Raw genomic sequence first — 56,146 nt, 5'->3', positions numbered from 1 at the left:
TTGTTAATCCTAATACATGTTGCGTAACAATCTAAAACATATATTATATGCCGGTATTAACATGATCTATTTTACATGTAAAATGAATAAGAATCACTTAAACATTTAAAAAACATAATGAAAATTGTGAGATTTTAAAATTCAATTTTCAGACATTTTAAGCAAATAAAATAATTATTTTAATTACAAAGATATAATTATAAATTATAACACACACACACATATGTGTGTGTATATATATATATATATATATATCTATATAAATAAAACAATAATCAAATTTGTTTAAGGCCGTATTTTTATTATTATCCCAATTATAATGACATGAAAATACAAAGGATATAAAGATTAAATTATTTCAAAACTTAGTTGGAAAAATTCATTAAAATAATTACATAATTGTGAAAGCTTCAATAGTAAATTCAGATAATAAGAAAAAGCTTTGCAATCGACTACCGTAAAACCGTTTGAAATTGAGTTAAATCCAAGAAACATGATTATCATTCAGAAATTGATAGATCTGATATTAAAGATTTACCATCTACTTTACTATTTACCACTGCAACAAGTCTCACACTCTTATTTACCTTGAAACGAAACCTTTTAACTCGTGTTTTTTCTCAACAAGTTGCAAATTCGTTCAAAAGCGGATTACTTTATTTCAATGTGAGTACCTCGATTATTTCCTTTTCTATTTCTCTCCGTTTACTATCGAAGACATCAATATCAAATAGCCAAAATTATTCTAATAAAAAGCTTAATAGAGGATATAATATTTATTTTTTCATACTTAAAAAAATAAAATCATATAATCAATTTTATTATTCATATTATTTCTAATATATTATTATTATTTCTCGCCTAAAATTTCTTTAATAATTATAATCATAATGATCGATATCTTCTATAGAATATCTTTGCATTATGTAAAGATGTTACAAATTGCATTGCTTTATCTAAGATATAGAACATATAAAATCAGTGTACTTTATTTATTATTTGTATGAGCTCATAAATAACGTATATTATTCATTGTTAATACTATAGATTTTATCTCAATTAATTCTATTAAGTATATTTATTATTAATAAATATTTTTCCATTGAAAAAAAAAGAAGAAGAGAATAATTCGATTTTATCATCAATAGATTATTATATATATAAATTATAATTTATGATGTCAATACATTTCAATTAACCTTTAATTTATTCTATAATAACATCCAAAATCAACAATAATAGTAAATTACGAGATAAAACTAAATAATAAAATTATAAAATAATAATTATAATAAAACAAGAGTAAGTTATATTGTAGGAAATTAAATAATTGAGTAAAAAGGACATTTATTTTAAAAGCCTAAAAGTAAATTTTGGTGGGATTAATGAAGCGACAAATGCATTGATCTGACTAACAATGACGCTAGTCTAGTCTTCTACAGAATTTATATTTTTTCATATAATTGATTAACCAATTACATTATAATGATCAATAATAATTGTAATTTCAATTTCTTTTCTTTCTTCACCATTCTTAAAGCAATTTGATTTTTTATTTATCAAAAATTACAATTCAATTTTCTCCAAAATTATGCAAAATAATTATTAATAATAATAACATTTTTATTACGTCAAATAATCATGTAATTATTCTAACAATAAGCATTTTTTTTATTGCTGAACATTAATTTAATAAAATGTAACTTTATTCCTTGTTTCGAAACGTATACGTAAAATTTATTTACTCGTTTAACAAATACTGCTCGCGCAGGCAAAACGACATTCATCTGTCAATTCAAACAGAGTAGTAGTAAAATTAATTAAATTTTAAAACCGCTCCAACATTAAATGTAAATTCTTTTATGGAAAAAAATATGGAGGATTTTTTAAAACGAATGTTTTTTTTTATTAATTTTATTGATTATTTTATTAAATTCATTTTGTTTTTCCCCCCATTAATTAAATATTATTTCATTCGATTCATTGTCATTTTAATTATGTGTAAGTAGCATAACAATACTATACATAATCTCGAAAATAGTGTTAACAATAAGAACAATAAGAACAACACTAATAATATCAATAATAATAACAATAATAATAACAATAATAATAATAATAATAATAATAATAATAATAATAATATCAATAATAATAATTAATAATATAATAATAATAATATCAATAATAATAATAATAATAATAATAATAATAATAATAATATCAATAATAATAATAATAATAATAATAATAATAATAATAATAATAATAATAATAATAATAATAATAATAATAATAATAATAATAATAAAAATAATATTAAAGAAAAGAAAATTTATAGTGAACAAACATTTATTATAATATTAATATTTTCATAGATTTTACAAAAACAAAAACAAGCGCTATCTTATGAATTTTCCACGTAGCCATTTTCATGTAAAATAAACAGATTTCAAAGGGTCATTTCATTATGTACTACTTCGTATCTCTAATTTATGAATAAAACTAACAAAGGCAGTAATAAAATGGTAAAATATTATTATTGGCACACAAATAATATTGATTATACAAGTATCGATATAAATTTATTACAAGATTTATGAATGAGAAATGAAAATAAAATTGCATTCCGTGGAAATACAACAATCAAAATGTATTAGAAATTAAAAGTATCGAGATATAAATATTTATGTGTGATTATCATAAAGTAGTCAATAGTATGTAATTTTTTCTTTTTTAACATCTCCATTCAAGTCAAATATTTAGCTTAACTTATAATTTACCCTGAAAAAATAATTAAATGTTAAAAAATGTTAAAAAAATAAAAAAAATAAAAAAAAATAAAAAAAAAAAGAATCCTATATTATTTAAGTAACTTTTGCACTCGATTTTCAAATATTGACAGTTGGTATTACAATTTTTCAGACAAACTTTTCTTGAAATTATTTAATGACGTTTCTGAATAAATTTCGTTAAGAAATTAAAATTTTTATAAAATTTCATTTTGCTTTCATTCAAAATACAGAATCGCTAAAAGATTAAGCAACAAAAAATAATTTAACAGTTTAAAAATAGTAGTTTAAATTGTTCGTTTGAAAATCTAATAAATTAGCTTTATTGACTATACCATTATTGGCAAGAATTTCGCTAAAATGATGCTAAATTTTTCTTAGTTGAAATACATAAATATTAATTAACGCATTTTCAATAATATAACGTAGCATTACCGAATCAGTACCGAAGTATTTTCATTTTGAATTTTAGTGCTATAAAATGTTATTTACAATATAAAAAAAAAAAAAAAAAAAAAAACACTAGCAGTTCATATTTCTATTGATTCATTTTCATTGCAAATAAAAAACTTTACTTTATAACAAAATTTTACAATTCCAATTTTATAATTTCACTTATAATTGTATGTATATATACATATGATTAATTTTATAAATAATCAAATATTATTTTTGAATTTCAGACGGCAGTCTGACAGAAACTTTAATTTAAACTCACTTCAATGAGATTGCAGATTTAAAATTTTGTCTGTATTCGGGATACAACATTTTTAAAATCTCATAAGTCACTTTAAAAAAAGGTTTCTTTTTAAATCTCAAAGTATAAAATTTTTATTCCCATATCTTTATAAATTATTTAAAGAATTTAATGTTTTTGTAATTTCAACGATGAAAATGTCTAAATTCTAACATACACAAATAACAAATTTTTTTCTTTTTTTTTTTATCTCATTTTATCTAGTATCCGCATTGATAAATGCAAGTAAAATGAAAAATATTTAATATCTTTATAAGCGGAGCTGTCGTAAGCGGATACAAAATATAGCGAAAAGAATTATATCTCAAATATGTAAAAGTAGTAAAAATATCGCGATTATTATTAAATAGTTGATTATGTTATTGCAATTTCTTACCCTAAAAATTCCTTAGAGAAAATATGCACGTAAAGTATTTTATATTTTGGTAAGTTTGAACATGCACGTTTTTTCTTGTAAAAAGCATAAGCAAGCGCATCAATCATATAAACCTGTAAAAATCGTAAAAATCATTTCAACGTATCAAAATACCAACTAATTCGTAAAATATGCTCAAGCTGTAATGTTGTAATAATAAGCTGTGCAACGATTTCAGCTGCCACAAACTCGAAATTCAAATTCCTACGCGCAATCCATACACGGACGGTCGCACGAGTGTGTCAAATTCATACGCCGACCCACATACTGAAAAGCCTTTCATCACTACATATATATATATATATATATATATATACGAACGCCGGTACTTGATTATGTAAAAATAGTATACTTTAATTGCTCAAATTTTTCAGATCCTAGTCGTTATAAATTAATATTTAAAAAAAGTTCACCTACAATTGACAATCTCTTTATCTAATGCGACAGATCTGTTGCCACTTGTTCCGTAAACAATATAGACCAGGGATAAATTAACGATCAACGATGTCTAAGGACGAACGAATTTACATCATTAAAAATATAGGATATAATTGTTTAAAAAGAGCTCCTAAATAGGTAAGCATATTTTGAGCAAAAATAACGTTAGTTTAACTCGTTATTGACTTTCCAAATATATTTGCTGTTATTTTTGTATTACTGGCGAACGGCCAGCCACTTCGCATTCATACGATTATTCGGATTAATAAAATAATATTATTCCACTAATAATTTGGACCGCGGTGACTTTAAGCGAAGTTGAATAACGTAGCGTAACAAGCTCCTCCTTGTCCAATTGTTTGACAAAATATATGCGAAATGCCATTCACAGCAATTCTGCCCTTTCATTTACAAAAATTTATTAACAAAAGTTTATTTCGTCATTGAATCGCGATTTCGCTGCTCTTACGTAAAGTTTGTCAAGTCGCAGTGGTAAATTTCATCGAGCGTCATCGGGCAAAATTGTCGCTCGTTTCACCTTGAAATTTCCATCGTTAGGCAACAGAGGTCCAATAGCCATACTTCCCTCTCGATTCGCTGGACAGCAGTCCAGGGTGGCAATTATCGCGTTACAGGGGATACGAGAGCCACGTTCAAACTACTTTTGCAGCCCAAAGCACGATGTCACCCGAGACGTGGAGAGGCTCGCGACCGAGAGCGTACGGGAATAGGAAGGAGCAGCCGTGGAGATCCATCTACGTCTGGGATTCGAGGATGCCGCCACTCTACGAGGTCATGCGCCCGGCGTTTCGCGTCTTGCGGGTCTTTGGCCTCGCGCCCTACGTTCTATCCAAGGACGGCAGCTCGGCCCGGATGCGTGTCTGTAACGTCTATTGCCTCCACTCCCTCGTCAGCGCGTGCGTCTACTTCGACTGCACCTACCGGTTGCTCAAGATTTATGAAAATATGCACTTGGAGCTCTCGACTGGTGCGTCCATCATCATCTACGAGGTATTGCAAAATATCCGGTTTCCTGCTTTCCCTCCTTAATGCATTATTATATGTTTGAGATTACTATATGTATAGGATTGCTACGAATCTACGTTTCTTTTTTTATTTCGGCCAACTGGTCGATGACGAAACTTAATCATTCCTAATGATTAATAGAAGTGTTAACGAACAAACAGGCTTAACATCATCCTAATAATTTTGTCTTTCCGATATATTTAAAGGAAGACTGAGGATTAGGCGTTTCATAAAAGCTCCGCGCATTTATTTATTAATCCGAATAGCAATAAAAAATAAATCTTTCGTCATGTAATTGTGTACTCTTGGCCCGTACATTAGTAACGATCGAGTCGTAAGTTGCGAGACAAGCCAATTTTCCACTTAAACAATGTAAATGTAACAATGCTTTTGTGTGTGTGTGTATATATATATATATATATATATATATATATGTGTGTGTGTGTGTGTGTGTGTGTGTGTGTGTGTGTGTGTGTGTGTGTATGAGACAAGACATGACGAATATTTCAGCCATTAAACTTAACTTCATTATTTCAACTGTGCGATTGTGGGTCAAGAGAAGGGCGCGACGACGGAAGCCAACGATTATGATAATGATGATGACGATGACGATGATGACGATGATGATAATGATTACGGGAGGAAATAAATTCTTTACGCCATTGTATATATTTTTTAATGTTATTGTATGTACGTAAGTTATTGGTTCGTACTACTAAATCAGTTGTTCGCGTTTTATCGATAAGCTTATTCTGATATATCGTTTCTCGTTTGATACATGAAACAATTCATTTTTATTTGAAAATACAGTCTGAGTTATTTAAATATTTAATAAAGGCAAACAAAAAAGAAAAAAGAAATTAATTGAAAATGCGCAAATATAAATTAATATCATTTTTAATTTAGTTAACATGTACATTTGGGTCAAATAACAATATATTGACATTATAATGTATGTATGGATATTTTTGCGATTATGGAAATATTTACATTAGATCATAAAATTGAAAAATAAATTTTTATTCAATTCATAGATTTGAAATAACATTTTTCTTGTAATGTTTCAACCAATGAAATGATACGATTAAATTAAATTTTCATGTCTAAGCTCAAGCTCACAACGTATTACATTGTATTATATGTAAAATTTCGTTTTCGCATAAAAATTTGATTTACATTCGTATGTCGACCGTACGTACTTTCTTGTTATTAGCTAAATTAAAAAAAAAAATTATTAAGAACATTGCTAAAGAGAATTTATACTTTATTTTAACGAAAATATTTTATTCAAGTAAAATCATTCATGTAAAATATTAAAATATTTTGAAAAAATTTCTAAAAGCATTGTTAAAAATTCCGTAATAATTAAGCGAAATCAATATAAAGTTTACGAATTGTTATTTCATATAAATGCACATTCTTTTATGCAATAAAAATATTTTATATTTTAATCGCTAAATATCGCTGTAAAATCGTTAAATATTTCTCGGCCAATATGCACATATTGGAAAATATTCTCACATTTTTTTAACTAACAAATACGTTTTGATTATTTTTACATCCTCGAATTTTAGTGTTTTTGGTTATTGCATCACGTAATTTAACTTTTTTTTTTTGTTTTTTTTTTTTTTTGTTAATTCTATTAAACTTTTATGGCTACCAATGGATCTCTTCAATTTCAAAAGTCCTTTTAGTAACTAAATTGATGTCTATTAATTTCGCTATGTGTACTCTTTTTCTTTTTTTAAATTATTGTAGATTGATTATCCGATATTGATAGATAATTAATTATTAGATGATTGAGTAATAATTGCATATGAATTAATTTAAGTATATCAAATAACAGCAATGTACATTAACTGCATGTTATCACACATATATATATATATATATATATATATGCTTCTGAAAATAGAAATAATCTCGCAACAAACTGTATAATTTAATCATCCGAGCATAAATAAGAAGCTGTAAAGGTTATAATAGTTTTTTGTCTTTTAATGAATTAATTTGACATTCATTTGAATTAAAAAATTTATCAATATACGCTTTTTAATCTTAATGTCGAATGTGAATTGTTTAGATTTTTTTGTTCTCTATCAATTCATGTTCATTCCAAATATTATGCTTTTGTCTACTATGCTTTTTCTAAATGGTAAATAGAATTGCATGTAGATGAGATACATTATTAATCTGTAATTATAAAATAAGGAATATATTATTTTTTTTTTTGCAAATACATTTAGGATTTTTAACGTTTAATATTGTCTTTCAACGTTACGTTAAGAAAACTTTATCCGAAGCGATTATTATCGCAAAGAACCGAAAAATTCCCTCGAATGCTTCATTAAAGAGAATATTATCAACCGTTATTCTAATGAAGTAATGAAGTAAATTCTAAAATCCTAATAAAAATAACATTCAGAATTTCTACATAATTGAAGAATAATTAAAAATTGTTATCTGTTTAGTAAATAGTAAATTGCTATTGTAAATACCAACGAGAAACGAGTCGCGCAAATTAATTAATTTACAAACTACAACCATAGGGACGCCCCCGCGAGATTCAGAATAGTCTCCACCTACGATCCACGTGTAATTCAATTAGTTGACAACAATCTCAGTGTGGATCCTAATCGTTGGCCATATTTTTTTCGTCTCCCACTAAACCTTCCCGATGAACTCCCATTAACTGCGTCATAAAAGATACGATTCAGTTGGTTTGCCATGCATGAATAAAGAAGCAAAAAAGAAAAAAAAAGAAAAAAAAAGTAGAAAAGTTTACTAACGATTCACTTATTCGACGTACAGATATTCCTGAACGTCTTCGTGGTAACGTCGGACCTGGTCCTCGACATCGCTCGTCGCGGTCGCATCGTCAACTTATGCAATCGACTCGCGAACTTTGACACGGCTCTCGGTATTATCTGGAAGCCGCCTCCTCGCATACTCAGGAAACGGCTTATCGGCTTCATCATCGCAAACATCTTGATCTGGTCGGTGATTGTCGACCTTAGTGCCCGCAGCTTCAAGGACACCTACCTTAACATGATCCGCCACACCATTATTTACCTCGCTACTGCCGTTGGCATCTTCAAGTTCTGCGGCGCGATATTACTCCTGGAGCAACGGTTTGGGCAGCTTAACAACCTCGCACTGCGAGATGGTCCTAACATCTTCGCCGAGGTGAAGTCGACGCAGGCAAAATCCAAGTCTAAATTCCCGCGATTCAATAAATTATTGTGAAAATTTAATCGACCTCTAAGAATTATGATTTAAACGGAGCTGCTTAAGTATTAATAAGATTTCAGTGAAATTCATAAACGAAGTTTTCCTATCCGACAATTCATAATTTCGTCCGACTCGAAATAAAGTGATTTTATTCTGGTGTGGTCGTGGTGGTGGAGGGGGGAGGGGGGGGGCAGTGATTGAGGGCTGAGCGTCCGAAAGCTGCGTATATATTGAATTGAAACAATAATTTTATTTATGTCCTCGTAAAGGATTTTCTTACATATGCTTTTATTTATTTCAATGGTAAAAAAAAAATAAAATTAAGAAACTTACACTTATCTTAACAATAAAGCTTAACGAAATCTATACATTTTTAAAAATATATATATATATTTCTTATGTATATATTATTTTTTATTTATATATAAATGTATATATTTTAACAAAATATTTTACAAAGTTTTTGCAAAGAAACTTTAATACAAGCATTTGATGCAATTTCAATAAATTTTTGTTTAATATACTATAGGTTTAAGCTCTTACGGACAGGGTGACTTTTTAAATAAATTCATGGTATTTCAATAGTCGGTATGATATTTATTATGCCACAATTCAAACATTATAATTTTATGTTAATTTATCACTGAACAATTATTAGTCAATAATGTTATGAATAATAAATCATATGGTTGAATAAAAGCTCTTATGCTATTGATAGTATCGTTGAATAGAATTTTCACAAAACTGTGTAATTTTTTAAACTAAAAGTAATGAATAAATCATACATTTTCAATATGGGATTGTCGTTGGTGTCAATTCTACCAATACTAATAGAGACTTTCAGTGATTCCCTCGGTAATTACTTAATAATGAACTAATGGACTTCACTAACATAACAATCTATCCAGGAGTGTATTATCAATAATAATGTACATTAAAAAACAATGCGTACAATTGAAAAAATTTGAAATGAAACAATGAAAAAATACAGTTATTCTAGTAAGAAATAAAAGATATTTAACGAAGTAAATAAATATTTTACTATTATTTATTAGTTTTACAGATACAAATAGTTATTATAGGGTAAAGAAAAAAATCTTTTCATATCTAACTCCTTGTAATAGTAAAAAATTAATATTTCTATTATTTTAGGTCAGAAAGTCATATTAAAAGTAATAGGACTATTAATTATTATTCCTTGAATTATAATTTTATAACATAAAAAAAAACATAAAAAATTTCAATATTTAAATATAATATAAAAAAGTTCAATATTTTCCTTTTTATTGTTAATCATATGCTAATATTATTAATTTAATTGTGATATTATTATTAACAAAAAAAAAAACAAAAAACAAAAAAAAAACAAAGAAGAAAAGAAAAAACTTTGAACAGTGTAAACTCATATTGCACAATAAATTTTTCTATTCCTGTTGATAGGTTAACAAATTAAATAACAAAAGGTATTTGATAATATGAAATTGAATTCCAGTAAAAGAATTATAGAAAACAAATGTCGTATATGTAGAATAATAAAATGCTTCAATTATGTTATTATCGATAAGATCTGATATGCACAACTACAGATATCAATTATCGGAAATTATTTTATTTTAATTATATAGAAGCGGTGATGACAATAATTCACTGTACGGTTTTTCCAACACAAAATCATACAACAAATACTTTGGATATAAAATTATTAAAATTAAATGGATGAAATTACTAATTTCAATATACAATTATGAATTGATAATCATGAATTGTTTGGAAATAAAACAAATTAATCAACACGAAAGGATAACATAACAAATATTAAAACAGTAATTGCAAAAATATTACAGCGAAACACCCTTTTTACATGGCTAGGCAACTTATTAATTTTATTATTATAAAACTTTACTACCTGATCTATACAATCGTAATGATAAACATAAAATTACGATAGAAATTTAATACACACAAGTTCCTTAAAAATGATATTAACTATTATTGACTTATTTATCAAGGTGCTTTTATGTTTTATCTATCATTATCCATTATTACATAGAATTATATTTTTAAAAACTCTTCTCAATAGATCAATATTTATCAATATTCTTAATTAATTAATATATTCAATAACAATCTATTGTCCATTAAAATCGTCAAAACAATGCGAATGAAAATGTCGTTATATTAATGCGATTCGATATAAAATGTTTGTTTAAATAGAATCGCAAGGGTACATTAAATAATTAAATCATTACTCAACCATTATTGAGATTAACAATAGATGCTTATTTTTCTAGAAAATAGAAATCTTGTACGGTCAATTAATGGACATTAGCGAGGAGCTAAATGACATGTACTCGTGGTCGCTATTTCTGTTTATCTTCGATCTCTTTAGTCACATCGTGACTAATACATATTTTATTTTGGTTTTCCTCAATTTCCGTTACGTTGATATACTGATTACCTTGGGGCTACTTATGTGGATAGTCATTTATCTCGTGCTACTTCTGATACTCCTTGTGACCTGTCATGCTGTCACGTTGAAGGTGAATCTCGTGTGAATCGTTGCCGTTCGGTATGCCTTTGACTGCATAGGGAAACGGCGCCGATCAATACAAAATATCCTTTTATTTTTCAGGCGAATCGTTTTCCTCAGATTTTAATGGATTGGCGCAGACGCAATAATCGCCAGAATAAATATTTGGTACATTAATTTTACTGACTTAAATAACTACCCTAGAATTTAATATAGATCTACTCGGCTTTTTTCTTTCTTTTTCTTTTTCTTTTTCTTTTTCTTTTTGTTTTGTTTTTGTTTTTTTGCAATTTCAACGGGTCGTTGTGTCTTTAGAATCACGGTAAAATTAGCGTGGTATAATTGAAATTTAATAATACGCAAAACATTAGCAATACATATAAACAGCAATATCTTATAAATCAATACTTATAAATATTTTTCCTTATATTGCAGAATACACGGACAACCTTGCATTATTTAAATCGTAAGCTAATGCTTACAGCCGGTGGATGTTTTCACGTACATTTACCTTTGATAACTGCGGTAAACAACATTTTTTAATATGATAATTATATAGAATATCTAATGAATATTAATTGATTGATCTTTTTTTTTTTTGTTTTTAGAGTTTGTCTCATATTTCGACATATATTGTCATACTTCTACAAATACCAAATAATCAAATATCTTAAATTGATGAAATGAGAAGATTTTCTTTATACACCTGTTATATACATCTATATAAATCATATTGTAGTAATAATTAAAATTTCGATAATAAATTAATTATCCATCGTTAATAAATATTATCAATTTTTTTTAAATACAATTTAACGAATTTACGCACATATAGTGTATAACGCAACGTATTCGTTATCGCTTAGTTCGTAAAATTAATTTGCGATTTGACTTCAAATAAATTGACACGTGAAGTCGTGAGTTGATGTATTTTCTTAATGATAAAAAAAAAAAATTACTACTTCTTATCTAGTAAATAAATTTCATCGCAACTGAAATTCAGGAATTTCGAAACTTATATGAGAGGCATCTACAATCATGATGATTTTTTAAAAATATTTTCAACATAAAAACCCAGACGCGCATGCTCCAAAGATTATTTGTTGAAATTCCGTGTGAAAGAACTACATGTCGTGAGGGTGGGGGTGGGGGGCATAAAAGACGTCGAGTGCTGCTGGTCAGTTTACCTTTGGGTTCAACGTAACGCAAGCACGTGCACGTCTTTTTTCCCTTAACTTTTTTTTATTTCTATCACATTTCGTTAGAATAATAGAATAGATCCAGCTCGGCATGCTCTGGCATAATCTTAAGCGCACGAGGCAATGACACGGACGACTGTGTTGTTGTTCTTTTATTAATGCAACTTTAATTCAAAATAATCGGACCGAGTAATGAGAAAATAAGATTTTTTTTTTAGAGCCAATGACTAGGATTAACCTGGAGGTCTATAGGTATCCTTGTCCGGATAAATTCAGCCTTTTTCCACCTTCGTGTAGATAAAATGACTTTTAAGATTTTTCCTCTTGCTTCTTAATTAATTTAAGTGACAAGTTTTTTCCTTTCTTTCCGTCTATCGTCACTCACTATTTCACTAATTAATTTCATTATTTGCTTAATTGATACTGATCTAAATGATTTTCCGTTACAAAAAAAAAAAAAAAAATCATAAAAACTATTATAAAAAAAATTTAGTTTCATTATATATCAATATTTAATACGTATATGAATAATATAATAATGGATAAATTAATTTGACATGAAACATATATTAATGCATGCTTGACTAATTACAACAGAATAATAAACAAAAATTATCAGTAAACTAATAGCATTTATATATTTCCATAAAATATAACAATTTTCATCTTAGTGAGACGTACTTTTTGCCATAAACATGATTTTCTTTTAATTTCCAGTAATACTTAAGTAATATTTAAGGCATCGTTAAAAAAAATAATACAAAAATCTAATATATCACTGGCACGAAATGACAACCTAAGCTCATATCATAAAATATTCTCATATACACTCTATATGATACACGAGTATGTTCAATAAAATTTTTTATACCAAAATTAACATATCACACACCAAGGCCTCGAAGATTGCTTCCAACTTAGATATTGAATTTACAGAAATAATTTTTTTTTATAAATTACGCTTTTCATTAAAATTTTTCACAAAAAATTTAATAATTTAAAACGCAAAATAACTTGAATCATCATTACTCGACATTAAAGTACATAATATTGTTTAACATTTTATTTCATACTCATGTATATAAATTTTTTCGTTTATAATTTGTTTGGCAATTAGTATAAAATTTTAGAATATATTAAATAAAATGTGGTTTATGTTTTATATGAGTATAAAACTTCTTATCGGCATTTACATTAAATAATTAATATTAAATTTAAAAGCAGTTAAAATTATAATTGGATATCTAATAAAATGACATTGTAAGTCGAAAACATTATTCTATCAATATATTTAAAAATGATATTTCTATATCTCATTAATAGTAGAGTTTTGGAATTTTCATCTAAAATATCAAAACGATATATGTACGAAAATACATAAACAAAATGAATTAACAGTATTTTGATATTTTTTCCTGCATAGAATATAATTCTTTCTCTTGTGATAAAAAATATTACTAAAAGCTGCTGTGCAAATATTGAAAATTAAGCAGCAACAAAATATATTCAATTATAGCTGCATTTTATTCTGATTTTATCTCATTCTTTCTCTTGTTATTTCAATTTTAATGAAACAATCATGAAAAAGTCAATATTATAATAATAAAAAATGTATATCATACAACAAGAATTTAATATTTACATGTCAAAAAATATATTACATATAAAGTTACGTAAAGAATTTTTCATGATAATAATAGTATGTGTAAATTTGGTTCAACTCTCTTATTGATTTCTAAATAAAAAACAAATTATTGTCGATTAAAATATCACGTGCATATACAATTCAATATGTTCAGAAATGTTAAATTTTAACAAAATAGCTTGTATTTTTCAATAATTATTACAAAATAAATAAGTCATTTATCGCATCTCAATTAACAATAATTAATAATTTATATATATATATATATATATATATATATATATATATTACATTCAATGGTATTCGTTAAAATGAATTAAAATTTTTTTAAATATCCAATACAAAATTTATAACTCAGCATAATAATGGGGGATAAATAATTTTATATTTTAACGTTACACTTATTTTGAGAAAATAATATACGAAAAATAACGTATCATTATTCACATTAATTTTCAAATAAATAATCAAACAAAATTAATTTAATATTTTGAATTATTTCTTATTGAACTGATACAATCGATATATATATTCATTGGTGAAATTACATATTATTTATAGTTTATCCATGATAAATTCAATAAAAAAAGTTATTTTCAAAATCTATGGTATATTCCTAAAATCACATATTTTCAATAAATCCTATGATTAAAAAATTAAATACTTTAAAAAGTTCGGAATGTACGCTTGATGAAGGAAATGTTTCATTGTTAGCTAGAAAACTATGGTGTAAAGTAATTAATAATTTTAACATGTGGTTTAAATAACCAATAAACATAATAATTCAATTGAAAAGTTATATATAATTTAAATTTACGTGTATACATGAGTTATTATCGTATTAAATTACAAATAATGAATAATTATATGCAAAAACTTTTCTTGCTCTTACAAGTCTTAATATCTTTTTTCTTTTTAATCATTATGATTAATCAATATCATACATTTAATATACTATTCAAATTTTATTGATTTTACATATAAAATTTAATTCATATAAATCTTGTATGAATAAATTTAATCGATATTATATAATTTAATGTATTGCTAAAATCATTGAAATTTTCAAGAGTTCATAATTTTTTTAATAATCGATAACATCTTATTCGATTCTTATAAAATATTAAATAAAATTCTTATATATGTGTGCGAAAGGATAATATTTTCAAGCTTTGCATAATTCCTTATATAGTTTTTTTTTTTTTTAATTCAGCACGTAGTTTTATAATATAAACGCATATGTCACTAAAACAATAAAATGCCTTGCAAGAAAATCATTTTCTAATATTTATTTTGTTAAAGAAAAATAAATAAAGAAATAGCCTTTTAAATACTTATTTTTAATAAAACATATGCAAATATTTAATGCCTCAAACAATAAACAAACGAATAAGTATACTATCGATCAACATTATAAGTATGTAAATATTACACTCGTATTTTATTCTTATACACATGTCATAATAAAATTTAATGGAAATAAAGCAAACATATATATGTATACAAATAATATTATTTCATTCTTAATTTAAATATTTATTAAAATAGCACCCTTTACTAATAACAGGTTCAACTTGTATGAAAATAAAAATTTGAAGTTCCTATAATAGTGGTTTGGTTAATAAACTACATAGACTATTATCCTTCGACAATAACGTTACATCAACTATTTGTCTTTTCTTTCAAATAATTTAAAAAGGACACACACACACGCGCGCGCGCACACACACACACACACACGATACACAACTTTATTCAATACTGCCAAATGCAAAACAAATATTCACAAATCATTTCACTGTCTGTCAATACGACTGATAAGGGAGAATATTATTGAGTAAATCAAAATACAATTAAAATAATTTTTATTTATATTAAAAATCTAACTTTACAATGTTTGAAAATTCAAATAATAAATTTTGTAAGCATTATTATAAAATAAATGAATATTGGTAAATTAAAAATTGCTCTTTACATTATAAATATCAAAGGACACAAGCACTACAATAATTATCGATTTAATTGTTCCTCCTTAATGTGCAAAGGATTGTGTATATAAATACGAACGACGCGTATGATAGTGCGCGCGCGCGTCAGCCTATTTCGATGGCTACGGTTTAGTACATCTGGATCAATAAGAAAAATTGTAAATTAATATATTGCAAAAAGGACGTTAGACGTTGGTTAGATAAGGGAGACGGTCGCAAACAGCCGAGTCAAAGCTCGTAAAGGCACCTGATAGGCTTGCCCTTGCAGTCCTCAATGACGCTAAGAGCCCTGTCGAGGATGTCCTTGTGTAGCTGTTCCTTGGGCCGGTCGGCATCAAAAGCGACCCAGGTCTCGGTTTCGGAGAGCTCGGAGAAATAGCGCGCGACCTTGCGCTGCATGTCAGCGCGCTCGAAACGTTCATCGCCCCACTGCTCGCGGCATTCACGTCGAGGTAGACGACGAGGTCCGGTGCGGGCAGACCTCGATCCGGGCCCTTGCACCACTCCAATTGCCTGCCAGTGGTCGCCGCACTGTAGGCCGCACCCGAAGCGGCGTATCTAAGCAGAATAATCCCACGAGTCATTTATCGTTATGGGTAATTCGAATTCTGCATTTTAGGTATTTGCTGAGCTTTAGGTATACGCTGGATCGGTGATTGCGCATTGGCCGTAACCGGAACTCGGCATATTCATCAAGTTACTCAACAACACGAAGGTTATTCTCGTTACAATACAAAGGCTTCCACGAGCGGGCGTTTCATGCGTTAGAAAATTGCGTTTTAAATTACGAATGTCCCGCCCCCATTAAAAATGCCTATGTACACTGCATCTGTTAAAATTGTTGGAGTGGAAAAAGTTAAAAAGAGCGCTTATAGAGCATTTTAATGTTAATGCTATGTAAATATTATTATTGTCGAATGGAGTAGCAGATAAGCAATTTTAGAATAAAAGTTGATGAATATATATCCCGCGCTCCGATTAATTACCTACTATTCTATTTTATACCATTACTTACAGCGTGCACGATAAAAAAAAAATAAATAAATAAATAAATAAAAATAATAATAGCTTTCCCTCTGTAAGAGAAGTATCTAAAATGTTTCTCGTTATACACATTATAATATTATATAAAATTAAAAAAATTATCTAATTATCTTAAGTGATAAGCAAATTAGATGTGCACTAGAAGAAATGTGTGCAATGTAATGCATTTCCAGTGCCATTATTTTAGCTTTTTTTCTTTTTCATTCTATTTAAGTTTCACAAACTTTAATTAAAACTTCATTATGCTTAGAAAAGTAAATAACTTTTTAATATTCTAGTCAATTACTATTCACTGATCAAATATTAGAATATTCGAGTTGTGTTATGAAGTATTTTATAATTATTAGGTATGCAGCAATGCGCACAAATAGTTTAGATAAATTCGTTGTACATTGCATTTGTGTACACGTCTCGTGCTCATTTCAAGACAATTAGAAAATTCTTAAAGTTGGAAAGGAAAATTCAAAGCTCAGTTGTATCGATATCTTTATCTATTTAATTAACGTACAAATTACAATAAATCCTTAAATTAATCAAGTCGAAATAAAAATTGTTATTAAGTTACCATGTTAAAAATATTGTGATTTACATGCATAAGTAAGCGTAATGGAGATATTTGTTGACAGTAGTAAATCTTTATATCCCCGATTGGAAAGTTCTCTATCTCATCTCAATAAGTATTGATTGAGATAAAAATGCTGTTATAGAGATCGATTGAATTATATGGCGATTGATGGTTGTTGTTTTGTCTATCTCGTTAAAAAAAAAAAAAAAAAAAAAAAAAAAAAAAAAAAAAAAAAAAAAGGATTGTCGATATGCTATCATCAGTGGAGTAAACGTAATCGATAAAATACTTATACACATAGAAAATAATTAATAAAATTTTTCCAGTCACTTTTAGCCACTCGACTGACATATTTTCTTAAATGTTTTTACAACAGTACATTATGTCATTATAGAGATTGGAAGATATTTTAATTTTGCACATGTCAAAATATGTTTTTAATTAAAAAAAATCGATTGATGAATGGTTGGTCCAGCATCTCACGTGATAGATGCCCCTAGGCGTTGCACATCCCCTACGGGCCTCAAGTATGCCCGGGAATTAGAAGAAGTATCTTATACGTATAATTGAATAAGAGAGAGGAAAAAAAGTTGGTCGCCTAATGCACTCGAAGAATTATTGCACGTGCGGAAGAATGGGTAAAATGAGTTTCGCCCAGAGCTAAGAGGAAAAGCGAGGAAAATGATGCCGAAAAATTATTGAGATTCAGAATGTATAATAATCAAGAAAGTTGTTAGAAAGAATGTATTTATATGATTTTATTATTTTATTATATATGTTCATTATATCCACAAATTGATAATATACGTGACAAAATTTAAATACAAGAATTTGAAACCTTAAAGCATTTTTCTATGTATATTTGTACGTGCGAGAGTTTTTCTTTAAGTGTTATGATATATAAGCTGTTATGCTTGAAAAAGCCGCTGATAATATTTACGAAATTCCTTACATTAATTAATATATATAATTATATAACGAGGATAAATATTGCAGGAACTACAATAAATACACTACTTACAACAACAATAATCACTAAAATTCATAAGATAGTAATATGTTGAAAGTGGCTTAATTACCTTTCTTTTTTATAACATTTATACCAAAAGGTAAAAATGACATCGCATCCCTTTAATCAATGTTATAATTGGGATTTAAAAAAAAAAAAAAAAAAATAATAATAATAATAATAATAATAAAGAAAAAAATCACTAAGGCTAATCAAGTGAGAATGTTGCACTAATGATCGTAATTAAAAATTCATTGCTATAAAAAGCTTAGAAAGTTTATCAAACAAAATTATCCAAGTAATATTTTACATAATTTATCGTCTGAATTGGATATTCTATGCATTGGAAGCATTATTGTTATTTTATAAATTCCTTAGAACTACACATTAGATTATTTCCATAGCGTACAAAATCTTAAACCCCATGGGAAACTTGATAACTTTCACTATTGCTTAGAATATAAAAAAACACGAGTTTTCAAGAAAAATTGACCTTTCACCCATGGGAATGGTTCAAGAAAACTGAGTTCAATTTTTCAAAGTACAATAATACGACGACAGTACATTTTTGTATTTTATGTGAAATCCAGAAACGTATTATTTTGTTATGCTATACGAACTGTTAAGTTATTTAAGAAATAAACTTGTATAATAAAAAGTGATTTGAAATGGACTGTAAAAGGAATAATTGTTTTTATATTTTATGTACGCTGGAATATATTCTTTTAATATACAAATTTATTGTTTCCCCGTGAGATATTTTATTATTTTCATTGTTGTTGTTGTTGTTGTTGTTGTTGTTATTATTATGGAAAAGGATGTTAATTTTGTTTACGTGTAAATGAGTAGAATATTGTTTACAGTTAGCAAAATAAGATTTTTTTTTTTTTTATTCATCCTATTCACGTAACGCTTATGCGCAAAAACATACTATTACTTATCTAGTTATTAATTCGTTCATTTTATGTATTTAATTCTCTGTCACTGGAAAATATTATTCTAAACTTATTACGAAATACTGCATTTTAGAATTCATTCAAGTACTTATGAATTTTTTATGAGAATACATATTAGAATGTAAATATGAATTGTAAATCATTCGATAAAGTTATATGTTTTATTATATTATTAATGTAAATTTTTTTTTTGGCATTTATTATAATTGGAAAAAATTAAGAATTTTTTACTTACCTATCGACAATAAGAGTTGTGCCCTGTTCGAGTATTTGGTAAATATTGTCTTTGCATTCCCATCGATTTGCCGAAAATAGCAAATGTACTGCCTCGGGTGCAAGTTCAGTTTTCTTTGTTAGATAGTCATTAATTATTCCACCGATTGTAGTATCTCTGTCTAAAAAAAAAATTAGAGTTATGTGAATTACTTGACAATCTAATGTGACGTTGCGCAGGTGCATTATAATAGCTAAGTGTCATCTATCATGAATCTAGTAAACTAAAAATAGCTTTCTTTTCTTCAAATAATTGACCGATGATTACTCGTGAGAAATAAAACGCAGAAAAGATTTATATAGTTTAGAGAATAAATAGGGTTCGTATTATCAAATAACGTTTTATTATTTACATGTAAATGTTTATGAATATGGCCGTAATAAATCTGCATATGCATATTCAGCAATGAATAGACGAATTTCGGTTTTTCAAAACAGATCAACCCATAAACTTGTACTATTTATGCTGTATAAGATTAAAACTTTAAAAACGATTGCAAATAACGCATAAGGATAAATATATTTTATGTCATTTTCACGAACAGATTATTTTGAGTAATACGATTGCCTTTTGAAACAATTTAAATTTTGTGATAAAATATTTTTAAAAAGCGTTGGCGGGGGGAGATAAAAATTTTTCTATATTAATGACAATTATATATTAGTATATATAACCATTATAAAATTACATTTACTTTTATAATAAAAAATTTAATGAAATTAAATATCATTTATGGGAAAAAATATTTCAATTATTCATGTAATCAGCGAATGTAAATAATTATTAAATAAACACTCTTAAACTCAAACGTAACAAATTATATTTCTATAATTGTTATTATCACACTTTATTTATAGGGTAATAAAGAGTTACGAAGTGTGGTTAGGTTATGTCTACGAAAGTTATATCATAAATGTTTAGGCCACTATAATTTTGGAAGAATTTTGTCGAAATTTTAATGAATTTAAAAAAAAATAATTTTAACATTCGTTAAAACATAAAACAAAAAACAATGTAACGTCAAAAATCGTTTCTTTCAGCTGTAAGTGCATTTAAGTTTTCATTCTAAATTCTAAACTTACGTAAAGTGATTAATGTCCTTGTTCAAAACATCAATTAACCGACAATTATAATAAATTACCTTACCAGGAAAAATGCGCTGCTCGACAGATATAGAATGATCTTTCAGTGCTTCGATAAGCAATGACACCTGCGTCGATTTTCCCGCTCGATCCAATCCTTCCAGAACCAGAAAAGCACCTCGCATCCTGATTTTAAATCACCTCACAAGTACTCTACGTATAAAATTCCCCTTAATTTATTCGTACAAACAAATTTATAGGAAATAATATCCTACGTACTCAAAAATTTCCTTATAAAATATTATTAACTATTATACGCTCACACCGGATACGGCGTCAATAATAAAATACCTATAATCGTCCGCACGTGCTCATGTTATTATGAATATATTTACGAAGAAGTAAGATAAGTTCCATTACTTTAAATGTTTTGGTGCTGCGTATTTCATAATGGCCTTAAGGCTTAGTCGCTCGTAAGCAAATTTAATGACGGCAAATCGCTTTAACGAACCGACTCGAAGCATTCGTTTTTACGATAATAACACCGTAACTCAATTAATTAAATAAATAAAATTCTAATGCAAATCGCGATAAATTGGGCTCGATGGTGACCTCTTGTGATGAAATCATTAAGCTTTGCAAGACATTTCGTCAAAAAGGTAGAAATTAGATATTTTAACGAAATAAAAAGAATTTGAGTCTAAAGCTTCCAATAGATGGCGCTGTCTCCAATCTAATGATATTCATATATATATATATATATATATATATATATATATATATATATATATATATATATATATACACATGCATGCGAAGTAAGAATATTTATGTGTGAGAGTTTGTTAGCTCTGGCTTAGCTCCATCAATAAAGACACATCAGATATAATTATTATTCTTAACGACTACAGCATCCCATGCTATTTAACATGTGTCGTCATTTATATTTTTAATAATAAAATATCCTGACACATTAAAAGTTTTCCCAATTCGATTCAATATACTCAATAGGTAAACATAATATATAATGAAATAACATATAATAGTCTCTGGATACGTAAACAATGCAAATTTTGTGTACTATTATTATACTAATACATCAAGTTTAATATCACGAGCTTTAGGGTTTAAATATTAAGGGCCTCTACTCACTTATCAAGATTTCTTCAATTCATTGCTAATGCGAGTGATAATTGAAATTATAACAATATATATATTGTAAGCACACTCTTTACATTTTTATTCTATCTTTACGAACAAGAATTTTAACGATGTTAAATTTTAAATCGACATAATGAAAGTTTACTTAAATATTCAAAACATTTAAAATAAATAAATGCCAATTGATATGGGAATGTCTTATGTGAAATAATCAGAATTGGAAGCTTATACAAAACGTGAAAGCTTACGGTTTCTTTAACTCTTATTCAATTCTGTGAAATAACATAAGGATAAAATGAAATTAATTGGAAAATGTGAAATCAAATGATATACTCCGTAAAAGGGAAATAATGTATTTCTTTTTAAAAAATATCAATATGATTTTTTGCCCCTGCACAATGCGAAAACCGTCCTTTGTGTCCCCACTACTTCCTATCTCAACGTTCGATAATTGTTTATAAATATAACTGCCATTTATTTTTTCAAATAAAATTGCGCGCATGCGTATGTAAATATTTAAAAGTTCGATACCAATGTTAAAAAAGTTAATTTGCGAATTTTATCTGATAATTTTTGTATTTTTCAAATCGCTTTTTTAAGCGATATTTATATAGGATAATTTATATCCGCATGCCATTATAATTGCTTTTTGAAATTTTCATCTGCTTTAAAATGAAGATTACCACAAGTTACCTATTTAAATTATATTAATAAAGTACGATCAATATTCGTTAATCCTTTGGCAATAAAAATTGAATGAAATATGATATGTGCTACTTTCATTATTTATAATAAAAACATTTCGAGCCCTGACATATGTACATGTGGCTGGCTGTGGACACAAAGTTATCAAGTTCGAATGAAAAACTCGATGCATTAGAGGGAAATAAGAAGAAAAGGCTAACAGCTACGAGTGCGTGCTTCGATGCTTAATCATCTTTGTTGCATGCGATCGACGCTGAGAAAAGTTGTTGCCACTAGTTTTACCGATAGTTTTTGCAAATTTGCCGACAAGTATAAGTTTTCGCGAGTTTGCGCTACAGCCGGTAGCACCCTAACCTCCGCATTTTCACCTTTGTTTTACTCTTCGCAAAGTGTACATTGTTATTCTTGCATAAGAGTTTCCCGCGTTCATACGACATCAAGCCGTTTCACTTCCCATTGTCCAAAAATCATGAGCCCAACAACGAGCACAAAATTCAATTATCCAAAAGCTCGTCGTGACGAGACTGCTGTTGACATTTATCATGGCATGAAGGTGAGAATTATAATTGGCCATAAAATTTTAAAATCAAATACTACCTTCTTTAGTTAATACTTTTCTGCATTTCAGACCTTTATTATTTAATGTTATTTTTAGATAAACGATCCGTACAAATGGCTCGAAGATCCAGATTCCGAAGAGACAAAAGCGTATGTCGACGCTCAAAATGCTATTACTTTTCCATTTATAAATGCATGCCCCAAGCGTCAAGCTATCCATGACCGATTAAAACAGCTTTGGGATTATCCTAAGTATTTATGTCCTATAAAGAAAGGGGATAAATACTATTTTTACATGAATACCGGATTACAAAATCAAAGGTATGATGTTAATATTCATAATAACATATCGTCTTTCTTTCAATTTTATATCTTAGTGCTTTCATATCAGTTTTAATAACGATTAAGCGTTGCGATCAATTTATTTTTCTCTAGTGTATATTATGTACAAGATTCGTTAAATGGCGAGCCAAGAGTCTTTCTCGACCCTAATACATTTTCTACAGATGGAACCGTTGCTATTGCAAATGAAGAATTTAGCGAAGACGGGAGTATATATGCTTATGCCTTATCCGCTAGTGGATCTGATTGGAATACTATTCACTTTATTAATACAAAAACTGGTACGATTTGTCCTATGCCATTTTATTAACATTTATTATTAATATAAAAGTATTTCTTCATGCTGTATATATTGTATATTTAAATTTTTATGCGCAGGTGAAAAATACCCTGAAGTTCTGGATAAAGTAAAATACTCGTCGATAACTTGGTCGCATGACAATGTTGGTATTTTTTATGCTTGTTATCCCGAGCAACGTGAAAAAGCAGATGGCTCCGAGACCTTTATTAACCGAAATCAAAAACTGTGTTACCATAAAGTTGGCAGGCCTCAGTCGGAAGATGTAGTAGTAGTTGATTTTCCCGATCATCCTTTATGGAGAATGTGAGTTTATAAATGTGTTAGTTTGTAAGTATCAAAAGTAGTTACCCGTTGTTATTTTTAGAGATGCGCATGTCACAGATTGTGGACGATGGCTTATTGTTTTGCCACAACAGGAGTGCCGTGACAATCTAGTCTTCTTTGCCGAACTTGATAAAGAAAATGACATTAAAGGAAAACTGGAATTAACAAAAGTAGTTGGAACTTTAGAATCTGACTATGATTATGTAGCTAATTTTGGCTCAAAGGCTATTTTCAGGACGAATAAAAATGCTCCTAATTTCAAATTAATAGCTACTGATTTGGAAAATTTCAAAGAAAATAATTGGACCGAATTAATAGCAGAACATCCGAATAATGTCTTAGATTGGGCATCGGCAGTTGACGGAGACAAACTTGTTGTTTGTTATATCGAAGATGTTAAGGTACTGTAAATTTAATATGCGCTCGTTGAGTCGCGAGCGAAATTAAATATGAAGTGTATTTTATAAATAATTAATCCCTTTATATTTATAGAGCATTTTAGGAGTTTACAGTTTAGAAACTGGAAAGTTACTTAGACAGTTACCGTTAGACGTAGGAACCATAATTGGTTTTTCTGGAGATAAAAAGTACTCTGAAATATTTTACCAATTCACATCTTTTCTAACTCCTGGAATAATTTATAGATTAGATCTTAAGAATAATGAAGAATCTCCAAAGGTAATGAATGAAATAATGTAAATAACAAAAATCCTCTTAAATATAACAATGCTTTTATGTATTATATTTCTTATGTATTTAATAATTTTATTAAATACAGGTGTTTCGTGAAACTAAAGTTAATGACTTTGATGCAAGTTTGTACAAAACTACTCAAATATTCTATTCTAGTAAAGATGGAACAAAAATACCAATGTTTATTGTACACAAAAAAGTTTGTTTATCCAACAATTTATCTTCTTACATCTATTTTTATAATTCCTTAATGATATTATTATAATCACATTTATTATTAGGACACGGTGTTAGACGGTTCATCTCCTGCTTTCCTATACGGATATGGAGGATTTAATGTCAGCATTCAACCAACGTTTAGCGTCACACGACTAGTCTTTTTACAGCACCTCAATGGTGTTTTAGCTATTCCAAATATTCGTGGTGGAGGGTAAATATTATTGAATAAAAAAAATAATAATAATAATATCAATCCTACGAAAACCGATTAACGATTTTTTTCTTAGAGAGTACGGTGAGAAGTGGCACAATGGTGGACGTTTTTTCAACAAACAAAATGTGTTCGATGATTTTCAATATGCTGCTGAATATTTGATTGAAAACCACTATACATCGCCGGAAAAATTAATAATTCAAGGTGCCAGTAATGGAGGCCTTTTAGTGGGCGCTTGTATCAATCAAAGGCCCGATCTCTTTGGTGCTGCTATCGCTCAAGTTGGGTAGGTATCGTTCATGCCTGTTATAAGAAATTGAAACTCAAATAAAACAAATCTCTCTCTCTCTCTCTCTCTCTCTCTCTCTCTTTCTCTCTCTCTCTCTTTCTCTCTCTCTCACTCACTCACTCACTCACTCACTCACTCATTTCATTGACAAATAATATTATAAAGAAACGTATTTATTACAAAGAAATGATTTTATAACTAAATTTTGAATTAATTTTAATTGATCATTAATCTTACGAAACAGCGTTATGGATATGCTGAAATTCCATAAGTTTACCGTTGGATATGCTTGGACGTCCGATTACGGTAGCTCGAATGACCCTGAGCACTTCAAGAATCTTTTGAAATATTCACCCTTGCACAATGTAAAACCGCCTGCAAATGGGAGACAATATCCTGCGACGTTACTTTTAACCGCAGATCACGACGATCGCGTTGTGCCATTGCATAGTTTGAAATTAATAGCAACACTTCAGCACGAGATTGGAAGCTTGCCGCAACAAACGAGTCCACTGCTTATTAGAATCGATGTCAAAGCCGGACACGGCAGAGGAAAACCAACATCAAAAGTGGTAAGGAATCGAGACCTTTTTTAAATCATTGTTATATTATTATTTATTATTATTTATTATTATTTATTATTATTTATTATTTATTTATTTATTATTATTATTATTATTATTATTATTATTATAATTATTATAGCTTCGGCAAAATATTGTAGCAGCTCAAAATATTTCATTTAACGTTAATTGAGATCTATTAAACGAGTAATAAATAGTAATACAAATTAAATATATATATTTAATTTTTTTTTTAAACGTTGAATTGCTACGTTATTTTAATACCGATATGATATGAAAATATTAATTAAATAAATTATTAATTGATTTGTTTTCATTTCTTTCCAATTTCCTTCAATCCTCCCTTCCTCCCTCCCTCTCCCCCCCTTTCTTTCTTTCTTTCTTTCTTTCTTTCTTTCTTTCTTTCATTCTAACATTCTTTCATCCTTTCATTCTTAATTCCTTCGTACATTATTTTTTGCCCCCATCTCCCTTCCATTTACCCTTCCTTCTTTCCATCCCAATATTTCCACCCAAATTCTTATTTCCTTTAATTTCTGTTTTTATAGATCGAAGAGAGTACCGATATCTTATCTTTCGTGGTACAAACAGTAAATCTTGAATTTAAATAAATATAACTATAAATTTATTATGAGACTTTGGTCTGGCATTTATATTGATTAATTTTATAAAGATTAAAGGTAATTTTTAACTTTATGCAATTATAATTTTAATTTTTACTTATTCTAAAAGAAAAAATAAATAAAAAAATAAAGGAAAAATAAACTTTTGCAATTCATTTAATGGCCTTTTATTTGTACTAATGCCAATTTATAATCCTTAAGAAATTAATGCAGTGTAAGATTGAAAAACTAATGGAGAAAATCGTTCGTTCAAGTTCAAGCATTGTAATTCAAGCGATTGACAATGAAATAATCTCATTTTTAAACTGAATAACGTAATTGTTGATTGTTGATTGTTATTTTTTTTTCTAATATTATTGAAAAATGCGATTTTTGAGAGAGTGAGTTGAAATTGACAAATCCGAGATATTATTGTTTTGTATACCAAGTTGCCAACTATCCTAACTAATTAATTAATTTGAATTTGGAGTAATTATTTATAATCAGACTTTGTATTTAGCCGAGCTTGGTGTTTATATATTTTATTTATCGATCGGTTCAATCACTCAATCATATTCCTTACTGAACGATGCTTCTATACTTTGCGAATTATCGCTGACAGCAGAATAGAATGGCTTTGGAGTATCGTATTAAGAAAAAAGTGTTGGACATTCCATTGAAAGGACGATATATTTGCCATTTGAATGTAATGTTGCGCGACGTTGATAGTAGCGGCAGCTTTTCAACCCAAACTCAATATTATTGAAAAAAGAAAGAAAGAAAGAAAGAAAGAAAGAAAGAAAGAAGGAAGGAAGGAAAAAACAGTGCCTTTGAATTAAAGTCGATCGGCTGCACAGAGCTTTCGAATAATCGCGGGACTATCATCCGGCAACTTTCCCCTCAACATTTATATACAAAATCGCTCGCTCACGATAATCCGACTCCTCCCTCATTAACTCCCGAGCCAAACCACCCAAAGGCGAGGAAGCCGAGCAGGCCAAGGAGGATTAAAAACGCCGATGATGCGTGTCGAACGCGCATCACCTTCAAGAGACACTCAACATCAGCTCTACGGAGAGTTAAAGCGTAGGAAGCCGACCGAGGAAAAGGACCTTCAATCGTGTTTGACAACACGCGCAAGTTCGCGCGGATCCGCGCGATTCGTACACAAGCCGCGCGAGGGGCAGCCGACCTCGCTCATTGCACCCGAGGCTCTCGGATCTCGCACCTGGGGCCAATGACCAGCGGCCGTCCCCACCTCCAGCTTCCGCTCGGTCGAGCCCGTCGGCCAGGAGCACACGTGCCCCGGGCCTCTGTAGCGCGCTTGGGATACGCGCGAACGAAGGTCGACCCAAGGGCCACTGTTAACTTGCGCGGGGTACGGCGGTGGCAGACTCGCCGCCGATTGGCCGCAGCTCCGGCCCGGCTACCGCGAAAAGCGCTTCATCTTCGGGGAAACGCAGCGTCGGGGTGTCAGGCCAGCCGTCACTTCTCATCCCGACGGTGAGAGACGCGCACCGCCGGAGATCGAGAAAGAGAGGAAGAGATAGAGAGAGAGAGAGAGAGAGAGAGAGAGAGAGAGACAGACAGACAGACAGACAGACAGACAGACAGAGATATAAACTAGAGAAAGAGAGAGAAAGAGAACGAGAGAGAGAGAGTGCGCGCGCGCGCGCGTGTGTGTGTGTGTGTGTGTGTGACAGAGAGAGAGAGTGTGCGCGCGTGTGTGCTTGGGTACGTGAGAGCGACAGAGAGAGAGAGAGAGAGAGAGGGGGAGAGACAGACAGAGAGAGAGAGAGAGAGAGGAGGAAACGTGAACACCGACGAATCTTCAACGAGCTGATCGGCCAAGGTACTTCTATTGTTTAATTTCTTAGCTTATTAGTTTTTTTTTTTGTTTTTCTTCCCCCCCCCCTCATTTTTTCTTCTTCTTCGTCTTGCTCTTAATCGGTATTTTCAAAGCCCACCTGGTTTGCGCATTTATCCCATATGAAGCGCGCGCGTGTGTGCCACTGGTGTTGTTCGCGTAACAGCCCAAGCTTCGAAACGTACTTTTGTCAATATTTTTGTTATTTCGTGGCTAAGGGAGCTGCTTAAGCTTCCAGTTAATGAGTCGAGCACCTGTGCTCCCATTTAAGGACTGTAAAATGCTCGAGACACCGTACGCCCTCGACATCCATTACAAAATTACAATAATTAATAATAGGGCCGGGGCTAATAAATAGGCTTGCAATTCCTCCGAAAGGCCGTAAGTCCATTCGGAAATGTTTGCCGAGCGGCGAGCTATAATTACGACTGCTCGTTAGCCAACCGCGGGCGTGCGTTTAAAAATCAAAATCTAATTGATCGAAACGGTCGATTGCCGATTGGTAGTCCCAATAACGATCGGATCGGATGCTATGCGCGGTACGGTACAAGCGCGTGTCCACTGAAATAAAGCGATCGTTTTTCCGGCAGGCAGGCAGGCGACGACGAGCCCGGGGGGAGATTAACGACGCCAGTGTGTGAACAAGAATACGGAACAAAATGCGTCCCAACGACCTGATTCAGCAAGAGCGGCGTATCACGGAGACGATGTCCGAGACGTCCGAGGGGACGACGACGACGACGAGTGTCTCCGGCAAGTCGAGCATCGATAACGTCGAGGAGCTGCGCGGCCTCGCGGCCGTCCTCGGCATCGTCAACCCCGATGACCTGCAGCAGGAAAGATTTCGCGTCGATCGCAGAAAACTGGAGCAGATGCTGCTCGGTGAGGCTTTTTATATACGTACGAATAAGGCGGCGTTACTTATTTCGCGAGCACATTTTGCAACTTGCCAATGTTTGCCCAATTCTTCCGAACGATTTTCATGCTACTAATAAGCTCCTACGATGCATTGTTCTCGTGCTAAATGCTTACGCATATATATATATATATATATATATATATATATATATAATGATAATATTATTTTATATTTAATGCACAATGATCATTACATAGAGCTTCGCAAACTATATGCCTCATCTTATGAAATATTTCTCATTTGCTTGTATAATCATACAAAATCTTATAATTATTATTATTTTTTATTTTTATTTATTTATTTATTTATGTATTTATTTATTTATTCTTCGGCTTCATTTATCTTTTATCCCTTCTATATTATATATCAAATTTCAACTCGTTTAATCATTGTATCACATACACTTATTGGTTGTTACATTAGGCTCGTGGATATTTCAATTGCTTAGTCAACAATTTAATCTTTGACAATTTTGCAAGGCAATCAGTGTACAATTATTTCTAATTCTTACGCGAAATATGACGAAATGTGCAAGCTCGAATTGTACTTGTCCGTGAGAAGTGAGCGAGTGTGTAAGTGGAGTAAAATAGGCGGAGAGCAGCATGAGTGGTAACTCGTTTCGCAGATGCGCACCTGCTGTCCTTTTGTTTGTAAATAAGATTATTACCGTTAAAGCCTAAATTTTACCAACTTCTTACCTAAACTGTTGACCAAACGTCGTTGATCCAAGTTTTCCAAATTCGGGATTGAATCTTTTTTCCATAAGCTCGGTCGGTTACGTGTAATTTTGAAATGAATTTTTTTTTTCTTCATTCTTCGTTAACTTGTTTCGGCACTCTAAGCTTCAAATTTATTAAACGATTAAACAAAAGCGAATATGTAAAATGAAAAGAAAAATGTGAAAACTAATAAATAATTAAATATTTAAATAATCGATTAGTAGTAATTACGATGCAAAGATAGATAAACTGATTTTTGTCTGTTAAATATTGATATCTTGTAATGATAATAATATTATTTATTATTTATTATTATTATTATTCTTGTTGTTGTTGTTGTTGTTGTTGTTGTTGCTGCTGTCGGTGGTGGTGGTGGTGGTGGTGGTGGTGGTGGTGGTGGTGGTGGTGGTGGTGGTGGTGGTGGTGGTGGTGGTGGTGGTGGTGGTGGTGGTGGTGGTGGTGGTGGTGGTGGTGGTGGTGGTGGTGGTGGTGGTGGTGGTGGTGGTGGTGGTGGTGGTGGTGGTGGTGGTGGTGGTGGTGGTGGTGGTGGTGGTGGTGGTGGTGGTGGTGGTGGTGGTGGTGGTGGTGGTGGTGGTGGTGGTGGTGGTGGTGGTGGTGGTGGTGGTGGTGGTGGTGGTGGTGGTGGTGGTGGTGGTGGTGGTGGTGGTGGTGGTGGTGGTGGTGGTGGTGGTGGTGGTGGTGGTGGTGGTGGTGGTGGTGGTGGTGGTGGTGGTGGTGGTGGTGGTGGTGGTGGTGGTGGTGGTGGTGGTGGTGGTGGTGGTGGTGGTGGTGGTGGTGGTGGTGGTGGTGGTGGTGGTGGTGGTGGTGGTGGTGGTGGTGGTGGTGGTGGTGGTGGTGGTGGTGGTGGTGGTGGTGGTGGTGGTGGTGGTGGTGGTGGTGGTGGTGGTGATGGTGGTGATAGTATCGTTATTATTGTTGTCGTTATTATTCTATAAGCTATCGATAATTTTAAAAACTTCGATACTTATCTAATAGATTAATGTTATTGACGATTAAGTAAATTATTTAATTAAGAAAAAAATAATGCTATTCGCGGAAAGAAATGCAAAATATTATTTATCGAAATTTCTACTTACCTAAACAAATAATTAAAGTAGATTGAACTTTTGAAAGTGTATTTCAGAGTTCAAACTTCTGATGTTTTGATATAGAGTCAATGACCACGGAATGTGCAAATTTTTTCTTTAATATCATCTAGTTGTAATATTTTGTTTGTATTTAATTTAGCAAGTCGCAATTACATTCGAAGCACCGACATTAAATATTGCGAAAATATATAAATAATTGTTATATTCTAGTGATAATTGAATTAATATTGAAAGAAAATACAATGGATTAGAATAAAAGTACTTGAAAAGCCCAATCTTTCGTGAAACTCTTAATCAGTAATGGCCTCTAGAAACATGACAATCGATAAATTTTTCAAATGCAAGTGAACAGTTTGCACCATATCCAAGGTCATGCAAGATTGCGAAACGAAATAAGTAGAGGCTGGTGGTAGGTAGTAATGTATTTTTGCCTTTTGAATGCAAAGCTATTTGAAAATCTCTAAACTCGTCGTCTCTTCCTTTCTCTGTCTCATGAAAACGTATTACAGGTGACAGCAGCAGTGAGAGCGCCGACATGTTTTTTCACAAGGTAAGCGAACCGTTCATATTTTTAAAATCCAACGTATCAATAGAGTTAAATTAGAATAATACAAACGCGTGTATTGTGCTTTTCTTCATTCTAATTAGATTATAAATTACTATCGCAAGTCCAATGTTTTGCGCTTCATTGTTTTGGGCTCGCGATGCACCAGTACACGAAATCTTTGAAAATTGGCTTATTTTCTCTGTCGGCTCGGCCTATCGTTTATTACTATATAAATTCTAATATGTCACTTGATGAAGATAATTTCGATTACGATACCAGGAAATTTGATATCTCGTCGTGACAAGAATTATCATTGGCAAATTTCGTATTTAGAAATTACGATTTCTCTGCCCGGCCGAACAGATTCTCATTAAACGTCCAATGTTTTTCTTGCCTCGTTGTCGTCGACTCGTCATTATCCACTTATGGATAGATCCATGTTAATAACAAAGTTTATAAAATTTGAAAAATCGCGAGTCCGCTGAGGCTCGCCAAGCGTCGCGTGGAATTCTATGGAGTCGCGCGCACGAGAGAGCAAAACGACAAATTCGATCATTTCGCTCACTCCATCATTCCGTCATCGACGCTGCTCTCGAGGATCGTCTCTCTTGTCCGCAGTCGGAAGACGTTGGCTTATCAGACGATGCACGGCGATCATAGAGCGTTATCGTCGTCCTCGTCGTCGCTGTCGTCGTCACGTAATTCGTGGGCGCCGCGTATTTACGCAACCGGTGCGCAGTCGCGCATCCAAGAAGCAGCTGGAAATATGTGCCCCGGCACTGATTATTTATAGAACCGCCTTAAATACGATTGGGGGATAGAGGGAGGGATAAAGCCAGTCAGCGGCTCTTTCTCCCTCACACATGTACGATATCGTCGTCGTTTTCTTCGTCGTCGTCGTCGTCGTCGTCGTCGTCGTCGTCGTCGTCGTCGTGGTCGTCGTCGTCGTCTTCGTCTTCGTCGTCGCTATCGTCATCGTCGGCAGCGGTAGCGTTGGCTACGACGATGACAATGTTAGCGTTGCGCACGCGCCCATTCGCTGCCCGCCTTGGAAATACGATCGGGCTGCGGTGCAATAACGAGAATGGAAAAATTGCATTTTCTGATATACCGAGAAAAGTCTCTCGAGCTTACGCTAGTGAAATGAAGTGAAGCGAAAGCCCCGAGCCCTGGCCTTTCTTGACAGCCGACGTTCTTCTCCTTTTGCCCGTCCGGGGATACGCGGTAATTCTCGATGTTATAGACGCGCACAACATGGTTGAGAGAGAGAGAGAGGGGGGAGGGGGAGGTATAAACGCCGACGATCAGCGCGGATTCATCGAGTGCCGATCGATCGGCGCAACTACGAAAGCGATTATATTATGCAAGCGATGCAATGCGGGGACTTTGGTCGATTGATGATTGGGCAGCGAGCAGGAGCGTAATTTTCACACTCGACCCTTTTATATGGTCGCAGGAGCAACGACGTTGCATTGATTTTTTTTTTCTTTTTCTTTTTTTAAATTTTTTTATTGCACTTTGCCGAAGCTAAAGTTTATAGTTTATTGAGTCGAGAGACTTAAGGCTTGAGGCCGTCAGTTGTCAGTCGACTATAAGTCGAAGAGTAATAAGAAGCTCGAGTCTCAGCTCTAACTTTTAAAAACTTTGCGGCAGTTCCATTAATGTAAATCATCTGCAAGTTTTTTTTTTTTTTTTTTTTTTTGTTTTTTTTTTCTGATTGGGCTGAGAGCATCAATATGGAAATAATACATTGGATTGCACATCGGTTGTATTTTTGTTGTAAGCCGCGAGCTCACAGTTAGCATCATGAGCATTCGTGAAAATCATGTAAGGATAATAAGTGTGCAAGTAAATTTACTCGAGTGCACGATATAATCTTCATTTCGTAAGTATAAATACACGAAAAAAGCGATCGAATTTATATATCGTTGGCGCCATTTAGAATCAGCATTATTTTGCATCGATAATACAGAAATACATTAAATTTTTTCATTAGATTTTTTTTTTTAATATATCGAGCCGATGGTTTTTATACGAACGAGAAGAATTCTTACTTACAAATAAGTCATTCGTAACAGTAACTATAAAAGCGTAAGTAAATAGTCAGAGAGGCCGGAAATTTCAAGACACATTGCGTAAGCGCTTGATGTAAGAAATCTTTGCTTTCATTTGTACGCGTATCTTCAGTACTCCTCGGTAAAAGTTCTGTAATAATTTGCAAGAAATTGGCTTGGCTTGCCAAACTCATTCCTTCTCTTTCCCCCTTGTATATAAATATATACGTATCTCTTGGTCATATTATATTCCTCACTTCCCCTATTCTTACCGCACGTCTCTTCATGTTCTTCAATCTATCTTTCTCTTTCTCGTGTACTATATCCCCCGTTCGATCTATCGTTATAACTCTCTCTCTCTCTCTCTCTCTCTCTCTCTCTCTCTCTCTCAATCATACGTATATACGCGCTCATGCATATGTACGCAACAGAGACAAACAGCAAGCTCAAGAATAGCGAAAGAGTCGTAAGTCCGTATCTAAACGAGACGTCAACACACTTGCGTTACGCAAAACTATACGTATGCGGCATGCAATCAAAAAAATAAGTCCGTATCTAAACGAGACGTCAACACACTTGCGTTACGCAAAACTATACGTATGCGGCATGCAATCAAAAAAAGATTAAGTGGAAAGAATTAGTGATATATATATATATATATATAGAGAGAGAGAGAGAGAGAGAGAGAGAGAGAGAGAGAAGAAAATTGTCAATGCGGGTGGGTACTATTGGGTGCGTCGAATGAAATCCCTAGCGAATGACAGAGAAGCTAAGTGACACGAGTGTACCCTTAAGACGTCTCGTCTCAGAGGTGGAATGCGAGGAGAATAGAAAATGATGATAGGCGTGAGTAAATATTGATCGATAACGATACGAGTTTATTGTAAAACAGATTAGCATATATTACATTCTCTCTCTCTCTCTCTCTCTCTCTCTCTCTCTCTCTCTCCCTATCTCTTCTTCTTCTTCTTCTTTTTCGCTACCGGTCTTTTATATTATGTAAAAAAGAAAAAGAAAAAATCAATACAAAATAAGAAGGGAAGTAGAAAATAAGCCATAGAAAGAGAAAAAAATGCTTTATCAATCGAGATATCGGAGAGAAAGTAAAAGTCGAGAACTTTAATCGACAGTGTCTTAGGCGAGGGTGAATTTGGTAAACCGAGTCTAAGATACGTGCATGAAAGTGCGATAAAGACCGGATGCATCGATCGTGCACGAACTGAATGCAAGATAACTAATTCTACATTGATATATTTCGAATTGTTATTATTCCATCGAACGCGCGCACTTGCACACACATTCACATACGCGCGCGCGCGCGCGTACACGTAGGATTGTGATCGGACGAAAATACGTACGGCGGCGAGTGAGGCGAGTCAGGCGTGCCACGATCACTGCCCAAATGCCAATGAAGCGACGCGAAAGCTCTCATCATGTAGCAAACGGACGCCAAGTAAAGCCAGCGGGAGTCTCGCGGCTCTCGTCCGTGTCACGTGGCCATCGGCTCCTCGACCGTCCTCGACTGGCGAAGCATCCTCGAGACTCGTCGAACGTCCGGGTCGGGTCTAGCGATTAAAGTCGGGTAACCACAGCTGCTGTCGCCGCTACCGCCGGGAGGGCGATCGCGCGAGCGTACGAAGGTGCGTTATCGCGACCGGCGCTGTGGCTAATCACTGGGGCCCCGGGTCGGCGAAGGTGGCCAACGCTGTCGTTACCGCCGCCGTTGCCGCTACCGCTACCGCCGCCGCTGCCGCTACCGCTACCGCCACCGCCACCGCCACCGTCACCGCCACCGCCACTGCCACCGTCACCGTCACCGCCACCGCCACTGCCACCGTCACCGTCACCGCCACCGCCACTGCCACCGTCACCGTCACCGCCACCGCCACTGCCACCGTCACCGTCACCGCCACCGCCACTGCCACCGTCACCGTCACCGCCACCGCCACTGCCACCGTCACCGTCACCGCCACCGCCACTGCCACCGTCACCGTCACCGCCACCGCCACTGCCACCGTCACCGTCACCGCCACCGCCACTGCCACCGTCACCGTCACCGCCACCGCCACTGCCACCGTCACCGTCACCGCCACCGCCACTGCCACCGTCACCGTCACCGCCACCGCCACTGCCACCGTCACCGTCACCGCCACCGCCACTGCCACCGTCACCGTCACCGCCACCGCCACTGCCACCGTCACCGTCACCGCCACCGCCACTGCCACCGTCACCGTCACCGCCACCGCCACTGCCACCGTCACCGTCACCGCCACCGCCACTGCCACCGTCACCGTCACCGCCACCGCCACTGCCACCGTCACCGTCACCGCCACCGCCACTGCCACCGTCACCGTCACCGCCACCGCCACCGCCACCGTCATCGCTAACGCCGCCTCTGCCGCCGCGTACGTAGACTCGAGTGGACGACGCGGCAGTAGTGGGACGACGCGGTTACGGTGCCGCGGCCGCCGAAAATCGGCGAGCGATGCGCGCCACGGCCGTCATTCAATGCTTGACCTTTGTTCCAGGTCATGGAGGAGACTAACACATTCATAACGTGGCCATCGAGGCTCAAGATCGGCGCCAAGTCGAAAAAGGGTATATAATATTGAACGAGCTTTTACGGAACGATGCGTTCCGCTCTTGTTTTGTGCTGTTGTCGCTGCGTGTGCGTCTGTATGTGCGTTTGACGGTTGTGTGCCCTAATCGTCGCGTCGGCCGGTGTTTTAAAGTGATTGAGACGCGGCGCGACTCGTTTGCGGGGAGATTTCTTGCGCTCGGCCGATAAAATCCATGGGGATTCTCGCGATATTTGGCCTCGGTCCACGAGGCAGCGATCATTTTATATTCGTAGACTGTATTTTGACGTCGCGGCATTATGTCAGCTTGATCGCTGACGTTAAATCGCGCGGAGTTATTCGCGCGATCGGCAACTTCATGGGCAAGCGAAAATTTCGCTCCAACGGATGTCCCGAAATAATTGATCGCGATGAATTTTCAAGGGGGCTGGTTAATAATGTCCGGGAGCTTCTGCAATATCGTCATTGGGATTTATCGATGAGCGTTACGAAGGAATATCGAGGCATCCAACGGTCATCAGTGCCGTTGATATTTCTCGCTCGTTTTGTATTCGTAAGCAATAAGATAGTAATTACGTTAGCGACCAATGTCGGATGCGCGTTGTCACGACATTGCGATAATAATGCAGCGAATTTAACGAACGCGGTCTGCATTGTGCTAATCTTAATTTAATGTGATTATGCTTAATTCGATGGGGCGACATTGCGAAATGTAAATTATACTTTACTTTTTTATTTATTTATTTTTCGTTTTCCTTTTCCTCGGAAGACTTTTATTTTAACGGTCGGCTGCTTTCGTGGAAAATTGAATTGTTAAATCGCCCCTTCCTTCCTTCCCTTTCTCGCCATTCAATTCGTTTTTCCATGCACTATTTGCACAATTGATCTTCGATAAGAGTAGCAAGCCCGCTGGCATGCGATTGTGAATGAACGGAAGTAAAGAATGAGAGTGTCGTTTATAAACATTAAAAGCAGCAGCGTGTAGCAACGATATTCAGCGAAGCTAATGCCGAGCGCCTTGTTTAACGCCACAGATCCACATATCAAAGTCGCCGGGCTTCAGGAGAACATCCGCATAGCCAAGGATCAGATAACTCAGGTTCTGGACACGCGGGTAGGTAGTGGCCCTTTAGGTGCAAATATATCGCATGATTTGCCATCGTTCACTAACACTAACACGTTGTCGCGCTACTTGTCTTTCATCAGCAAAACAACAGGGTGACGATGAAGTTGGACGTCAGTTACACTGACCATTCCCACATAATCGGCAAGGGTGGTCTCACCATTAAAAAAGTCATGGAGGAGACCAGCTGCCACATCCACTTCCCCGACAGCAATCGCAGCAATCACCAGGAAAAGAGTAATCAAGTCTCAATCGCTGGCGACATGGAAGGCGTCGAGAAAGCTCGCGCTCGCGTCCGAGTAAGACCCATTTATTCATTATCTATACTTTTTTTCTTTTTTTTTCATTTCTTTTCATTTATCCACCCTATTATGCCCCCTCGTGTCAATTTCTAAACTAAATTGAAATTTTTTTTGTTTTTGTTTTTGTTTTTTTATTTTTTTATCGCGGTAGAAGATAAAAGAAAGAAAGAGAAAAGCGGTCTAGTTGTAATGCAAAGTAATGTCGAGCCTATGCGATTATGTTTATTAGCCGTGCGAAACCAAATAAGCCACTCGAAGATAACGCTGTCAAAAATATATTTATCAAGTGTTGCACTCTTCCACCACGTAATTCATTATTGAATTTCGCTTGTGTTAGCATTGCCAACCGCTTAATACGTCCTCCGATGCATTTAATCCTTGATAATCCTGATAATAACTCTGGGCAAATATCTTAAATCTCGTGTCAAGCGAATTTAACTGTCTCGGCAAGTTAAAGTTAACGCTGCGAGCGAGTGGTGTCGTTCCGGACGGTACAAAAAGAAAAAGAAAAAAGAAAAAAGAAAAAAAAAAAATTCGAATTTATCGATATGAATTAATAAAGTATGTGGGTCATGTCTGTTGTTTGTTGTAAACGGCAGACTCTGACGCCGCTAATCTTCTCTTTCGAGCTGCCGGTGATGGGCAACAGCTCGCAAATCGCAGTCGCGGCTAGCGCCACCCCCTTTTCTACTTCACCGTACATCGTCAAGATTCAGGAGAAATATAATGTGCAAGTGATGTTCCGCACAAGGCCGAAGCTCCACGCAACGCTGGTCGTCGTCAAGGGATGCGAATGGGAGGTCTCGAAGGTCAAGGAGGCGACTGTCCTCCTTATTCACCATATGTGCGAGAATCTGGCTGTAAGTTCGCTTCAAATCATTTTTTTTTTTTGTTTTCCTTTTCCTTTTCCTTGTTGCACCCCAAGACTTTCTAATCCACCACCGACCTATCGTATTTTCTACCGAATGCCGCTGTAATAAAATCAGCGCTCGGCAAAATTCCTTCCTGACTACCGTCTAACAACACGTGGATTATCATTAAAGATTTTAAAATTTATGGACTATATTATCGATTAAATCATACGCGCTTCATTATATTTGCATGAGAGCTTTGATTAACGGGAAAATTGACTTTCACTCGTCTAGCTATTAAACTTACAATTGTCAACATTTTGAAGTAAATATTCCAATACAACCTTTAAGCGATTATTAGGGTTAAACCGATCGAATTTCTGAAAATTGTCGACTCATAATGTTCCCAGGGAAAATTTAAATGTTAAATGCAAATTTTCTACCACGATATAAATTGTTTCACTTCGTGGCTTAATTTAAATATAACGCGACATCAAATATTTTTCTCTCCTATTAAGTATTATGAATTTATAGCAATTTTGACGGATGATTAAACTCGACAGCTAATCTTAATTTAATCAATTAATTAATTAAAATTATTTGAATTTTGACGCTTATGCGCCACACTTAATGCAATGGTCAGCATTACATTTCATACTGGCATGAGCTTCACCAAAATTTTACCTTTCATTTATTTGTTAGTTTATTTAAATTATTTATTTATAAAACTATATTTACATTCAGATGGCATTTATAATATAGAAATATTCGCACTTTTAAATATCATAATCGTTGATAATCCAAAATTTAAGGAAAGATTTTGTGTCAATGAAGATTTTTTGAATAATGCCTTTAGTATGAATTTAAGGAATGTCGAATTAAATCATTTTTATCTTACTTTTAGCAATTTTATTAACAATTTGAGCAAGGCATTACTTATAGTACAAGTTGAATATATTTTATTAGCATATTAGTACATAGTTTAAGAAATGCAATTAAATTGTGCAAAGTTAGATTGCTTAAAAGTGTTTATAATTGTTTCTTACTTAAGACAATGAAAAATTAGGATATTTAAATATTTATTCGATTGAAGAAAAAAAAAACGATAATCCATCTAGAAAACAGGCAAATAACAAAAAACAAAAATCAAAGAATTGCCCGACAAAAAAAAACAATGAAGAAACTTTTACTAAACATCAAAGAATTCTAAAATGAAGTAAAGCCTGAGTAATGTATATTTTCATTGTGTGATTTGAAATTTTGATTTGAACTTTAACGTATATTACTCGAGTGTTAGTGTTTCGAAAGTTTGGCATATCAAATCCATTCGCTTACAATAAATTGATATTCATTCGTTGAAAATTAAAATACATCTTAAATATTATGTTTACCCTTCGTACGCTTATTAAGAAATTCCGCCTGAAAATCTCAGCTTTACGATAGATTATGGCCAATTATAGGTAAATTATTAAATAATACGTGCAAAAATAGAGATAACCTTAAATACCGAATAACGAGTTACGATATCAGTAACGATAAAACGAAACTTCGGTCTTGCGCGACGCTATATTCATCGCCTACCATATTTTACACAAAAAGCTTGAAATTGTATCTACGTAATTTTATTAATCGGGACAAGTAGATTTTGCTTATCACAGGCAAGAATTCTCGTGTATTATACCGTATTAATCATCAATCGTGGAAGGAAAAAAATTATGTTTTTAAAAGTATGATGAGCAAATTAGTCATAAATACTAATGTGATTTTATTTGTTCTACGACGATGGGAAGTATAACTTACGGTGACATTGTCAAGTGAAGTATTTGAGAATAGTTTTCGATTTTTAGTTTTATATGAAAGTAATTAACGCTTCAGCGCGTTTATTATTTATGATGATCGTAAATCATCATATAGTTTAAAAAATTTTGATGGCCATTAAAATATATATATATATTTTTTTTTTTTTTTTTTTTTTTTTTTTTTTTTCCCGATAGTTAAAGATGATGTAGAAAGTATGGAACGCATGATAAGGCTTTGATTTATGTAAACAAAGACATTGTGTACAACGGAATACGTAGGTATCACTAGAGCTAAATAGTTAACTCAATTCTTCGAAAGTATCAAAACTAATATTTTATTAAACATGGTATTATAGAAATTTTAAAAATGTGGCTTTAGGTCAATCAAATTATGATTGTATGATGATCGGTGTTTATGATACTCCACTGCATGTAATGCGTGATCACATTACTGCACATTAATCACACAACTTTATTAACCCTTATAACTATTGAAAGAGAAAAAAATAGTAAAGATTATTAATACAGACACTTGGATAATTTAAATGGAAAAAAAAAGAAGACAAAAATTCTAGACAATTCTTTGATTGTTAATGAAGAGTGAATTTGATGAAGTTGCAAATTAAAACAAAATGGTGTACAGTAAAAAGTAGCTTTAATTCGCTATTTAATAGTTTCGTATCCAAATAAAATTCTATTAAATTAAACGGTCGTATGATATTTAAATATGCGTGCTTTCTCATAAAAATAAAATATTTCTATATTCGCGAAATCAAAGCTATTTTTATGAATTTCCTATTTTCTACTTTTTGTGAATTGATTGGTTTTGAATATTAATATTAGAATTGTGCTTTTATAATATTAAATCTATTTATTTTTTTTTTTTTTTTTTTTGGTCAGTTGTCAATGCAATAATATAACAGAAACTTAACGGAAAACGTATTTAAAAATAACAGGAAAATATTAATTTTATTTTTAAAAAAATCATCATAAATGGGGTTTGAAATATTAATGCTTTTAATTATCAATATTCATAATATCATTAAAATTCATACACTGTTAGTACATTTAATTTTTTCCATTATAAATGTTGAAGTTTTATCAGTAATTACAGAAATTTAAAAAACTTTAAACTTTTTACAATCCACGAATTTTAGACATTTCAATGAAAGGATGAAAATGGATTAATATTAATAAAAGTAATATTTTTCTTTGAGAATTTCATTTGCTGAGGTAGAAAGGGCGTGGAGACTCTATAGTTGTACCATTATCTTCAATAAATGAAGTATGAACTTTAAATTACTATAGCTTACGACATCTTATTTTTTTTTCCTTCATAATGTACGTCAGGTATTGCTGCCTCATTTACTTCACTTCTTATAAAATTCCATTGCCTTATCGGTCAAATTACCATGGAATTTAATTGTATCATTAAGTAATCTTTAAGATTTAAAATTTTTATTATCCTCGTGAAAGACTACACATAAGTTTGAATAAATGCTATAAATTCCAATGTATCAGCGTTGTCGAGTTGAAGTTTTGTTTTGCACGTGAAATAGCAACGCAAATGAAATTTTCATCGATAGAGGCACTTACATTACCAGTTGTAGCGTGGACTTTGAAGCTTTTATTTTAATATTAAGAATAAATGAAGGAAAAAAAAAATTATTTTTTTTATTCAAAGATTTTCACGTAGAATGTATTTTATAAGAAGAACGTCGAAAAATGATTTTAAATAAATAAATAAATACTTGCCGTATATCCTTAGAAATTTTCAATATAATGATTACGCATCTTATTGATAAATATACGATAATAAAAGAAAATAAAAAAAAAAAAAAAAGAAAAGAAATAGTTATATACATAAAATCTTGAATGTTGATAATACTTATTAAAAAATATGTTTTATTTAATTTTTGTCTCTGATGTAAGTATAATTTTTCAAAATATTTTCATATGTCTAAACGGTAAATGTGATTCACACACACACCCGTGCCCTCCCCTCCCCTCCCCCACCGAGCAACGTTTTAATCGACCGTTCATTTATAAATGCCAAAAATATATCGAATTTTTATACCTACGCATAAAATCCCATTGACAGCCGACAATTTTCAATGACAATATGTTTCATAAAACATAATTCAAGGTTGATAATTTCCAATCGCAATTATTTTCATCGGGTCAAACCTGAAACCAAAGTCTTCCAGGTCGTATCTTTACTATTTATGTTATTCTGCGGAGCCTTGTCAATGGCAATTGGCCAAGTAAATCAAGCATTAACCAATCGAGTGCCGTCCCCGTTTTACCGCAGACAAAGCTCCGTAGAACAGCATAAATAGCGGCCGCGCGACCTGACACTTTTTAGTTTCGGTATATGCTTTGAGGATGTAATGTCGAGTATTCCTGAAACGTTGGTGTATTTGAACGACGCCTTAGAATATATTCAATTAAAAGTATGAAAATGATGAGCGAGAATGAGAATGGAAACTTTTATAACAACGCGCCAATAATTATAGTGGCGAATACGTCACTCCTTAACCGTTATTGGACTCATTTCAATGGCTCGTCATTAAAAAATATAAAAAAAAGATTATATTTAATTATGCTGTATTGATAATGTTTTCTGCTAATAATATAGCCGATGTGATTTATAGTTTGTCGTTATTTCTATTTTCAATGTGGATCATCAATTTTCCATTTAATGACTAGAGCTTTTGCATTTAAGTTTTGTCCGTATAACCATTAGTTATTAACTGACTTAAGAATTAAGCGAAGGATGTGGTCTTTTTCTTAAATTAAACGTTAAGAAGCACAGTTCTTTATATAGAGACTGCTGTTTGTCTTTAAAAAAAAAAAAAAAAAAAAAAAAAAAAAAAATTAATGAATTATTTTATTTAATCATTATAAATTATCGGAATGTTTAGTTGAGAGAAATGTATTTTATACACATATATTCAGAGTAATAATGAATTATTGATTTCGTGGTTTTCTTGGAGCTGCAATAAATTTTTACTAAAATTTATGCCGCTCTTATTAGTCGAAGTAGTAACCGAAGAGAATATTTTGTAGAAGATATTAAAAAATATTTTGACCTTTTTTTGTCATTACGAATGAAAAATAGTTTGTATCATCAAGTCTGTCGCCATTTAGCAATCGATCTTCTTTCCTTCTTCTTTTGTAAATTTTCTTATTTTAAATTTCATGCAAAAATGTCTTTATAGAATTCAATTCACTTATATGAATATTGTAATAGTAAAATTAATTTATATTTCATTTAGTTTTTTTTTTTTTTTTTTTTAAACAATTTTTAAAAACATTACTAAAATTATCATCGATATGTCATCGTGAATATTATTATTTATGTAATAAGTCAATTGAATCGAATTGCAATAGGCATTGTTACTTAATAATATTATCAAGTTCAAAACCTTTGGCTATTAAATGATTCGTATCATAGAAACGTAATTGATTCTATTTACTTACGAATGTTTAAATCATAAATTCTCATAAAAAATACCGAAACTTTGACAAGTTCACATTTGCTTAAAATTCTTATCCGTCATTTATAAAGAAAACGAAATTTTTCCCGTTCTTCAGAGCCAGATACAGGTACAAATGTCAATGGAAATATCGCCGCAACATCACAGCGTCGTTCTAGGTAAGCAGAGCAACAATTTGAAATCGATCATGCAACGCACGGCCACACAGATAATGTTTCCTGATGCTGGCGATCCGAACATCCCGAGTTTAAAGAAAAGTAATGTGACGATTACTGGATCTATTCACAATGTATATTTAGCACGGCAGCAACTTATGGTTAGTTAAATATTTGTTATCCCAAATTATTTGAAAGTATTGTATTTTTGTTTTATTTATATTATTACGCAATGTTCATTACCAATTGTTTTTGTAACTCTCATGCTAACTGAATATAGAGATGCGAAGGATAATATTTACTAAAAATTACACGTATCACCGTAGTACAATTTTTTTATATAACCAATGTCGTTCAATAATGATTAGATTTATTATAGAAATTTAATTATATGTAACAATTTAGCTCTTAAAGACTTATTTAATTTCTACAATACACTGTGATTAATTGATATTATCTTATGATTCAGGGTTCCTTGCCATTAGTATTGATGTTTGATTTACCGGAGAAGTCAATTAATTCTGTTACAACGGATGATGTATCACGACTGATGCAATCGTTGGACGTTTTTATTAACGTTCGCCATAAGCCTAAACAAAGTACGCTCTCAATTGTGGTCAAAGGCATTGAGAGAAATGCTAGTAATATTTATGAAGCTAGAAGGCAACTTCTTGGTTTGGAAGAAGTTAAGGTTGTAGCCGATATTCCACAGACTTATCTTGCTCCTAATTCGACGAGCTTCATCTTACAAGGTGGCTCCGTACCTCTTGGTCCATTTGTAATTAACGGTTAGTTGTTTATCATTAGCCTTGCCAACGGTTTCTCTTAACTTTTAAAATCATTCAACGAAAACATAATAAGTGTTTAAATCATAATAATATACGAATAAAAATTCTCATAAGCATTCGAGTAGCTATACCGGTATGCCATACGTTTTATCATATTAATGAAAAGATAATTATCATAATATAATATTCGGAGAAAAGTATTATAATAATTCGTTGAGTAAATTACGTAGTTAGGCATTAATGTAGAAAGAAAACTATGTGGCACAAAAGTGTAATATTCTTAATGATAAGACCGCGTTAATTTTCAAATCATGTATTAACAAGACAATTACGCGCCTAAGTGATTATGAATTTCATAAGTCGATTGCGTAAACTTTAATTGGCTAATTTAATCATCAAGTTATGATTATGCGAATATTGACTTTGTCAATAATCATTAATTAAAGCCACACGCGCACACACGCGCACACACGCGCATGCACGCACGCACGCACGCACGCACGCACGCACGCACATATGAAAGTTCAAGAGAGTTGTACGAATAAGAAGAAAGGAATCCCGAGCTTTCCATTATTCATGATTATTCAATTACAGATTATTGGCAAATTGAATTAAATTTATAAACTATTTTATCACAATCGAGGCTTTAATAATAACACTTAAAAGTTCTGAATATAAGAGACTATTATCGAAATATGAGTCTTGATTAAAAAGAAAAAGAAAAGAAAAAAAAAACATAAGAGACAAGAGCCTCGTGCTCATAGTATGTACGTATAAATGCATCGAAAATCGAAGAAATTATCGTGTGCAGAGCAAATTCCAATGTATTGGAGATTATATGAAAAGGCAAATTAGAAATTAGTTTTTCACTATCGTAGTTTGTCAATTTTTTTTTCTTTTTTCTTTTTTTTCTTTTAGAAAACATCCCAAACAACGGCATGAGTTCGCCACCATCATCGTTCTGCAGTATGTCGCCATCATCAGGAATACACTCGGCGTCCAACAGTTCAGTGAGCTTTCCCGCGCACTGGGCTATCACCCCAATGCCTCCGTCTCTCTTCTCACCGATCTCATTGCATCCGAACCATCTCACTCCGACTTACGCGTACCCGCCGCATCTCAGCCATCTGCTAACAATGCAACAGCACCAACGACAGCAACAGCAACAACATCAACATACGTTGCATAATACGGGCAAGGGCCTAATGGGGCTCGACGCTCAATTACACTCGAGTGCCAATAATATGAATAGCGCTCTTAACGGTGTGTTCCTTAATGGTATGCGTAACGGCCTTTTCTCAGATAGTAAGGATAGCAGCGGTTAGTATTCGTTCAACTTTTCCATCTTTTTAACATGCAATATAATTTGCAATAATAATAAAAACGCCGGAAATTATCATCAAATTGATAATTACGCGATGATTATTAATTTATAATTATAATTATGTTTCAAAGGATGATTGATTTTTATATATAATCGTTGCAGCCTTTTCTTCAATAAGCAGTGTATCAAGTTCACTTTCAAGTCCAGCCTTGAGCCCACGAAATGTCTCGCCAATAGACCCAACTTCTGTTGCATGTTCTGAAGTTAATGCGAACCTAGGTAAATTCGTAATATTAGTTGGCAATTGTAATGCGAGTGCGGCGGAAGGCCGAGATTTATCATTAGCTCAAAAATATTAAATGCCCTTGTAGATTTATCAAACGTACTATCCGAATTGACTCTTGCCAGTAATGCTCGAGCTACGGGCAATGAGAAGAAAACGACGCAGTTAGAAATGCAGTCGAATTTGCAGGACTTTACCCCGATGACGTTCGATTATGAACAGAAAAAACTGATGGCCTTAAAGGCCATGCAGACCAAACCAAACGCAAACGATTATCGAGTACCTACCTCCGTTTGGTCGGGATATGGATTCAGTCAAACAATTCCTCATATAGCTTCTGCTACTGAAACCAGCAACGTGAGATTAATATTCGTTAATAACTTACTTGAATACTGTCTGATCGATAAATGATTAATTATAATTTCATCAACGTTCTCGCATTGGTTATATTGGCTGCAGGATACGTTATGTCAAACTTCATCATTATGGAAAGATACGCCTACGCCAACAGCATTAACTCAAGATTATGGCGTCACTTCAACGAAAGACGAGACTACTAATGCCAAAATCACTGGCGTCACTTCCAATTACATCGACAATACGTCCAATTATCTCTTGAAGAAAATCACATCGCAACATCACACCGACCTCGCAAGCATGCTAACTAGCGTAGGTCTGGAAAAATATGTCCGTAAGTCACGTCAATTATTATCTGAAAATTTTAATCAATGGTTATATCGCTGCTATTGATCATGCAACTTAACCAATTGCCTGCTTATGATTAATATAATATGCCAATGGCACCAATTACCGTAAAGGGGTGTTTTTTTTTTTTTTTTTTTTTTTTTTTTTTTCAAATTTCGTTTGAAAGTCGCTGCTTATCGACGACGAGTATTATTGAAAAGCAACGTAAGGTAAAAGTTCGTAGAAATTTTATGCCTAATCGGTGCGTTTGTAAGGGATTTTAATTTAACGAATGTTGCCCATTGCAATTGAAAAGTAACGACGATCTAAATACGCCTAAATCTAATAAAATGTCCAACCTCTCCTGTCTTAGGTTTATTCTTATCTCATGAAGTTGATATGGCTACTTTTCCCTCACTCGTGGAAAAAGATCTCTGTGAAATTGGTATCACAGCTTGGGGAGCAAGACGCAAGATAATGCTTTTAATTTCTGGTTGGTGCATCATCTACTACTCACTCATACACATAATTCGAACGCGTGGCGTGGCAATTCTCGAAATTCTCGAGTCCTCGCCAATTGCTTATTTATGAATAATTTCAGAAATGAACAAGCGAACTAGTCCATTCTCTGGCAGCGCAGCCCCGGGAGCAGAAAGAAAATTTGCATCACTGTCATCGTCATCGACATCGGTGACACCCCCTACGCCTGTTCGCAAATGCAGCCTGGAAAACAATAATTGGTAAACAGAAAATAATTCCTGCTTCCTGTATGAGCATTGGACAAAACAGAAGCAAGATATTTGAAAGTTATTGCGTATTTCTAGTATATATATATATATTGTCACATGAAAGTTTGTTGATAAATTTTGCTTTTTCTTGCTTCGAACAGACACTAGTCCAACAAGTATCCTAATTCGTTATCTATTTTTTTTTCGTATTTTTTTCGTTTTTTTTTTTGTTTTTTTTTTGTTTTTTTTTTTTGTTTTTTTTTTCATCTTCTTCTTTGCACGTGTTCATATTATAACAGCGCCCAGGTGGTGCGAATTAGATTTAAGCTGCAGAATAAGTTATTTTGTTTTCTGCTTTTCGTCACGCGCACGCAACGATCGAACGGATCGTTCGTTGTTACGTATGGTTGTTTATTAAGGTGGTATGATGCATCCGTAAAACGACCGAACAACGATGAAAAACCGTTCTAAAATATCGCTCTCGATTCGTCGGGAAGTCCAAGTGAAGCAGAAGCGAAAACGGATGCATGCGTAACTCGAAGAGAGGGACCGAGGGAGAAAGAAAGAGCGAAATCGAGTGTTATGGAGTGTGAGCGATTGCGAGAGAAAGAGACAGACAAACAGACATAGAGCACAGGTGTGTGGACGCTGTGTGTGACACATTAATACATATGGGATTTCGCTGATTACGTCTAAGTCGATTTTACATCGCGCCGTAGCGCGTCTGTCTGTGATGATGAGAAAAGCGTTCTAGTTGTTCTATTAATAAGATAAGAGAGCTTTATTCCTTATGGAGTTAAGTGTAGAAGTTAAGATTTATAGTGATGTAGGCAAACTTTTGTACCTTCGATTTCGCAACTAAGGCAGGAATGAAGTATAGCGGTCTAGCAGACATAATACAACCTTTTCTGAAATGAAATTGTGAAATTGCCAGATGACGAGTAAGCGTCACAAATACTGTGTCCCTGTGCTACTGTGCCCTTTTGCAAGATAAATTTTTTTTTTTTTTTTTTTTTTTCTTCTAAACATTCTGGAATTGTATTGACCACGGCGTTCATCATCGTTTAGATTTCGAAAATATTTATAATTTATAATCGACAGTTTTGAAAATTTGCTTGTAAGTAATGATGTAAGAGCCGGTAACTCCTGATTTTTAAAAAACTTATACAGTACTTGTTATTAGTATAACTTGAATAGTAAAATTTTAAAGGACCAATGTATTACTCTTTTGTCTCTTTCTTAAACGCACTCTCTCTCCGTCTTTCTCTTTTTCACAAATGTACGCGCATTAACACGCTCAGCACATATTTATATTTCTATATATATATATAATTCGTTATAAATTATTTAATTTTAAAATATTTTTTTCTTTTTTTTTGCAATCAAATGAAACGTTAGGTAATGCTCATTGTTAAAAGTCAATAACGGGAGACAATGTTTGACAATAAAGTTCTGTCCCTCTATGAAATAGAATCGGTTCACGAGCAGAATTTTTCGAGCGTACCTAACGAAGGATTTTACCGCTGAGAGTTGTTGACTAAGTTTGTACAGTTTTAAGCGTTAATTATTGTTGTTGGAAATACTTGAGATAATTATTGAAATATGTTTTCGATCGAATCATGCGTGAGCTATCGTTAATAACATAAAATGTGTCTATGTGATTGTTTACGGACGTACTATTATATCTCATTCTGGATGATTTATTGTACTTGATGTAAAAGTGTCTGGGGTCTAAAAAGTTATTAAAATTGACCCCTCGGTTTACGCGTTTAAAGAGTAAAATTAATTATCAAGGTACTAAGCCTTTTTCCTTTAATTTTCGCGCTGGTTACGACAAGGTTAGGAAATAAATTAAATGAAGGAATTAAATGAAATTAAAAATATATATAAAAAATAAACAAGTATTAGCGTTAATAAAAGACTATCTTAATTGAGATATACAATAAGAGCGCCTGACTGCGATTTAGAGAGAACGCATTTGAGCCATTATGAATAATAATAGAGTATCGAGTCATAGCACCGCAAAACTTTGATAAATCAATGTCACACACAACACCCTTCGATTCCTACAAAGATTAATGGCAAAAGTTATAGATAATTTTTCCTCCATTTCAAACAGATTCAAGTAACGTTGGCCAGCTTTTTCTTGCAATTTACTTCTCATTAATGTCGATAACTCCTCACAATCTACTCTTTTATTCTGCTAAAATTAAAGTTCTCTTACGCGATTCCTATGCAAAACATTAGAATACAATTTATTTACGAATTACAATATTTATAGCAGAATAAATTGGACAAATTGGAGTGAGTTGAATTTATAATCACTAAGAAATAAATAATCTTAATATTACAAAACAAGAGAGGAAAATAAAAGCCTGCCGTGTAAAACAGATGGGGGGAACAAAAAAATTACATAATCAAATACGATTTCACGTGTAGAAAGGATCGTGGCTCTTATGTGTATGCGTAACAGTCAATGCGTTATGGGAAAAAGCATTTTATAAGACTTAAGAATGATATTTTTTAAAAATGATATATCTAATTAATACTTTGATTAGCTCTCAAAATGATAGATTTACTATTGATGGAATGTGAGTGTATGTTTTTGTATGCGCGCATGCTTATATATACATACCTAATATACTATTATACTTTATTAAGATAATGAATGCTAATACCTTTATATTGATGATTGTTGGTTTGATAGAAGTAAAAAAACATTTTTGTATCACTATTTTTAATAAAGTCAAGAATTTATACAAAAATATCAAACTTATTTACATTTCATATTACTGGAGCAAAGTTCATTGTTACAAATTGGACATTGATATGGATCCGTCGCCATAAAATTTGCTTTCAAACAATAGTAGCAAAATATGTGACAACCAGCCCAGTGGGGCAATATAGGTGGTTTTTTACAATAGGAGCCGTTAATTTACAATTGCTTTTAAGATATTTGACTTTCTTAGTAGACCATAAATTATTCCACAAATTTTGAATAATTCGAAAATCTATCATAGGTATACCAACCGTAAATAGTTCGATCAGGCCGTGCCATAATAATTCTCTAGTCATATAAGAATATCCAATCGGTCGTGGCTTATTCATATTTAAAGACTGGCAATATATACCCAATATCTTTTCAATCCAGCGTGGCTGATTGCCTATATGAAGAAAAACCAGACTCCATATAAAATTGATTAGATGAAGAATATTATCCAACTGTTCGATATAATGTTTATACTTATATTTCTCATCGTTTGTCGATAATCTTGAGAAGACAAAATTTTCATTAATTAAACGTTTCTGTAAGTAGTTGGGTACCGTTAACAACAAAAATAATAGTATGGACTTTCTTTTGTTCAAATTTTTATATGACAAATTTAGTAGATTTTGTCCAAAAGTTGAACAATCGTTTTTTAACGAATATCTCCATATGAAATACTTAATGAAGACGTCCAGTTCTGGTTCCCATCTTATTATCTTGCCAGGATCAAAATATTTACTTACTTCGCTTATTTGATCTCTGAGTACCTTGTAAATCTCATTATCCAACTGTATTGCATCAAGTTGATTGATTCGAGATACGAACGAACGGTCGTTCATATTTATTAATAATTATGAAAAATTGCAGTCCGAATTGTTGAAGATGAAAAATCAACTGAGTCATCGCTCCTTCCATACTCTACACGTGACAAGACGTAAACATAATATTCGCAATGCCATTGTTAATAGCGAGCTGATTAGGAAATTAATTAACGAATTAATTAAATATAATTGATGAAAGAAGGCACTTTGAATCCTTCGAATACGGGTGAATATTATGCGAATCGACGTAAATAACAGTGAAAATAACAACTATTAAGAATCGTAGAATAAGGAATAAGAACTGCATTAGGCTGCGCGCACTTACGTTTATTCATACAATCGCAATACGGAAAATAAGAATAATGAAATAGGGTGCGTAACGTTATCTACACGCAACATCGAGAGGACACATTTAAAGTTAATATACGTTTAAAAAATTTTCAATTGCAAACTGGAAAGACATATAATTACGAATACTTTCATGCTAATTCATTAATGTGCATTCGTTTGCATTCGTTATAATCCAACATTAAGTAAATTTCTATTATCGGCAATCCAATGTCAAATGAAATAAATACATCGAGTTAGTGTGATGCATATATACAGCTAATTTTAAATAAGAACATTTTTTAATCACACGATACGTAATTATTACTTTAACGAATAAACATAAAAATAATTGTGTATTTAGTATCGATAGCTTTATTTGACAATTCAATGAGAAAACTTATAATATTCATTTCACATTTATGACATGTTCTAACAAACAGGCAATTTTTTGTTGTTTTTGTTGTTGTTGTTTTTAATAATTTCTGGTCTAAAACGTTCGCGCGTAAAATCCTAGGGGAAGTTTAACGAGAAATGCTACAGACCGTAGCATAATATCCCCAATATCCATGAAGTATAATTTACGGCGCGATCGAAGGGAAGTAAAGCTACTCGTCATTTCGACGAATTTTGTACGAAATTGAAGGGAAATTGCGTTAAGAAAGAAAAAAAAGGTTTGCTTCAATCAGTGGACAGCCCGCATCGCATAGGGCGGGGTGTGTGCGTGGGCGGCTTCAATCCCCCATCTTGCTTACCCAGGTAAACAGGGATACCGTTGCTTCATCACCGTTGATTTTATCGCAAATGCGAGCGTTAGATGTAACAGCTACTACGGCATCGTCACCGATGCATGATGACCTTCATTAGCGCGGATGGTCGCCTGCGATAAAGGATTAGATTTCGGTTGCTTAAACCTCGACCAGACGCACGGCTCTAAAGATCCTGGGTAATTACAGTGACCGATGATCTCTCGGTGATCGGGATTTTCCTGCCATATACTTATAGCGGCCATTAAATCCTTATGTTATTACTACTATTCGTCAGGAGCGAGGAATCTGTAAAAATTCCCTTCTCATAATAGATATTGGGCTGTCTTTGGCAGGCTACCGAGCTGTAATAACCGTTGAAACTTGGCGCGCCCGCACGATTTTAATAATTAAGAAACATCGATGCTAACCGCGCCTTACATCACGTAACTTTTATAGAAATAGCTTCGCCCTGCGCTGCTTTATTATTAAGGACATTTGACGTTCGCGCGAGCGATTGTTTAATTCTAGGGTTTGTGGCATTCCGCCTTAAAGCCACGTATAAAAACTCATACATATATATATATATATATAGATATATAGGCGAAGAGAAGGAATTGGGTAGCACCAGCTACAAACACGCGACCGCGAATTTTACGCATGCGATCCGAATACGAGGAGGAAATGTCTCTAATCGCGATTACATACGACAAGCAATAAATATCTTACGGCGTATAAAGAATATCTGGCTATGGGTTGGAGTTTCGAGTATGCTTTGAGATCGGGGAGGAACATGTAATATGTATGAGCACCGTACGTCTTTAAATAAAGACGACTCTTTGGGATATAAAAGGGAAAGCCAGGCGATAAATCATAGCGTGTAAGAGTGGGTAACGATAATCGCGACGGCTTTGGCAATTAATTGGAATATTAATTCGTAGCTCCGCATGCAATGTACTGCATTCAAATAATAAGTACGAGAATAAAGATTGCAGTGTGCGTAATAACTCAAGAATGGAGCATTTTTATGAAAATCGATAAAACGTAAAAACAATAGATTGGAGGAGCATTCTCCATCCAAGTTTACTCATGATCAAATCGCAAAAAATGTTTTGCATAATAATGCTGCTCGCGTTCGAGGTAGTCAACATCTATGCAAACATATTTACACTGTATTTGAAGATTCTTTCTTCTCCACAGCCCCCCCCCCCACCCCCCACGCCCCAAATTAAATCTCAAAATAATTAATCATGAAATCCAATTATATGTAAATATCAGTTTATCGGCACATTAAAATTCGATTTCCCGTACTTTTACGATTGATAAATTCACCCTCCCTCGCCCGCCGCGGATCAACGCAAGTCCCAACAGCTCAATGATTGAAACTCCCACTCCGACGGAAATGATTTAACAAAGGAAATGTTTAACAACCTGTTCCGCGAGTCTCCATCGTCGACTTTCTCATTTATCTCACCGAATTTTTATATTAACGAGCATAAGCGCCCATTGTCCAATAAGTTTGAAATCGACGTTCGAAAATTATTGGCGGAATTGTTCGATCGATAAAGCAGCTCGCGTGCATTAAGTCAGCTAGCCTCTGTAGCTAACTGATTTTATCGTTTAATCTTGTATTATTAAAGCCGCAAGAGTCGTTCGACCATTGCAAATCTTCAAAATAACTCAATATTATAAAAATTCAGCTAGTAATAGCTGAACACGTGCCTTTACATATACGAGAATTTCATAATTTTCACACCCGAGGCGTTATTTTCATCAATTTGCGAACAAGGATGTACCGCATACACCGACGACTGCTAATTACTCGCTTTCACGCTCTCACAAATTACAAAGAAGCTTATCGAGACCATCAATCTGTCTCATTCTCTCTCTCTCTCTCTCTCTCTCTCTCTCTCTCTCTCTCTCTGCAGCTTTAAATATGGATCTATTCTAATAGACAGGATAACGCTGACGATGTACTTAAACATCTTTGATTCATACAAAAGCGCGACAAAATAGAGGAATAATATGAAAATCGAGAGACCGAGCAAAAGTCCGTGCATTACTCGTGCTGCAAGCGACAAGTGTATGCATGTGCGTGTGTATTGTGTGTGTGTTCGCCGTAAACGGCGAACGTGCGGTATGCAGGGATTGTTTGAACAATGTCCTGGGGTCGTCGAATGTTCGTTTTGGCTGTCGTGTCGATAAAGCACCGGATGCTAGTCGGCAAAAAAGGCGAAGCGAAAAACTCGCGTCGCTCGGTGAAACGGGCTAGTAGTGCGCGATAAATTGTGTCCTTTAACGTGCGGAAGGAGAGGTGGCGTACAAGGAACGAGGCGGCGTGCGAGAAACGTCAGAGTCCGTTAACGGAGACAGTCAGATGGATAGATATATAGAGATAGAGATAGATAGATAGATAGATAGATAGATAGATAGATAGATAGATAGAGAGAGAGAGAGAGAGAGAGAGAGAGAGAGAGAGAGAGAGAGAGAGAGAGAGAGAGTGAGAGAGTCAGGGAAAGTAAGAGGGAGAGACTGCCTCGTAAAAAAACAGAGGCGCAGGAGATTGACGGCTGCTGGAAAAAGGGCCGGAGCCGCTCGCGCCGGGCTTCCGAGGCGATATCCACACGGGCTCTAGGGGCATGGGGAGGGAGGAGTTGTGGGGGTCGTCGAGGCAGATTGGCAAAGGGTGTGCGGCAACGGGCGGGGAGGGTCGGGGGCGTCGCACGCATACCCGGGCGAGAGGCCGATAAGTCGCGGTCGAACGGCTTCGAGGGTTAGTGCCGCCGTTCCGGCCGAGGAGCCAAAGCCGCGCATTAGCTCGTCGGTATCCTGGCTCGCGGGGATTTCAGAGACGGGATCAGCCCCCCGCGGCGGCCCATAAATCGTTCCTCGGCCCCCGGCGAGGGTCGATCGTTCGAAAATCCCGGCGAGTCGCGCCTCAGCCAATGGCAGGCGGCTGCCGACGGGGGCGCGGCGACCGTCGGATACGCGCACGCGCACTGTCTGTTGGCCCCACGACCGTCGGAGCGAGTCGGCGACGAGGCAGACAGAAGTGAGACGCGCGCCGGTTAAGGCGACGTAGCGCGTGATCGTCCTGAGCGAGCGCCGCCGCCGTGTACGTAAACTCGTTGCTATTCCTTTGGAATAGGAGGAGGCGGTGGAGGCGGTGGAGGCGGTGGAGGCAGTGGAGAAAGAGGAAGAGGAGGAGAAG

The 56,146-nt window shown here is 33.6% G+C and overlaps 6 protein-coding genes across 6 annotated transcripts; 4 read left to right on the top strand and 2 right to left on the bottom strand.

Annotated features, from left to right (window-relative positions):
* The first annotated feature begins 5,083 nt into the window (after nt 1–5,083).
* On the top strand, nt 5,084–8,674 carry LOC105359066 (uncharacterized). The gene is made up of 2 exons (XM_011495542.1): nt 5,084–5,413; nt 8,240–8,674. Exons 1-2 carry the CDS (start codon nt 5,084–5,086, stop codon nt 8,672–8,674), a joined length of 765 nt encoding a protein of 254 aa, XP_011493844.1.
* Nucleotides 8,675–10,834: 2,160 nt separating this feature from the next.
* On the top strand, nt 10,835–11,863 carry LOC105359065 (uncharacterized). Its single transcript, XM_011495541.1, has 4 exons — nt 10,835–11,199; nt 11,292–11,357; nt 11,625–11,714; nt 11,798–11,863. The coding sequence occupies exons 1-4, from the start codon at nt 10,978–10,980 to the stop codon at nt 11,861–11,863; spliced, it is 444 nt and encodes a 147-aa protein (XP_011493843.1). The 5' UTR covers nt 10,835–10,977.
* Nucleotides 11,864–16,121: 4,258 nt separating this feature from the next.
* Nucleotides 16,122–21,249, bottom strand: LOC105368834 (thymidylate kinase). Its single transcript, XM_011507963.1, is given in 4 exon segments — nt 16,122–16,461; nt 16,464–16,579; nt 19,831–19,990; nt 21,016–21,249. Coding segments are annotated over 4 exon segments (609 nt in total). The 5' UTR covers nt 21,137–21,249; the 3' UTR covers nt 16,122–16,249.
* A 1,661-nt stretch (nt 21,250–22,910) lies between these two features.
* LOC105368833 (prolyl endopeptidase) lies at nt 22,911–26,987 on the top strand. Its single transcript, XM_011507962.1, has 11 exons — nt 22,911–23,370; nt 23,473–23,696; nt 23,811–23,998; nt 24,096–24,321; nt 24,383–24,743; nt 24,835–25,020; nt 25,121–25,234; nt 25,317–25,465; nt 25,542–25,754; nt 26,002–26,329; nt 26,890–26,987. Exons 1-11 carry the CDS (start codon nt 23,038–23,040, stop codon nt 26,950–26,952), a joined length of 2,385 nt encoding a protein of 794 aa, XP_011506264.1. The 5' UTR covers nt 22,911–23,037; the 3' UTR covers nt 26,953–26,987.
* A 2,421-nt stretch (nt 26,988–29,408) lies between these two features.
* BicC (protein bicaudal C) lies at nt 29,409–51,039 on the top strand. Its single transcript, XM_011507960.1, has 14 exons — nt 29,409–29,692; nt 32,067–32,107; nt 36,687–36,756; nt 37,772–37,851; nt 37,944–38,159; nt 38,762–39,022; nt 44,410–44,628; nt 44,937–45,255; nt 46,174–46,575; nt 46,742–46,858; nt 46,951–47,219; nt 47,322–47,553; nt 47,920–48,039; nt 48,148–51,039. The coding sequence occupies exons 1-14, from the start codon at nt 29,470–29,472 to the stop codon at nt 48,288–48,290; spliced, it is 2,712 nt and encodes a 903-aa protein (XP_011506262.1). The 5' UTR covers nt 29,409–29,469; the 3' UTR covers nt 48,291–51,039.
* On the bottom strand, nt 51,007–52,055 carry Pex2 (peroxisomal biogenesis factor 2). The gene is given in 2 exon segments (XM_011507961.1): nt 51,007–51,202; nt 51,205–52,055. Coding segments are annotated over 2 exon segments (831 nt in total). The 5' UTR covers nt 51,881–52,055; the 3' UTR covers nt 51,007–51,047.
* Nucleotides 52,056–56,146: the final 4,091 nt, after the last annotated feature.

This window comes from Ceratosolen solmsi, unplaced genomic scaffold (genome assembly GCF_000503995.2).
Source record: "Ceratosolen solmsi marchali unplaced genomic scaffold, CerSol_1.0 scaffold1, whole genome shotgun sequence".
Taxonomy (NCBI): Eukaryota; Metazoa; Arthropoda; class Insecta; order Hymenoptera; family Agaonidae; genus Ceratosolen; species Ceratosolen solmsi.
The sequence above is the reverse complement of the archived record's forward strand: the minus strand, read 5'-3'. Positions and strand labels throughout refer to the sequence as shown.

What these genes read in the sequence shown, in the direction of transcription:
- LOC105359066 (XM_011495542.1), top strand. Translation starts at nt 5,084, where the DNA reads ATGTCACCCGAGACGTGGAGAGGCTCGCGACCGAGAGCGTACGGGAAT. An exon ending in CGTCCATCATCATCTACGAG is followed by an intron (nt 5,414 to 8,239) that starts GTATTGCAAAAT and finishes TTCGACGTACAG; the next exon opens with ATATTCCTGAACGTCTTCGT.
- LOC105359065 (XM_011495541.1), top strand. Translation starts at nt 10,978, where the DNA reads ATGGACATTAGCGAGGAGCTAAATGACATGTACTCGTGGTCGCTATTT. An exon ending in GTCATGCTGTCACGTTGAAG is followed by an intron (nt 11,200 to 11,291) that starts GTGAATCTCGTG and finishes TTTATTTTTCAG; the next exon opens with GCGAATCGTTTTCCTCAGAT. An exon ending in ATTTACCTTTGATAACTGCG is followed by an intron (nt 11,715 to 11,797) that starts GTAAACAACATT and finishes TTTTGTTTTTAG; the next exon opens with AGTTTGTCTCATATTTCGAC.
- LOC105368833 (XM_011507962.1), top strand. Translation starts at nt 23,038, where the DNA reads ATGCTTAATCATCTTTGTTGCATGCGATCGACGCTGAGAAAAGTTGTT. An exon ending in CTTTATTAATACAAAAACTG is followed by an intron (nt 23,999 to 24,095) that starts GTACGATTTGTC and finishes TTTTATGCGCAG; the next exon opens with GTGAAAAATACCCTGAAGTT. An exon ending in GCTGCTATCGCTCAAGTTGG is followed by an intron (nt 25,755 to 26,001) that starts GTAGGTATCGTT and finishes CTTACGAAACAG; the next exon opens with CGTTATGGATATGCTGAAAT.
- BicC (XM_011507960.1), top strand. Translation starts at nt 29,470, where the DNA reads ATGCGTCCCAACGACCTGATTCAGCAAGAGCGGCGTATCACGGAGACG. An exon ending in ACTGGAGCAGATGCTGCTCG is followed by an intron (nt 29,693 to 32,066) that starts GTGAGGCTTTTT and finishes AACGTATTACAG; the next exon opens with GTGACAGCAGCAGTGAGAGC. An exon ending in CCGACATGTTTTTTCACAAG is followed by an intron (nt 32,108 to 36,686) that starts GTAAGCGAACCG and finishes CCTTTGTTCCAG; the next exon opens with GTCATGGAGGAGACTAACAC.